Source organism: Triticum aestivum, chromosome 5D, assembly GCF_018294505.1.
Source record: "Triticum aestivum cultivar Chinese Spring chromosome 5D, IWGSC CS RefSeq v2.1, whole genome shotgun sequence".
NCBI lineage: Eukaryota > Viridiplantae > Streptophyta > Magnoliopsida > Poales > Poaceae > Triticum > Triticum aestivum.
The window spans coordinates 485,336,286-485,406,820 of NC_057808.1; the positions used below are offsets into that span (position 1 = coordinate 485,336,286).

Consider the following 70,535-nt stretch of genomic DNA (forward strand, 5'->3'; position numbering starts at 1 on the left):
CGGCGCTAAGGGAGGATAAATTAGGCTATCCACCCTTATGCCACGCCTAGCCGATCCCCTAAAACGGTCAGTGGAGGATAAATTATCCTCCCCCGTCAAAAAAATCCCCCCAATCTCCCTAAATATTCTCACTGCGCGCTCGGCTGAGGAAAAGTGGCGCCTCCTCTCTCCCGCCTCCTCTTTCCCGTCGCAGCCGCCTCCACGCCTCGCCTCCACCACCGATGACCGAACCAGCCACCGGAATGGATACCCCGAACCCCGCCGCCAGCCCGCCGGCCACTGCTGCCGACTTGTCACCGCTGGAAACGACCATCGCACTGTTGCCTGCGCCGCAGAAGAGCTTGGGGATAAAAAAAAGTCCACCAGGTTCAAGCTCCAGCTCCAACCGCAGCAATGGCTGCCGGGGTGGTGACCGCCTCTCCGGCGATGCTCCGCCCCCCTTCGCTCCTCCCACGGCCAAATGATCAAGAAAACCGACGACAGCGGCATCGGCCCTCGCCAAGGAGGTCGCGAAGAGGAAGAAGAAAAAGGCCGCAACAGTGTCCCGCCCAGAGCTGGCATCTCATGCATCGTCTCTGGCGACACCTACCAGCACTGCTCCGGCGCGTCCAGCAGCGACAGCCGGCAAGAAAGGTCGCGGCCGCCAAGTGTTCGACGAAATACCTACAAGGTAAAAGAACTTCAACATTTTTGGCCGATCTGTGATTGTTGGTATCCGATGTGATGTAGTTTGATTGTTTCGTTGTCGTAGGGCGGAGATGAACACGACTGAAAATTTTGCATCTTTGGAGTCCTCGGCACCGATGGGGCTTGATGAGCTCAACTATGACTCCATTTGGAATGATTCGGAGGCGGCCACCGAAGAGACTGAGCAAGAGGAGTTGACCGAGGAAGAAGAGGAGGTGGCCGAGTAAGAAGAGGAAGTTGTGGAGGTGACCGAAGCAAGCACGCGGCCGTCAAGGTCACACACCGCCAACTACACTCAAGTTGAAGATGTTGCTCTATACTATTTTTGGAAGAACATCTCCATCAATGCAACAATTAGAACGGATCAAACTAAGACTAGTTTTTGGGAGAGAATCACAGAATACTACAACAACTCCGTGGTGGTGACCTCAAGCCATACTCAAGGATCTCTTGGGCATCGTTGGAGCACCATTAATGCCAATGAAACCGATGGTCCGGTTGCATCGACCAAGTGAATCATGCACCACCGAGCAGTGTGCAAGTGGCGGAGTGTGGCCCCTACATCCAAGAACTATCAAGCATAGGAACATGAGGTTCATCCACAAGTCTTCATGTTGCATCGTTGCTATAAAGAGCTATGCAAGAATGAGAAGTGGATAGAAAGAGTTTCGGTGACCACTCCAAAGAGATCAAGGTTGAGCATATCCGTTGAGGATGATGACGAGGTTGATGAAGAGGCCAACAATAGACCGATGGGAACAAAATTGCAAAGAAATAAAGAAGTGCAATGCATTGGTGGCACATACAAAGAAGAACTTGTGGCCATGATTGTGGCCAAGAAGGTGTTGGCATCCGATGCAAAGAAGAGAAGATGGTGAGGTGTAATGAGCTCAAGTTGTTGGTGTTGGAAATATGCCCTAGAGGCAATAATAAAATGGTTATTATTATATTTCCTTGTTCATGATAATTGTCTATTGTTCATGCTATAATTGTATTAACTGGAAACCGTAATACATGTGTGAATACATAGACCACAACATGTCCCTAGTAAGCCTCTAGTTGACTAGCTCGTTGATAAATAGATGGTTATGGTTTCTTGACCATGGACATTGGATGTCATTGATAACGGGATCACATCATTAGGAGAATGATGTGATGGACAAGACCCAATCCTAAGCATAGCACAAGATCGTGTAGTTCGTTTGCTAAGAGCTTTTCTAATGTCAAGTATCGTTTCCTTAGACCATGAGATTGTGCAACTCCCGGATACCGTAGGAATGCTTTGGGTGTACCAAACGTCACAACGTAACTGGGTGGCTATAAAGGTGCACTACAGGTATCTCCGAAAGTGTCTGTTGGGTTGGCACGAATCGAGACTGGGATTTGTCACTCCGTATGACGGAGAGGTATCTCTGGGCCCACTCGGTAATGCATCATCATAATGAGCTCAATGTGACTAATGAGTTAGCCACGGGATCATGCGTTACGGAACGAGTAAAGAGACTTGCTGGTAACGAGATTGAACGAGGTATTGGGATACCGACGATCGAATCTCGGGCAACTAACATACCGATAGACAAAGGGAATTGCATACTGGATTGATTGAATCCCCGACATCGTGGTTCATCCGATGAGATCATCGTGGAACATGTGGGAGCCAACATGGGTATCCAGATCCCGCTGTTGGTTATTGGCCGGAGAGGTGTCTCGGTCATGTCTGCATGGTTCCCGAACCCGTAGGGTCTACACACTTAAGGTTCGGTGACGCTAGAGTTGTTATGGGAAATAGTATGTGGTTACCGAAGGTTGTTCAGAGTCCCGGATGAGATCCCGGACATGACGAGGAGCTCCGGAATGGTCCGGAGGTGAATATCGGTATATTGGACGAAGGGTATTGGAGTCCGGAATTGTTCCGGGGGTACCAGGCTATGGCCAGCATGTCCGAAAGGGGTTTCGGAGGCCCCGGCAAGCGTTGGGGGGCCTTATGGGCCAAGGGGAAGGGGCAAACCAGCCCACTAAGGGGCTGTGCGCCCCTCCCAACCCCTCTCATGTAACGTGGAGAGGTGGGGGCGCCTCCCCTAGGGAAGCCACCCCTCCTGGCATGGGGGGCAAGTCTCCTAGGGGTGGGGACGCCCAGAACCCATCTAGGGTTTCCCCTTGGCCGCCGCCCCTCCCCTAGGGCGCCTCCTCCACCCCCTTCCCCCTATATATAGTGAGGGAGAGAGAGGGCAGCCGCACCCCTTGCCTGGCGCAGCCTTCTCCTCCTCCAACTCCTCCTCCTCCTCCGTAGTGCTTGGCGAAGCCCTGCCGGAGAACCACGAGCTCCATTGCCACCACGCCGTCGTGCTCCTGGAGTTCTCCCTCAACTTCTCCTCCCCCCTTGCTGGATCAAGAAGGAGGAGACGTCCCCGGGCTGTACGTGTGTTGAACGCGGAGGCGCCGTCCGTTCGGCGCTAGATCGGATCTTCCGCGATTTGAATCGCCGCGAGTACGACTCCATCAACCGTGTTCTTGTAACGCTTCCGCTTAGCGATCTTCAAGGGTATGAAGATGCACTCCCTCTCTCTCGTTGCTAGCATCTCCTAGATTGATCTTGGTGACACGTAGGAAAATTTTGAATTATTGCTACGTTCCCCAACAGTTGGAGGATGAGAAATGTAAGGCCAAGCAAGTGGCCGAAGAGAGAAAATTGAAGGCGGAGGAGCGTAGACTTGCGCTTGAGGGGGAGAGGATCCGTGATGCCAAGAAGGTCCAAAACGTGCTATCATGTTCTTGAATCCAAACACAATGGCTGAAACCGCAAGAAAGTATTGGGAGCTCACTCGCGGGGAGATCTTGACCCAAGTGGAATCCTCTCATCGGAATGATGGTGGTGGTGGTGGTGGTGATGGTGATGGCGTTGGTGGTGGTGGTGATAGTGTCAGCGGCCGAGAGGATGGTGGTGGTGACGACGGTGATGTTTTCCTCGGAGACCACCTCGTTTGAGTTTGTGCATGCCAATGGTGGGCTCGATCCACAACATATACATGTTATGTTTGTGGTAATTTGGGATCAAACATTTGTGTTTGAAGTTACGTCTTTTGGATGAACTATGCATGTTTTAATTTGAAAAACGCGATGATGAAACTATATATTATGACGGTTATGTTATGCATGTTTTAATTTGAATGTTCTTATGATATATATTGTGTAGTGTTTGAAGTTCATGCGGCTAGGACATAACATCTACACAATTTTGTTTTTACTCCAAGTATAGGGGATTGGCTAGGTCCGGCCACCGTTAATCAAGTAAAATTTTCCTCGACTAACTTTATTCCGTCGGTCCTCCCTCAACTTTTAGGGGATTGGTTAGAGTTACGGGTGACGACCTATGACGTAGGAGCAGTGGGTGACGACCTATGACCATGAAGACCAGACTTTGATATGGTATCATATCTCACGATACCAGATAGTAGTCACGGACTATTAACGTGCTTCTCGATGTCGCTCATCCCAAGGAAGCAAAGCAAACCAATTTCTGCCTCCGCTTGGGAATCTAATTAAGACAATTACGCGGCCTCACCAAGAGAGAAATGAGCTCGTGTGCCACATGAGTGAAAAAGAGAAGCGTATATGTGTATACTTATAGATGCAGAATAAGAAGGAAGAGTCGCAAAAGAAAACACAGGGAAGAGTGGAGAGTGGTGGAACATTTAAGAACCTAGGAGCACATAAATAAAAGGAGGTTGGGCATGACAGATTGATAGGTAGGCTGCATCAACACCGATCAGGCATGTTAAATGCAAGCTATGGCTTTTTGGTTGTTTGTATGCGCTCATCAGATGTTAATAGGAGTTCTTTGATTGCTTGCATGACTACTCTAGACCAGGCCAACATGAACCTTACAATAACTTTGGACACGTGCAACAAATGTAGAGATACCTGAGGACTCTTGCACATTAAGCAACTCACATTGTGGTCACGTGTTACTACTCTTGTTGCATGTGTGGTAGGGCCTGGCACCTCACAGGAGCACTCAGAACTTATTCCGCTCCAAGCATATGGTAGGGTGGATTAACAAGATGCTTGGTTCATTAAGGCTCGTCTCTTTAAGCTCGTGCTCCTTAAGGCTCGGTTCGTTAAGCTTGTCAAGCGTAACAAGCAAAAAAACTCTGACCAACTCTGTTCATTTAAAGCTTGTTAAACCCATGAGTACTTGTTAGCAGGCATTACCACCTTTTGCTTTAGCTGCTATATGTTTTTTATGAAGGTAGAAAGAGACTACACGAGGAGGTACGTTAGTTATTGTCTTCTACGGGCTGATTTTGGTTTATTAGATGGAATAGACGGGTTGAGGTGGCAAAGTAATTATTGCCACTTAACATAAAAATATGTATTGTGTTGTATTAAGGAGTTGCCCGTGAAACTCATTAGCTCATTTGTTAAGCTCATTAAGATTAACGAGACGAAACTAGTGGTTCTCTCTAATTATTAAGAAGCAAACTACAAGCTTAATGAGCCGGGTGGATTACGAGCTTTTGGTCCAACCCTTCTTGTTACACATTGTCAAGAGTACAGTGGAAAGTGTCATGCGACAATACTACTTGCTCCATGCAAGAGACTTCGTATCTTGATCATACTTGTGAATTTGTTGGAGTTTGGGAAGTTATAGAACACTTGAGCCTTGAATGATAACTTCTTTTGAGGAACCACCAAGGTCTCTACTAGATACTTTTTTTTAATAAATTGATCGATCAATATGGAAAGTCGGGCCGAAAATCCACGGGACAAGCTAGACTTGCCTAGTTAAACTACACTCGAAACACACCCAAAAAACTAGCGTCGCCACACGAACTTCCAGATACAACATGACACCCTATGCAGCCTGTCACCGACACCTTCTCGAGCCACTATCCTGATATCCACCACTCACATTGCAAGCTATAGCGCCGACATGACCTGGATTTCTCAGAACCCTAGTTGTACCCACCTTATTGGTATAATTGATAAAGCAAGCCATTACGCTTATGCACTTCTCTGTGGCATAAATTGGGACGGGTTGAATTTATACGCTTATTTGTACCATAAACGAAGTCATAACGCAAAGTGGCAAAGATACTCTCAATAGTCTTCTCTTGATCGTAGAAGGCACAAAGTTTACTACCATTCTAGTTGTGCTTATCTAAATTATCTTCAATCTCAAGGACACCTCCACATAGGAACTAAAACTGTAGAGTCAATTAGTAGAGACATCAGTCTTCTATGTTGTAAAAAGGGAAAAAAGTAATCTATGTTGCTACAATTTGTAGTTTTGGTTTTGTTGTGGCTAGATGTGAGCACATTATTGTTGTTAGGATATCTAGAAAAATATTCATGAAAATAGCCGTATTAGTTTAATTTTGCGAGATCCCTCGAAAACTATGTGTCGAGGGATTTGATGCTCAAATTTGTCCAAATTGTATTATTCAAGTTGATCTAAAAACAAGGATTATTCATCATAAAATTTTAAACAATCTGAATTCTTCATTACACAATCATTCCTAGTTATTTTTCTTGCAAAATTGAAAAGGACAATAAAAAGTTCGACATCCCTTGACTTCAAAAACACTAAGGGCATCTCCAATGCCGACCCGCAAATTTTGCTCCGGCATCCGTTCGCGGACGGGGGGCGGAGGGGGCAGTCCGCGGACACGGATGCGTCATGAACGGATCATGTCTTCCCAAGCATACTGCCCCTTTAGCTTCATCCAGCAGTGTATGTGCATAATAACCATCCCTTTGTTCTGTGGTAGATCACGGCAGCGCGTGTGCGTAAATGCCCTTACCAACATTGAGCGAATGATTTAATCAAGAAGTTGAGCAAGAAGAAGCAAAACTTACGATCTCCTCCTTTGCCGCGCGCAATGGCCACCTTGCCTCCAGCTGACCAACCGCGTCACCAAACTTGGTGACGGAGGTCTGGATAGCATATCATCGGTAGGATAGCGACCTCACATTGCGTTACATTGTTGGATGAAACAAATCATGCATTGTGTTACGTTGTAGGGCGCAATGTGTTTTTGCACGTGAAACTAATCATGCACGCGCTACCAGAAGACCCCCCCGCTCCTGCCTACGAGATCTGTGGATGCGGCCAACCATGCATAGCACAACAACTCATGCTCCATGGTCAAGTACCCCACTATCCTTCATACTATAAAAATGACATGGCATTCGAAAATTAGCTCAATGGCATTTTGACCGAACACCTGTTAGGCGTGGTGTCTGCCATGGACATTGTCGACATGGAAGGAGGAGTGCACCTGGCTACGGACAGGTCTTGGGTGGATGACGCCGTCGTAAAAGGTGAGCGGGCGCGTCGGTGCTGCTTGTGGAGGTCTAGCAATGCCTGTGTGCCGGCCGGAGAGGTACAACAACGAGGGAGCAGGAGGAGGGTGTGGACGCAAAGCAATGGGGAAAAAGGCGGAATGGAAGAAAATGTGACCGAGAGGGGGGATTTAGTGGGCCGGGGGTGTCGGAGTCCTACATGGTTGTTGTCCGGACTCCCGCAAAGCCCCCCGCCCGCCCCCCAAATGGTACCACTTTGTGGGAAAAAGTCCGGCCGGCCCACTCGGCGGACCGTTACAGGCCCGCATTACATGGCACAACATGAGCGGGCAGCGCGGTCCGAACATATGCGGGTGAGGATCGGCGTTAATGCCTTAAGGCCCGAGTGTTGATGATCAATTGGCCGCGGTGTTCAATCTTTTTGATTTGTTAGTTTATTTCTTGGGAGAAGTTCTGAACATTATTTTGTCTGTTTTGATGGATTTTATATGGGTCATTTCATTTCTCTAAACATTATTTTGACGTCGAGGCTGTTGGGATATATACTTCCCCATTTCGAAATAAGTATCTCGACTTTCTTTTGGATTGCAACCACCCCCACCTTGTTTAGCCAACCATCATTCGGTTGAGCTGGTGCGTAAAGTTTCTGTATGATTAGTAGGTAGGAATATAATCGCTCAAAACTAATTCATCCAGCTTCATATTTTACTACGGCGGAGAACTCATGTACTACAATCTGCTCAGGCTAGTGAAGAAAGGTCTCGAGCGTAAAAGAATGCTCGAAGCTGCCTTCAACTTTCCAGGAATAGCGCACATACTATATCTGAAAAAAGTGGCCGGCCGATGATTGTTCCTTCGTTGGAGGATTCGGAGACTAGCTCTGCTAGCTCTAGGTGATCTCTATGAATCCCCAAGCTCAGGCGGAAATGCCTAGAACATGCCCGGAAAACCCACAGAAACTGGATGGAGAAGGAAGAGCAAAGCTCCCCATCCTGCCACGGTTGACGCGCGGCACGGCCAGTCTTCCGCTCCTTCTCTCTGCCACGCGCTTTCCACACCCAGACTCCTTTTGAATTCAGCTACCTCAGCAGACGGAAGCGTCCAAGAAATTTGCTCGCCCTGCGCCCCTGCCCCATGCGCACGCGGCTAGCTCCTCGATCCACATCCAAGACTTGTAGCGGCGGTCTCGGGCTAAGATGGAGCGGCCGGCTATATATTCGCGCCATCTTCCCTTCTTCATTTTCGCGGGTTTTGCGTCTGCCACCATTGCTGCTGTTGATTAATCTTTCCGGGAGAGCCACGAGGCGCGAAGCGAAGCTCGTTAGCAAAACTCCAAATCACCCTCTTTGCCAGGAAAGCTCCGTTTGTTACTAGACTAATGCATTTCGTTAATGATCTCTGCAAAAAAATTTTCTAGACGCAGGAGCAGCAGTACTGCGGTTGGTTGGGAAATATGAGGACGGGACGAACAGGACCAGTCAGCAATGGTGGTGGTGTGTGTGAGTATTTCGCAGAGGGGCCATCGATCGATGTTATCGGAGAGATTATTGGATTGACCATAATTTCTGCTTTCAGTTAAACGAGAGAAGTAATGGCTTTTCAGATAACGCGGCCGAAGGTTGAGGTAAGCTAAATGGAAGAGAAGAGAACGATCGAGATGGAAGGGGGGGAATGAGCCCACTGTGGTTCTTCAGTTCTGTCCCTCGTGCTTCAAACGAGAGAATGCAATGGCGAAGCCATAAGAATAGTAATAGGTTGAATGCCGATCAGAGCTGTCTGGATGTCAAGTACACTTATAACAACCACAAAAATTTACAAAGGTACTTTTGCGGTAATATATCCTTTCCTTCATGTTTATATTTCCTAATGCAAGAAGCCATATAGTATATATTAACTAAGTCCAACACTTGTAAGAACAACTACAACGAAAATTAAAACTACAAACAAGCTCAAGGAGAATTCGTCATCTTCTTCAACCTGCATAAGTCGATGACCCGTCATGAACCTAGCTCGATAGAGTACCTGCTCCGCAGTGTCCGAACGAGAGAGTCATTATTTGCAAAAAAATAAAAAACGAGAGAGTCATTGTAATTGCGGCCGGGAAATTGCACGATTGTCTGAAGCACGGACCGTCGACCATGAAGAAGAAGGTGAAGGCTGGACGAGGAGACTCAACCTTGCGTTGATGCCAAAAAACGTCATCGCAACATCTTATGGACTATATCACCGGTGCCGTCATGAACCCAGGCAGAAGCATTAGTTGACAACGGGCGCTGCTATGGGTCACTCGTAGTAGTAGTAGCGACGAAACCGCGACATGTCGCGCACTGTGTAAATAGGGACGCAGCTTCGGTGCCTTAAAGGCACCTGCCTTTGGGTCACTGACATGTGAGCCAGCCACCTGTTAGGCCCACATGTCATAGACACAAAGGCAGGTGCCTTAAGGCACCGAAGCATAGTCATGTAAATAGGTTAGGCGCAACACGCAGGAACGTCGCCATGAACATGAGCGACTTGGCAGAAGCACACATGCACATTTCCTTTTCCCTTTTTTCTCGCTCTCAGATTTATTCCGTATTCGTTGTATGACTTTTATATGTTCTAGCCTGCTTTTATTTACGTTGGTTTTATTTTATTTTAAAAAATTCATGAATCCAAAAATATTTGTGAATTGAAAAACGTTCATGAATACAAAAAAGTTCATGAATTCCACAAAAGTTCGTAAAATGAAATAAATGTTCTAAATAATTCCAAATATGTTCATGAATTCAAAGAAATATTTGAAAAATAAAAAGTCTTGAATTTGAAAAATGCTCAGGAACTCAACAATGTTTGGAAATTTGAAAAATGTTCAGAAATTTAGAAATTTCAAAACATGTTCGTGAATTTTAAAAAAAATCATTGATTTTAAAAATATTTTTGAATTTGAAAACTTCTTTGCGAGTTTGGAACATGTTTGTAAACTTAACAAATATTCAGAAGTTTTTAAAGATTGTAAAATGTATGCCTATTCAAAAAAATCACATATTTGGAAAACATTGCTGGTTTGAAATGTGTGCAAATTTCGAAAAAATTGTTGAATTTTAAATTTGCTAGAAATGTTAGAAAACACGAATTTGAATAAAATTAATGAAATGTAAAATAAAAATGAACAAAAGAAAAGAAAAAAATAATAAAAAGGAGTAGAAAACACAAAGAAAATAAAAAAATAGATCAAAAGGTTCTTCAAGCTTCACAAAACCGGTTTGAAAAATCATGTGAGAAAAACAGGAGAAGGACCAATCATTGTAGGCGACGCCAAGCTCTTGCGGTCGCTAACGTGATATATAGCACCACCCCGCTTCGACTAGGAAAGAAAGAAAATCATCTAGTGGGCTAGCCCTGTTATGCGCACCATGAAGACAATCACTATGATAATGCGAAATCACTAATTAAGGAGTATTCGTTGCAAAAAACACTCCATCTTCCCAGGTCACGACAAGTGGCGTATATGCAGCGCGCCACTTGTCGCAACCCGGGAGTTTTTCCTTTTTTTCGTAGATTCGTTTTTTCAAAACGTTTTATCTCTTAAACCGTGCGTCCAAATCTCAAACCGTTTTCACCATTGGATTCCTCGCGTCGAGATCTTCAAAACTAGATCCTATGTTGATAGGTTTTGACGAATTTTTTTTTCACGAAAGTCGGACGAAAAAACCAAACCGGGAGCACGGTTTTTTCCTTTTCCGAAAGAGGCACGCCCATGCCTCTCGCGAATCACAACCGTGCCTCTCATGAAAGCAAAACCGTGACTCTCGTGGAAAGAAAAAAACAGAAAACGCGTATTTTTCCCTTTCCGAAAGAGGCACGCCCGTGACTCTCGTGAAAGCACAACCATGCCTCTAGCAAAAGCAAAACCGTGACTCTCGCGAAAGAAAAAAAAAACTAAAAACGCGTATTTTTTCCCCTTTCCGAGAGGCACGGCCGTGACTCTCGCAAAAGCACAATCGTGCCTCTCGCGGAAGCAAAACCGTGACTCTCGCGAAAGAAAAAAACAGAAAACGCGTTTTGTTTTTCCCTTCCCGAGAGGCACGGCCGTGACTCTCACGAAAGCACAACCGTGCCTCTCGCGGAAGTAAAACCGTGACTCTCACGAAAGAAAAAAAACCAAAAATACGTTTTTTTTTCGTTTTCGAAAGGCACGGCCGTGACTCTCGCGAAAAAAAACGTGACTTTTCACGAAAGAAAAAAAGTAAACGCGTTTTTCGCGCAAAAAAAAATTTCTCAAAAAAATTGTTTTGGTCAAAACGCTAAGGAAGACCGGGGAAAAACCAAAACGTCAAAAAAAAGGAAAAAAAACTGTTTAAAAAGCCGAAAACGCGTGCGGAAAAATTAAAAAAAAACAAAATCTGAAGGGAGCGTCCAGAGCGCGACACGTGGCGAATGGCTGAGAGCGCACTAAGTGACGCTGATCGTTGCGAGGCTTCCGAAGGAGCGCTCGTTAACTAGTTGCTCCCATAATAATGCTTGCAATGAGCGAAGCATATCATTTGTGGTTGACGACCTCCCCCCATCAGATGGAGGGACAAGGTAGGAGATACTTATTCCATCCAGTACCCTGATTCCATTTCACCGTGAAGATCCATGGTCTCACCAGCCTCCCAACACAAAAACTAGTCGTTGGAGGCGAAGGAGATCGCTATGTTAGAATAAATCCGAGGCATGTCGTTGATCATTCGAGAACCAAGCAATCACACAAGCACGACGCCGAGATTTGTTAGCGAGGTTTACCGATATGGCTACATCCCCGGGGCTTGACTACGGGCGCTCCTCCCCGTGACACCGTCACAATACCGTACCCGGTCGCCCTGGACGCCGGCACAAGCCGCCGGCTTCCCCTGCGTTCCGGTGCTATTATGTTGGTATAGGTTACATCGTGTGTCTACCCCCACTATATATGAGAGGCCTAGGATACAGGTGTCCTACTTGACACGACTCCACATCCTATGTAAACACAGTACAATTACAAGTCCAACTGTAACCTACCTTGTACACAATATTCGACACAACTCTAACAAACTCCACCTTGGCGAATATTCTCCACCATTTTGAATTCGTTAATGCGTCAAACTTCCATGTACATTGGACTTGAGCTTATCCCATGAGTACCGCTGCTACTCCAAAGACTGCATATGACTCCAACTGCAACTTGTAGTCCCTTCTTTTCTTGACCATAGTCAACACTCGAGCAAAATTAAGTTCCTTGTTACTCTAGTTTGTGCTCCCAACTTTCAGAGTATCCGTCCAACGCAATCACACACTGATCACTGACCTGCGTGAAAATGAACAGCTCACATATTGGGTATCACACATAAGAGTTACCTGAACTCAACATCACCGCTCCTTTCTTGACCGCCTGTCCGAAACTTGAAGGAAGTTCACCATTGCTTGTAGTCATCCCGAGTCAAATTCGCAGTTGTCTCACCACATGTATGACCACCAGAGCCCTGGCCCGTCTCCATGTCCCATGCATACCGCACGCCTCGCCGCTATTACCGCGTCGCGAACCAACACCACTCAACCCCCACTGCAGAGTACCACCGATCATCACCGACCGCTGACGAGTTTCACGCTTCCATCAGACCACTGGGCTCCAGTCCAAACTACGTGTCACTCGCTTTTCCCGCTGAATAGGCTTCGATTCTCAGGATCCTTACATCATAGCCCCTCAATCCAGCTCCAACTTCAACATGACTCCATGGTAGATGATCAGTCCACCCTCGCGCCCCGTCGACTTCAAACTTCGTGTGTACACCATCCTGAATCAGCCCTACGCCATAGTCTTGTCGAAGCCACACAAGCGCTCGGGCCTGTGCCACGTGTTTCCACGCCCAGAATCCGGTCACCATCAGCATCACGCCCCTATGTCGTCATCGCCGATCCCACCACCGTCTTCTATACCAACCGACTTGCGTCGATCCTGTCAGACTGTCCAGTCCGACCCAGCCGAACTATTCTGGCTGCATGACACGCTCGAGGCTCCTAAATCGTCTTCCAAGAATTTCCATCCATCACATGATAATTCCATCTTAGCCGGCATGACTTCCTCCAACGCTCTCAAGCATCCCTGTTGTGCCAACAAATCTTCCACCATTGTCTGCCATAGCCCAAGGTTTTTAGTCTGTGAACTTCTCCACCTTAAACCTGGTACCCGTTGGTGCCATTGTTCTTCATATGACTGACCCGGTGAAAAATTATCAAAACTTTCCACGCGATACCCAAGTACACAAACAGCCTCCGCATACTACAACGGTTCCAACCAAAAAACATTCTGGTCCTCACCTGTACTAGCTACTAGGCTCAACTCACGATGCTAGCTTTTGCCTTGCCACAGCCTTGCTATTTCCAATGGATGTATCAATGGATATTTCCTTCGCCCAATCGATCTGCTGCTGCCTCTTTTCATGTCTCACATGAGGACTCGGTCCTCTTTTTTTCCAAACAAATCACGTGCATGCAACGCTCCTGAGCAACCAGCTACGCGTACGTACGTGCCTACGCCTCGTCCCGAACACCTGCCGGCTCGGACAGCCCCACCTGGGCAAGCCCGCCAGCACACACACAGGCAGACCCCTGTTGGGCCACGCAGCCATCTGCCGCTACACCTTTCACGGTTGCTTGTGCCATCCGTCCGACCGCAAGTCTCCTGCTGCCGCACGTTACGCCGCCTCGATCTGATTCGCTTTTCCGAGAAGATCACAACCGCTGGAACACCTCTGCTTCTTAGATTGCTCCGACTGCAATCGCTCCTGCAGAACTCCAACGATATCTTCCGCTTCCTCTAGATCAACTTCCGCGGATCCTTCGAACCTTGCTCATGATACCACTTGTTAGAATAAATCCGAGGCATACCGTTGATCATTCGAGGACCAAGCAATCACACAAGCACGACGCCGAGATTTGTTAGCGAGGTTCACCGATATGGCTACATCCCCGGGGCTTGACTACGGGCGCTCCTCCCCGTGACACCGTCACAATACCGCACCCGGTCGCCCTGGACGCCGGCACAAGCCGCCGGCTTCCCCTGCGTTCCGGTGCTATTATGTTGGCATAGGTTACATCATGTGTCTACCCCCACTATATATGAGAGGCCTAGGATACAAGTGTCCTACTTGGACACGACTCCACATCCTATGTAAACACAGTACAATTACAAGTCCAACTGTAATCTACCTTGTACACAATATTCGACACAACTCTAATACGCTGGAATCATGTGGCAACAATGTACCCCCCTGCCCATCTCTAAAATTTGTAAGCCAAACAATAAAGGACAAGACATAAAAAATCACCCTCGATATGAAGCGGTTTTCCAAATAGCATCTTGAAGACGGATCATTACATAGTAGCATCCGCCAATACTACAGTTCTATCTTCTACCTGCTTTTGTTATTTCACCACCTTATAATAAGAATCATAAGTGGAAATTTTGAATAGACAAATGATGTTGCAGCATTCTAAAAGCTACAAGGGATAAGGGCATCTCAAACACTAACTCACAAAACGGGCACGGTATCCGTCCGCGGATAGTGACGTGAGAGCCGGACATCCAACCTTGTTCCCTAGAACTTCCGCCTCATTTTTTTTAAGTCTGCAAGTTCAAAATAATAGCTTATCAAATCATAGATGATTGAAAATGTTCAAATGCAATAGTAGCTCTAATTTAAATATTGCAATCCAACTAAGTTTTCAAATGTATTACTATCTCTATTTGCACTCCTATTAAGTCGAGCTATATAACCCTCTATGTAACTGTGTGTGTACTCTTAAACCTTGTGTCCCTTGCCGTTGGTGGCTTTATTAATTTAAAGTTGGATGTTGCTTGTGTCTGTTTCTAAAAAAATCCAAATTAAATTAGTTCAAACTTGAATTCATCCAACACATATGTTCTCGTTCTCCTCTTTAACCATCCAACACATATGATGTCGAATTTGTTGATGCATTTGAACAAACATATCAAACGTGACCGGATTCTGAGAAGGGCTTGGCAGGCGGCCGAGTTGATAGAGTGATGGTGTCGTTGAGGGAGGAAGCGGATGCATAGAAAGAGGGAATGATGGAGACACGGGGTCTGGGGAGCGGGGTTGGGTGGGTTGGCGGTGTCGGAGTCCTACATGACGGCAGTCCAGACTCCTATAAAGCCCCTCTAGTTTGCTTCCAGTTTTACGGGAAAACGGACATCCAGACTGGTCTGTGGACCGATGCGGAACGATGTTGGATGGCAAATTGCGTCCAGACAGCTTTGAGGGTCCGTTTTGAAGATGGCTAAGGGCATCTCCAACGTTGACCCGCAAAACGGACGATATCACATCCGTCCACGGACCAGGAGGGAACTAGTCTGCGAACACAGATACAGGAGGCGGCCATCCAAAGCTGCCTGCATACATTCGACCCTAGTTTCTTTTAAAGTCTGCATACATCCATAAGCTCAAAATAGCTGCATATCTAGTTCAAGTTTAGCTAAAAACTGTTCAGATGTTCAAATGTAGAAGTAGTTCTAATTTAAATATTACAACAAACAATGTTCCCCTCTTTAACCGACAACATATGCTCAATCAGATCTTCCTTCAGTTGCTCGATGCTGAATTTGTTGATGCATTTGAACAAATTCATCAAATGTGTCCCGATTCTGGTCTAAAAGTTCGATAGGATCACCGTGTTCTTAAATTCAAGACCTACGGTAGCACCCTCACATCATCCGCGATCATGTTGTGCATGATCACACAACATGTCATCACCTTCCACAAGGTCTCCGGATCCCATTGTTTAGCAGGTCCATGAACAACTACAAAACGTGTCTGTAGAACTTCAAATGCCCTCTCAACATTCTTTCTAGCTACTTCTTGTTTTTTTTGTTGCAAAATGAGACTTTTTTAACTAATTGGGTCAGAGATAGTCTTGACAAAGGTAGCCTACGAAGGATAGATGTCATTACTAGATAGTAGCTCATATTGTATTCATGCCCATTGACATTGTTATAGTGGCAAGGAGAAGCTTTTCCTTCAGTCGGCCTGGCAAACAATGGTGATCACTGCAGCACATTGTTGTCATTGTGAGACTCGGGCATTGCCAAAAAAAGCATGTCAAATCCAAAAATTATGTGATGTAACTGCTTTCAACAATGATGGTGGATTTCTTAAAATGACCCTGATATTGCCCTTGTAGAGCTTTTGGGCAGTTTTTCCATCTCAAATGCATGCAGTCAAGAGATCAGAGCAAATCTGACCACCCTCTTGCTTCAGACATTGCCAAGATCCTCTCGATGTTTGCCACAGTTGGTTCTCTCAGGTAATGAGGTCCAAACACGAAGACCACGACAGTAGCAAATCTTACCATGGCATCTCCGTATGTGCTCTCAGTCAGACATCCGTAGGTATTCCTCCCACGAATATGAGGCTGCGTCATATGCAAGTATCCACAGTGCGGTCCTGCACCAGAGAACCCAATCTTTTCCACGGCATCCTTCTTCAAGATGAAGTAGCCATTAAAGGACCGGACGCCATGGTAGAGACGACCGAAGACATTTTTTCGCATTCGAGAGCGGTGACAAAAATTTTCAGCGAATAGAGCAAAATTGTCAACAAATAAGGCATCCGGAGCAAAGTAGTCGTCAACCGGTGTCAAATGGCCCCGTGCCCTGTTGCAGTTGAGTACTCAATGACAGTTGAGTTTGAAAAGGAGAGGAGAATGAATAAACAGCCGAATCAGGAATCAGCCAACGTGCTAGGCTCTCAACTTTTTCGTGGAACTAGCGGTAGCGACGTCGCGGCGGCGAGGCGGGGACGACACCGGCCGGCACTGCCGGAAACCGAGCGCCGGTGGGCCAGCACTCCCGGCCCAGACACGTACCATGGCACGCGACGCGGTATGCCCCGCGGCCCCCGCTGGCGCGAACCGATGGCGCTTTCCTTCCCCTCCCATTTCCGTCCTCTTCCCTCCAGAGTCTCCCCGGCTATATACAACTCCCAGTGGTCCGCCTACCCCCACGACCGTTCGCCATCAGCTGCTCCAGTCCACTACTCCCTCTGTCTCTCTCTACTGCCGCAGCGCCCCGCGCCCCTCACCGCCGAGTCCCAAACCCCAGCAACTCCGACGAGGCGACCACCACCACCCGGCACTGCATACCGGACTGCTACCCCGCCATCTCCTCTCGCCGCCGCAGGCAGGGACCCGCGCGCGCGCCCACCCCGCGGAAGCGCGTGATGGCGCACAAGCGGCCGCTGGAGGCCGCCCCGCCGGAGCAGGATGGGCCGCGGTCCCCGAGGAAGCGGCTGCGCCGGACGGTGCTCCTCATGATGTGGCTGTGAGTAGAGTAACCTCCCCTACCTAGCCGTTGCTCTCCTGTCTCCTTCGTATACCAATTTCCTTCACCTTCTGAACTCACCCGTCGCTGCTGCTCCGCGCGGATCTACGCCCCCGTCCCGTCCGCCGCAGGGAGAGGAGGAGGGCGAGGGCGGCCACCGTCGGGCAGCTGGCGGAGATGGTTCGCCAGGTGAGGCCATTCCTCTTCGCGGCTCCACCCGGTTCCCCTCCCTCTCCGCATTTCGATTCTGTTTTCTCTACTAGTCTTGCTGTGCGTTGTTTAGTTTCGCGGCGAGCGATAACCCACAAGTTAATTTGCTGATTTTGTTACCTGTTTTCGTGCAACAGGCGCAGCTCGACATGGCAAGACTGCTTGTGTTCGCCATGGTGCTCGTCTCGCGGCTTTGCTCAATGGAGAGGCTCCTCCTCGACCTCCCCAATGCACTACAGAGAATGCTGGCCGACCAGCTTGGTGCTTTTCAGAGGTACACACACACACACACACACACACACACATATTTGGAGTTTTTTGCAAGCACCCGTGTCCATGTCAGAATTGAGATATTCGAATATACTAGGAAATGACACATTTTAGGAAAGTATATATAGCAACTAAAGTCCTGATTTGCTTTCTGGGAACTGCAAGTTCTTTTGACAAGATTGCTTTTTCCCTTTTGCCAACATAAGAGCTCATGTTTTTGGAAACGAAAAATTGACAAGCACGGTACTATTTCAGGTTCAGATTATCAAGTTAAATTCATGGAGTGTGAGTATAAATGAATCATGGATTTGTTTTCTTTCAGTAATCTTAACCACACGTACAGTACATGGGAATGGTCCCTAGGAGTCTATTTATTGAGTACTCAAGTTTGGAATGTTGCGAATTTGATGGATAAATGCCTCCTTTGTTTAATTTATTTATTGTATCTCTTGTGGTGTATTGTTTTGCATCCAATAGATCTTTGATGGTATCCATACAAGATATAATTCGGCGGACTGTACAGACAGAGGTTAGAATCTGGATTTTTTTTATCCTTGTAATATATTTTTTGTTTATCTGTACCTGCACTCTATCCTAACTCCTTTTTGCTATGTCATGCAATAGATGCAGGGACGACAAGCAGCTTCGCTTCCTAATGAAATTTCTCAGCCTCCTAGGTATCTGCCATTTTATTTTTCTTATCATACATGTGTTTCGATTCATGTAATGATCCTTACTGTCAAACCAAGTATTTGCTTTCAACATGATCTGGGAAGTTTCCTTTTGTTACTGTCTCACTTTTGTCTCATTTAAAAATTTAGGCAGATGTCAGAAGGTTTTCCTGAAACTGGAGGCATCACTAGTGTCAAGCTGCGTTTTGTCGATGTTGACAGACCAATAGATACACTTTTCACTGGTTACCCAGTACAATGGCAGAATGGAGGAAGCGCTAAGGTGGCGATATTTGAAAATGATACACAAATCACGCAGGGCCACCTTTCTAAATTGCAAATTGAGATTTTACCAGTCTATGCTGATTTCTTTACTGAGCAAGGACAAGAGGACTTCACCAAAGAGGAATTCAACAAGCAGATATGTATGTACAAGGGGAAAGAGTCAGTCTTGAAAACTGTTAATCTAGCAAACGGTGAGGCCTATATTGGTCCCTTCTCCTTTACAGAGTGCTCCCAGAGGAAAAGGTTAAGATTGACAGCACGAGTGAAAAGGCAGGATCTTAGTATCAGAGTTCAGGAAGCAATCAGTGATCCTTTTGTTGTCAAAGTCGGCCGAAGTAAACGTGAGTATATCCAATTATCCATTCTGAACATCAAACTTTTTTAACTATTTTTTTTTAGAAAAGGAGGATGACCCCCGGCCTCTGCATCTGGGAGATGCATACGGCCACTTTATTGATTATTCTCGAGGACCTTACAAAGTATTACAAACAATATACCTGAATCCACCATCTTGGCAACATATGCCGCTACTCATATCCATATGATGAAGGGGTGCTAGCTGGGCCACTACCCAAACCACTCACCTAAGCCTAACATCAAAAGCCGGAAGCCCCAGCCGAGCCACATACCGGGTCTGGGGCACAATCCGGTCAGACGCACTCGTGTGTCGTCGCCGCCATCTTCCACAGTTCCGTCTTCAGATCATATTGAGGCTTCTACCTTGTCTGGCCACTCTGCCATCGACGTCACCATGACGCCAGACAGCTACCTCCTCCTGCGCGAGTCCATCTCCGCGCATCGGACGCCGAGCCTCCACAGCGCCATGCCGCCGATCTCCGCCGCCATCAATGTGTGAGATGAAGTACCGCTCCACCATCCCCCCAGCCATCACTTGCTCCAAAACGATGCCCCCGGGAGGGAAAGCGATAAAACGCCATCATCGTCCGATCCGGAAGACCCAGATCTAGGGGTTTCCCCGGAGCATCCCGAGCCTGATGACGCAGACTGCAACGACGATGCCTCGACAAGGGAACGACATCTAAGACGCCGACATCGTCCGCCATGACCGTAGTCGGCACGATTTTCATCAGCAGTTGCTCCACCAGACGTGCGCCACCGACGTCGCTGGTCCCTTCAACCGGAGTAAACTCCAAAACGATGCCCTAAAGAGGGACTACGACGCAAAATCGCCGTCATCGCTCGATCCCAAGGAGATCTAGGGTTTCCCCCGGAGTTGCCCGCGCTGTCAAGGATCAGACAAGGATAGAATCCCGGCGGATCTGCCCAGCTGCCGACGAGTCGCACCCGCCACCGTGCCGACGGCAGACCAGCGATCAAGGCCCACGCTTGGGCATAGATCTGGCCGCGCCGCCGCGACCCGATCCAGTCACGCCGCCGCCGTCCCTGGCGACCGCGACGCACCAGATCGCGAGGCCTCCTGCCGCGGGGGAGCGAAGTCGCCGAGGCGCCGCCACCACCCGCCGTGGCGTCCGGCCCGCCGCCACGCTCCGGCCCGGGGGCGCCGGCCCGCGCCAGCCCCACGCGAGCGAGAGGGCCCGAGTCCCCGCCGCCGCCGGCGACGACCAGGCTTCGTCTGGCCGCGCCCTTGGGCGGCGGCGAGGGAGGAGGAGGAGGAGTGGGGGAGGGCCGGCCGACGAGATCTGGGGGCCTCCCGGCCGCCCACGCGAGGGGCGACTCGGGAGGGGAGCCGCTGGAGGCGAACTGTTTTAACTATATTACATGGAAATTTTAATACACTCTGTAATTTTCTCATTCAATGAAACATTTACTGTTCGCATAGTTGGCAGAAGAACATGCTTGCTGATTTTAAGTAAAGAGATGTTAAAGCACATATCATATCTTTCATAAACTTTTATGGTCTTGTGCAGTGACATTATTTTATCTGAAAATATGAAGTCCTAGCACTAAATGTTCTACTTTGAGAAGGGAATGTTCCGCCACAAAGTTCGGTTCAAAAAGGAGATGCTCAGGCGCCTCGCCTAGGGCATAAACGGAAGTCTAGGACTAGATGGGCCAAGCGAGAAATTGTGAACCCCATCGAGAGATCAGGCCATATTGCACTGACGGCCTATGGTACTCAAATACATCATGATAGTCAAAACTGTATGACCGCCTAAGCGAAGCCCAATCACCTCGCCTATGCCTAGCGCTATTTTGAACCTGGCAAAACTGTATGAAGTACTGTCACTTAGATTTGGGAGTTGGGACCGCACTTTTCTTGGGTCATTGCATATTTTATTTCGAGTTATATATTAGGTCGTAGATTAATAATAAGCATGCTAGATCAGTTTATAATTTACCATGTAAATTAATCCTTTCCTGAATACTATAATCATCCGATGCAATGGTAGCCAGAATGAACCATTGCATATTAGCAATCTTGTCTTAACACATCCAATATTTTTGTTTACTTTCAGAAAACAGAAAGAGTTATCCTCCATCTAAAGAAGAAGCTGTATACCGTTTGGAGAAGATTTCCCTAAAGGGAAAACATTGTACTCTCCTTGCTGAAAAAAATATTACTACGGTGAAGCAATTCATGCGTCATTATTACAGAGATGAATCTGGTCTCCAAAAGGTAAATATACAGTTATAATTATGTTTCTACAAGCTTCAGCGTTTCAAATTACTTGCAATAGATATTAGTTAATAATTGTCATGGATCAGAAATAAAATATCCCGCATCTCCTAGGATTAACTTTGACTACATGTAATGCTATATGTATTCATCTGCACTACATGTAATTAAATGCTAAGTCAACTCTTTATTTCTGGCAATTAGCTTCTTGACATGAGGGAGGATTGGAGTACCTTGATTAAACATGCCACCACGTCTGATCCTGGGCTTGAGATCTATTCTTTTGTTGTTGAGGAAAATACTGAAATCTTATTCAACGATTTCTATAATCTTGTTGGTATGATGATCAGTGAATTATATTTTCCTGTCAATGGCCTTGATCAGTTTCAGCAGGTATACTTCTGACACTGTTCCATTTCCGTCACAATTAGGCTGTTGATCCACTAAGATAATAGTGCTCTGGCAATTATCCTTGAAATGTTGTCACGGTTACAAGGTTTATAGCAATATTTACGTTTGGAAATTAGACTGCTTCCTAATGTCATTGTGAATAGCTATTGACTAACCTAACTCTGGCATTGCTGAACTAAAACAGAGCAAATGATGTTATTGTACGTAAGTTAGGACCAAGGCATGGATTCTAAACAAATTCTTATGTCGAGCCTCTGTTTTTACTGCAAAGTTTATTTTTACCTAAGCATATGCATTAGTTTTTTTTTGATTTTTTTTAGAAAAGGAGGATGACCCCCGGCCTCTGCATCTGGGAGATGCATACGGCCACTTTATTAATTATTCTCGAGGACCTTACAAAGTATTACAAACAATATTCCTGAATCCACCATCTCGGCAACATATGCCGCTACTCTTATCCATATGATGAAGGGATGCTAGTTGGGCCACTACCCAAACCACTCACCTAAACCTAACATCACAAGCCGGAAGCCCCAGCCGAGCCACATACCGGGTCTGGGGCACAATCCGGTCAGACACACTCTTGTGTCGTCGCAGCCATCTTCCACAGGTCCGTCTTCAGAAAATATTGAGTCTTCTACCTTGTGTAGGCCACTCCGCCATCGACGTCACCATGACGCCAGACAGCTACCTCCTCCTGCGCGAGCCCATCTCCGCGCATCGGGCGGCGCGCCTCCACAGCGCCATGCCGCCGATCTTCGCCGCCATTAACAATGCCACGCCTCCGACAATGCTCACATTGCCGGACGGGCACGACCGAGCAGCACAACCTCCCCCACCTATCACTGGTCCCTCTGGCCGGTAAGGAGCTCCTGGAATGATGCCCCAAGAGGTGCGACGCACGCCGCCATCATCGTCCGATCCTAGGGGATCAAGGGTTTCCCCCGAGCATCCTTGCGTAGTGGAGTCAGCAGGAACGCCTCAGCGACGCCTTCAAGAAGGAAGCGGCGCCCGCAGGCGTCGCCGTCGCCTGCCCCGGCTCAAGAGCCGGCAGCAAAGTCTTCACCCGGCGCTGCACCTCCGACCACCAACCCGAGCCAGACCACCACCGCAGACACACGGCCGGCGGCCACCGGCCCCACGCGCCCAACGTCCGCCGCAACCACCTTCAGAACTGGACGCCGGGGCCCAGATCTTCATCGCTGCCGCCGGTCCTCGCCGGATAGAGCCGCCGGCCCCATGCGCCCGACGGTCGTCACGGCCTCCTCGCGGAACAGGACGCCGGGGCCTGATCTGCTTCGCACCACCCCTGGAGCCCAACTAGTCGACTGCCGCCGGTGCACTGCAGCCCACGCGCCGCCGAGAAGCTGGCTCCCGCCTGACCCATCTCCTCTGCCGCAGCACCAAGCAAGAGCCCGTCCGACGGCGGCCCTCTTCAGATCCAGCAGGGGCCTGCCCTGGTGCGGTGCGCCGGTGGCATGGCCCAGGCCGCAGCCATCCCTGCCTCACTGCCCGCGCCGCACAGCAGAGGAGCGCCGCCATCGCTCCCAACTCGCTAGATCCGCACCCTCCTCCGAGCCGCCAGATCCGCAGCCTCGCCGGCACAGCCAAGCTGCGCCGCCCTACGCGCGCCTCCCCGCGCTCGAACACGGCCGCCCCAGCCCGTGCGCGCACCGGCGCTGGAGCAACGCCCTGGATCCCGCCGAGATGGGCAGCCCGCGCTGCTGGAGCTCAGACGGGAGGAGGGAGTGCCCCGCCGCCGCCGAGCCGCGCGGGCTTTGCCCGGCGACGTCTGCCGGCGGCGGCGAGGGGAAGCTGACCGGTGGATCTGCGCTGGCGGCGGCTAGGTTTTCGCCCCCCTGGCCGCCCGCGGGAGCGACCCGAGGAGCGACCCCTTAAAATGGGGGAGGATCTGTAGCATATGCATTAGTGATGAAGAATGTGTTGTTGTTCAATTAGTATTTTTCTTTTTGTTTCCAATATCTAGAAACCTAGAAGAAATATATAGAGTAGTTGGATTGCCACCTTCCGGTGTTTCTGTGCTCGCACCGTGTAAACCCACTGAAACACAGGGAGGATCTAACCACCGCCCTAGTGCACTTAGTTGAAAATCCTTAAAATGATGAGAGAAAATATAAACACTATTATCACCAAAAGATTGGCACCCTACTTAAGTATTCCTTTTTGATGATTAGAAGGTTTCATAAAGGTCTGAGCAGAGCATTGATGCCTCTCTGTACACAAAACAATAAGCAAAAGCATGTGCTTGCACATTATGACGGCGATGACATAAGTAAAATATTCTTTTACAGATTAAAGTGAACAACTGGAAAGTGTCTGCGTATAAGAAATTTGACGAGCGGGAGAACTCAGGGGGTCTTACCCCTGATTACTTCATGACCGATGGCATCCCTGTCCGTGCAATGCCTCTGAACAATGATGCAGGTACTTCCGTACAAGCTAGAACTAAATTGCAATATCCTAATGACATGGCTGCACAACAAGGTTTATTTTGTTCCATTGCTGATCTTTGTCGCGCTACATGTTTCTCTAAATTCAACTTATTGCAGAATTTGGTGATCAGCATCCACTGAATGGGTTCTCAGGGTCTGCGGTCCTGTCAAACAATGACGCTGGCCCATCAAACCAAGGAACACTGCCGTTTCCACAGCACACGTATCAAGGTCAATATTAAACACCTGCATAATTTTGTATCACACATCCTCTATAATGTAATTGCTGCTCCATCGCATTAAAATTATTGTTGTTATTATTGCTTATGATAGTCTTGGATATCAACTTGCTGTAGGACTTGGCCAGCACGATCCTTCTGTGCCACAGAATGGAGCTCCTTACTCTCTGCACCAGGGAAATATCTTAAATGATCAGGGACCATTATCAGCACAGCCAACTATTCCATCCCACAATTTTTCATCAGTAAGTAAAGTTACATATGGCACAATCAATACTACCATCCTGCAATTTTTCATTGACAGCCTGAATTGTTTCGTGGATGCTAGGTTCCACAGGATGACATGATCGCAGGTGCAAGTCAAACTGGCCAGAGAACCCCTTCACTTGACCCTGTTCTGGCTGACATGTCCAGTGGGTTTTCTCCAGTTCCAGTACGTGTTCCTTTGAATAAGTATCTTCGTACTGACTGAAGTACGGTATATCAGTATGTAGCAGTCATATGGCTTTAGCCTTTTTTCCTTTTGTTATGTCATGATGGTGTTTGTTCTTGCAGTTCGAGGACTTCTGGCTGGATCTACCAGTAGATGAGGCAGACCATGACATTGCACGAGCTAACAATGGTATGCAATTTTGAAATTTGAATATCCATGGTAACCACAACGAAAAGCCGATAACCTATGCAATTTTCAATGCCATAGCGATAGCTTCTGTCGATATAAGCTCAGCTGCTAAATCAAGGAGCTTGTGTTAATATGTTGCAATCATCTTCTACAGTCAGACGTCCTCCTCCCATTTCAATCTAGAATGATAGGGAATTGATGTTTGACTGATGACTACCAAACTGTTGGAACCCCGGTTGCTTAAAAGTTAAATTTGGGCATGGATTTAAGATCTTCCTCTCGATCGGTGCGCTAATGCTGTGTTTCCTTCATTTCAGCAGAACTGCCGAATCCCAACAGCCCATTTGATGGTTATGGACATGATGGCGGCAACCAGTGATAGATTAAACTTGAGACCGCTGCAACAGGCTTTCCTCTACTAGACTAAACACGACGGTGGCAGTCGGTGATTACAGTATTCAGTGTGATTAAACATTTCGTCTGTAAATATTGATAGTGTTGCGAGCACTAATAGACAATATTGTTCAGTAATTTCTGAGTTTGCTATTGGTTGTAATAGGCATTTGGCTTGTATTCTTAAAAGCGAACCTTTCAGAACAAGAAAACATGCGGCTTGTATCGAATACCTAGAGCGAATATTCATATTGATTGACGAACTTCGTCCAGTCCTGTTAATCCATCCTTAATCCTTTTCTAAGTTGCAGAACTTGCTTGGTGTAATCCTGCTAATCCATCTTTTTTCTAAGTTGAGTTTTTCCTATGTGTGTTCACACATTTTCACTCATATATACTAGTAGTATGCTGTGCAGGTTAGAGTAGTTGTGCAAGATTTCAGTTTGTTAAATACCACAGAGCTTCCATTCCTCCTACACCAAGGCCACACAGATCGACACCACAAGCTCTCATCCTCAGCTGCCCCATCTGCGACTGCGAAAGCAAACGAGAACACAAGATACATCAGCTAGATGAGCCATGGTATAACAGAGATGCGGGGCAGGGCAGAGCACATTCAGGCATGGATGCAGAGTTCACCTGAGTTGGGACTGACTGACTAGCCAACCATGCGAGCAAGCAGGGCCGCTAATTCGTGGCCGATGTCGGCGCCGTCGTCGACGAGGTAGCCGTTGACGCTGCCGATATCGATCGATCACACGGTGTTCTGGGCTGAATCTTTTGGTCAAGATCTCTCGGAAGGAGACGCGTCAACCCTGCGAGATCCCGGCTCTCATTGCTGCTCTCTCGGAGATGGATCTCATCTCGAGATGCAATCCGTTGTGGAAAAGCAGCTGCAATTCTGCAAACTAGGCGCTGTGAGTAAGACCAGCCTAATGCATAGGAACGAGTACAGGCCCCATTTTCTCTACCGAAAATTCTAGAGCAACGGGGTAATACGGGGGGTTTACGGGATTTCTTAACTAACTAAACCTCAACCACCCCCCCCCCCCCCCCCTGATTTTGGTGTGGGCCCTCCACTCCCTATTCTTCCAATCACTTTATCCCACCTAAGCACCTCCGTAAAGTCAATAAAAACTTGCCCGTGCGTGTACCATTGCTCTTTTCTCCACTCCTGAGTGGGTGGTATTGATCGGGACTTACAGGTGGTGTAAACAAGTCTTCTGGCCCTTCACTATGTAGGCCAAAACCGATGCCATCACTTTTTGAACATTTGGCACCGTGCCCTACATTGCCCAGCCGATGCCAGATAAAAATTTCAGGGCATCGACGTCTCTATTTGCTCCGACGCCACATTTCATTGAGGCAATAAATAAGCAGCCACTGTACTTTCACATGCGAGGCACCACCGGCGAGACATTGATTTGAGCTGATATATTGCTAGTTTATATATAGGTGGGCCAGAGGTGGAATGGATGCCAAATCCTTCACGTTATGGTACCGGTGCTAAATTTATTTCATTTGGCATCGAAGTGTATGTGGCAAACTTTTCAGATTTTTGGCACCGAACACATAGTGAAGGGCCTGACACAGAGAAATGTCTTAAATGATCAGGGATCATTTTCAGCACAACCAACTATTCCGTCCCACATTCTTTTACCAGTAAGTATGGTTACCTATGGCACGATCAACAATTCCATTATGAATTTTTTAATTTACAATCTGTATTTTTTCGTGGATGTTAGCCTCTACAGGATGACATGATCACAGGTGCAAGTCTTACTGGCCAGGGAATCACTTCACTTGACAATGTTCCAGCTGATATATCCAGTGGATTTCCTTCTTTTGAAGTATGTGTTCTTTTGAATAAGTTGGATATGTCATGGGAATTACTCTTTAGAACAGAACAAATATCTTTGTGCAGGCTGAGATATGTCACTATATAGCAGTGATATGGCTTTGTTCTTGCAGTTTGATGATTCTCTGGATGAACTGCTTGCTCTAGTAGAATATGAGGCAGACCAGGGCATCGGACCAACTAACAATGGTATGCAACTTTCAATATGGCAACCATAGATATTTTCAATACCCAGGCACCACGGCCCTATAAAAAAAACTCTCCAAGCCGATAACTTATGCAATTTTTTTGAATTTTCAGAGGGGGGGGGGGGGGGGGGGGGGGGGAAGAAATCCTCCCCACATGAATTGTATTCATTTGTTGACTATAGGCTTTGCAGCCTAATACAAGATAGAGTTCAAGTGAACCAGAAGTACAGGGGGCACAGGAAGCAGAAATAAAGCAAAAACAACACACAGACAACACACATGGCGAGGGGACACAATACAACCAGGGGCGCCACGGGCCTGTGTGCCACCGGCGTAGTCGTAGGGCATTACCAAGCATAGAACTCCACCGAGCACACCCAAAACAACACAACAAAGGGGCACCACGAGCGCTCGAACTGCAGCGGCGAGCCGAGACTAAACCATGACACTGCACCGTCAACGCAATCGAAAAGCACCGGGCAACCAAGACTGCACAACGCCGCGACACCACCTGTGTCATGGGGTATATTCGAACGGTCACGCCGGGCCGAGACGACGCCACGACACCTGTGTGCCACTGGTGTAGCCAAAGGGCATCACCAAGCATAGAACACCACAGAGCACACCCAAAACATCACAGGACCGGGAGATTAAGGCAACACCATCAAGATGGGAACGACGGGAAACGTCGCCGCTGTCTCGGCCAGCAGCACAGTCGGTCGACCATGGATTTCTCCCAAACCCCGGTCACATCCTCCACGCGACGAGACGCAGAGCAGCCGTCAATAGCGCGGGGCAGCGCTGAAAATGGACGGCCCCGGATCTAGGTGAATCCAACCGGCAGAGACGCCGGCAGGCACCCTTGACGCCGAGGCCACCGATGAGGACCACTAGTGCGGCGCCCCCAGCAGGAAAGGTACGAGACAGCGTCAGCCCACCGGGGGAACTGGGATGTGGAGGGCTCCAAGGAGCAGGAGCCACGACGCCACCTTCATTTGGCAAGCACGCAAAAGGAGCACGACGACGATGAACAGGGTGGGGGCGGTGGAGGCGGAAGACGCGACAGTTGGATCTGCAGGAGGCGGGATGCAGAGCGTGTAGTAGGCAATCGACGGCGCGAGCTTGAGGGTGAAAGGCGGCGGAGGCCGGCGCAAGAGCGTGGGAGCAGGGGGCGCCGCGCCCAGCCCAGCAGGCAACGACGGTTGGAACCGCCGCTGAGGCAGCCATGAGGACAGGCCACTGGAGCAACCCGAGGGCGCTGGAAGCCCGCAGCCGCGGCGCGCCCGCCGGATCTGGAAGGAGGGAGTCGGCCGAAGGGAAGCACCAGGGCAGATCTGGTGGCCCCGAAGCGGATGAGGGGAGGGGGCGGCAGGACCATAGCACGCGCGCAGGAAGGATCCTGCCGCCGCCAGCCGTCGACGGGCTTCGCCCGACGTCATTTTGCCGGCGGCGGCGAGGGGGGGCGGTGGCTGTTGGAGATGCTGTGGTGGCGGCCGGTGGGGGTGCCCGCCCGAATCGCCTCACAGAGACTTATACAATTTTTAATAGCTATGATCACCATATTGATAACTTCTGTTGATATATGCTCAGCTCAGCTGTTAATGGAGCATGTGTTACAATGTTCCAAACATCTTTTTCAGTGAGAACTCTTTCCATTCAAACCATGATGATAGCAAATTGATGTGTATATCTTCATAATTAGTAGAGCGTGTATGCTTGTGATGACTACCAAACTGTTGAAACCCCTGCTGCTTATCAGGTCCGGTTTTAAGATCTTCCTTTAGTTCCATGTCTTGACGGTGTGTTCTTTTTTTTCAGGACAACTGCTGAATTCGAACAACAAACGTCATGGTTAAGAACATGATGGTGGCAAGTGGCAACCAGTGATTAAGCTTGAAACCAATGCAAAATGCTTTCCTCTGCCACACTGAACCTGATGATCCTTTTCGAAAAACTAAACATGATGGTGGCAGCCGGTGATTAAAGTATTCTTCTTTTTTTTGCGGGGATTAAAGTATTCAGTGTGACTAAATATTCAGTTGTACACATCCTCTTCTTTTTTGGCGGGGGATTCAGTTGTACATATCAACAGTGTTGTTACCAGCAACAGACCATTTTCGTATTGTTCAGTATATGCTGAACATAAAGATTTTACTGAATACTAAGAGAGCAAATAACCAGTATTGCTGAACAAGGTGTAATTCATGCTGTTAATCATTCCTTTTGCTAAGTTGAGTCCTATGTATGCTCACATATTTGCACTCATAGTATGCTAGCTCCCATCCTAGCCTCGCCGCCCCGCCCTCCCCCCAACCTCTCCCCACCGCCGTGCATGATGCCGCCCCCGGCCATCCCTCTAGCCCCGCCCTCATCCATCTTTTTTCTCCTACGAAGCCCCACCACCGCCCCCCACCACTGCATTTTTAAATAGCCTAATTTCCTCGAGATCTTCGTCTCACCTACTTGGCTACTTCCATTGATGGTACTCCGTGATCCAGATCCACTCTCTGTTTGACCTCGTCACCAGTACTTCTCTCACAAACCACCTCCATCGCCTTTCGTCCGCACTCGCTACTCCACCACCGCCTCAGCGCCCCACGCCCCCAGCCCGCGAAAGCGCGGGATGGCGCCCAAGCGGCCACTCGACGCCACCCTGCCGGAGGAGGAGGCTGCGCTGTGGTTGTCCCGGATGAAGCGGTCCCGGAGGTTTCGGCTAAAGCGGACGGTGCTCGTCGTGATGTGGCTGTGAGTACCTCCCCCGTAGCTAGCCGTTGGTCCTCAAATCCCTCTATTGAATTTGAACTCACCGCTCGCTGGCTGCTTCGCGCGGATCTGCGGTTTCGGTGGCCGCAGGGAGAGTCTGTATAAGTTGTATCTTATTTGTGCAAGTTTGATTCATCTCTTCTTATTTTACTATTTTATTTTGGTCGGGAAAGCTCGATTTCTCTATTCGTGGAGAGAAGATGAGTTAAACTTCTCAGCAGTATGTATTGCAACTTTTTTTTGGAGATCTCAAACATAAGTATATAGCATCTCTTTCTTTCTGCAACAGCATGTGCGGGCCCAGCGGGACGGCTAGGAAAAGAAGAGAAAGAAAACGGCCGTGGCGCTGGATCTCTCAGGTGGTTTGTCCTTGGATGAGCATGCTCGACGTAAGTTCGGAGCCACCGTTTGTGCCACTCGATTATTTACGAGAAATTACAGATGATTTCTCCGAGGAGCGGAAGCTTGGTAGCGGTTCGTTTGGAGAGGTTTACTTGGTAAGACAATAAATTAAATTGTGTACATGGCTTCTGGACATCAACAGTATCATACAGATCATCTTTTGGACGAAGTGGTATATATATGATGATTTTTCAATTTCTAAAATTAGTGATCCGGTCTTTTAGTAGATAAAATTGCGTGAGTGCCTATGTGGGCATGTGTCTACAAGCTGTACTATATTCTATTTACATATGACCTTTAGGCCAGGTTTCACTATAGGCCGATAACCATAACAAAGATTAACAAAGTCTGCATCAGGTTCAGTTGAGCATAAGGATTTTTTTTTTGCCTGACAAAAACATTCCAGGCTTCCAGCTACGTGACGAGCCTGTTTTTACAACAGCACATAGGGCTGCAAAAGATATGTCCCCATGGCCACTTATGAACCCAGTTTCCTTCAGAAGGATTTCCATTCGGCTTGTATCGTCTCCAAGTCAACATTGATAGTAAATGATTTGTGTTGCCACATTCAAGCATAGCATTTTCTGCTTTACGAACAGAAAATTAAACCATGTGAAATCTTGTGTAGGGAGTGGATCAAGATGGGCAAAAGATTGCTGTGAAGAGAATCTATCAGATGGCAGGTGTTGATGATGGGCAATTTCAGAATGAGTTTACAAACCTTGCAAGGCTCAAGCACCGGAATATTGTGCGGTTAGTTGGCTATTGCAACCATATTCAGGAAGTACCAGCAATGTACGAAGGAAAATTTGTTCTTGCTGAAAAGATACATAGGGCGCTCTGCTTAGAGTATATGTCTAATGGAAGCCTTCAAAAGTATATTTCTGGTAAAAATGATGTTCCCCTTGTTAGTTAGCATGTCAATGTTTCCTTTTCTTCGATACCATAGCATGCTAAGTTATCATTCTTAAAATTTACATCCCGAGAATTCTCCTTATTTGTTACTGCAGATGAATGTAATAAATATGATTGGCGCACAGGCTACGGAATAATTAAGGGGATTTGCCAGGGTTTGAAATGCCTCCACATTGAATTAAAGCCACCTATTTATCATTTGGATTTAAAGCCAGCCAACGTATTGCTGGATGAGAACATGGTTCCCAGACTTGCAGATTTTGGGATATCAAGGCTCTTTGGAGATGAACGAACACGAGCTACAAAAAGTATTTTAGGAACGCAGTAAGCATTCTTCATATGAACTGAAATTTGAGAAGGTAAATGTATTTTGGATTAGATGTGTAGTAACAGTAACATTTATATAACATGTGTGATGCAGAGGGTACTTACCGCCGGAATACATACACAACAATTTGATCTCAAGTAAGTTTGACATATTCAGCCTTGGTGTTGTAATCATAAAGATAATGTCAGGACGGGCGGGCTACTCCAAAATTACTGACATGTCTCCCCAGGAGTTCACTAATCTTGTAAGAGAATGTGTTGCCATTATCAAGATCATGTGCATGTAGTTCATAATAATACTTCGATTATTCTAATATATAACCACTTTTTGTGCTCTAAATCTGTAGGTACAGGAAAAATGGACAAACAGGCTACATGAAACATCCAGTCTGATGAAGGCATATTCCAAGCAAGTGAAGACATGTATTCAAATAGGTTTAATGTGTGTGAACGATGATCGACATAAAAGGCCATCTATACAGGATATTGTCAATAGACTGAATGAGACAGAAACTGAGTGTACCTATGCGGCAAGAAAGGACGGGTCGTTGATTTACCAGGTTTGAACTGATCGCTTTGACATATAGTTTCTTCACTATAAACTATCTCTTCTTATTTTTTCATTTGGTATAAAATACGAGTCTGAAACTATATGGTGCACCACAAAAAATATTATGCGAATGATGGCCATGAATTTTCTTAGGGACTACTTGGTTTGGTACCAAAAATTGGCTTGCCAATATTTAGGCAAGCCAAAATTGCTACTAATTGGTTGGCTACCAACTTACCATCACAACCTCTCAAAACTTGCCAATTTTTGGCAGGTTTTGGACTGGCTAAGGGACAGTTTGGATTTCGCCTGGGTGCGCCCTGCCAATCGTGGGCGAGCCAATTAATTGTCGCGGGATCTGGCCGCCCCGGACTTGCCAACTTTTTGGCGTCAAACTGAACCGGGGGAGCTGGCATGGGTTGGGCGCACCAAAATATTGGCTCCCATCCAAACGGGAAGCAGGGCTTGGTCAACGACCAATTTTTTGGATCGGCGGCTGAGGGCTGCAATCCAAACAGCCCCTAAATGTTGGTTAGCCAATTTTTGGCTGCCAGCCATGCACGCACATAGAGGTTGTTTGGTTTCTAGCCACATCTTGCCACACTTTGCCATACCGTACCTTAGGCAAATTTGGCCAAGTTCGGTGGGTGTTTGGTTCTAGCCACACCTAAGGCAAGAATTCTTTTTATGAGAAGTGAACCCCACATGTCATAGACACAAAAAGTGTGGCAAGATTCCCTTAGGCAAACCAAAGTATGGCTAACAATTTGAGCAACTCAAGTTAGGCAAGTGTGGCAAAAATAATGTGGCAATATATGGCAAACATAGTCATAATCCAAACAGCCCCTATAGTTTGATTCAGACATAATCTATTTTAGGCAAGTTAATTGTAGGTACGAGGTTGTGTGTGTGTGTGTGTGTGTGTGTGTGTGTGTGTGTGTGTGTGTGTGTGTGTGTCTTAGAGCTGGACCCATGAGGCCCATGTTTATGGAGTTGTATGTGTAGCAATGAAGAAAGATTAATGAAAATGGCGAAGAAAGAAGAGAAACCGAAGGATTCCGGAGAGGTAATTATGACTATGTTTGCCATATATTAGAGCCGACGACATTTGATCTGGCTTTGGAGGAGAGGTACCGTTGGTGGTGAAGTGGCGCCCACCTGGGTGTAAATGTCCAGGCAAGGAGCTGAGCATCCTACTCAGGCTGGTCACAATGGGCAAGAACATAAGCTAGTAACTTACACACTTCCCTAGACTATGTTACTACCTTCATAGTGGGTAGGAACATCTATGTAGTGTCATGCAATGATATATTTATTAGGTTATAGACTCATTGTTTCTTGGAGTGTGTGATGTTTCGGTAACTTAGCTAGTTACCACAAGCACCTCTCTCTTCATTAAATATGTGCCACATAAGCAAAGTTGTATTGGAGTGTGTGATGTTACTCCTAAGTTCCTCCCCATTGTGACCAGCCTCAAGGAATAATTCTGACTATTTAAAGCCCCCTTTTCGTGGGCTCTGCTGTTAGACATTGGCACATGTGACTTTTGTGGTTATGTATGTGGGTATTGCAGCTCCTTTCTTTTTGCGGAAAAACATCCGAACTACTCATCTTCAATCATGGCAGTACAATGAACCCCCCGAAATAATAAAATTGCATCCAGATCCGTAGACCACCTAGCGACGACTATAAGCGCTGAAGCGAGCCGAAGGTGCGCTGCCGTCATCGCCCCGCCCTCACCGGAGCCGGGCAAAACTTGTTGTAGTAGGCAGTCGGTACTGGTGAGGGAGGGGCGATGAAGTATTGGCTATATACTACTCCGTTTAACAAGTTCCAATGAAAATTGTTCAGATTTGTAATAAATTCCATCCAAAAAAAATCCATCCCACAATTTTAAATTGACAACCTGAAATGTTTCCTGGATGGTAGATTCCAGAGGATGACTCAATCACATTCATGGGTGCAAGTCTAACTGGCCAACAGAATGGACACTTCAGCTTCTCGACAACTGATGCACCTGGTACTTCTTATCCTGTAGCAGGTGTGCTTGCTACACCCAGTTTTTCTAATTTGTATTCAGTGTTCTAGACTATCAATAGTAAAATCACTTCTCCATTATGCATTGTTGGGTGCTGAAGATGTTGCTGGGACTACCCCAGGTGGAGTTAGTCTGGGAATCTCTTCACCTAACCATGTTCCGGTTGACATGTCCAGTGAGCCTCCTTCAGATGAAGTATGTGTTCTTTTCAATAAGTTGGATATGTCATGGGAATTACTGTTTAGAACAGAACATATATCTTTGTGCAGGCTGAAGTATATCACTATATAACAGTCATATGGCTTTGTTCTTGCAGTTTGATGAGACAGACCAGGGCATTGCACCAGCTAACAACGGTACGCGATTTTCAATACCCATGGTAACTATAGCAATTTTCAATACCCAAGCACCACGGTCCTAAAAAACACTCTCTAAGCCGATAACTTGCGCAATTTTCAATACCTATGATCACCATAGTGATGCCTTCTGTTGATATATGCTCAGCTGCTAAATCACGGAGCATGTGTTACAATGTTCCCAACATCTTTTTCCGTCAGAGCTCTTTCCATTCAAACTATGATGATGGCAAATTGATATGTTTACCTTCATAATTAATAGAGCGTGTATGCTTGTGATGACTACCAAACGGTTGAAACCCCTGCTGCTTATCAGGTCCGGATTTAAGATCTTCCTTTCGTTCCATGTCTTGACGGTGTTTCCTTTTATTATTTTAGGAGAAGTGCCAAATTCCAACAACCAACCTCATGGTTATGAACATGATGGTGGCAAGTGGCAACCAGTGATTAAGCTTGAAGCCACTACAACATGCTTTCCTCTACCACACTAAACATGATGATGGTGGCAGATGGTGATTAAAGTATTCAGTGTGACTAAATATTCAGTTGTACATATCCTCTGCTTCTTCTTTGCGGGGGATTCAAATGTATATATACATTATTAACACCAGGAACCATTCATTCCCATAAAGAAGGTAATCTTTTCTGTCTACTATGTGTTGTTCTCTTTCTTGTCTTGGCTATATACTTATATATACAACAGGATAGTCCATGCAACATAAATCGGTCATTGGCTCGTTGCTAGTGATACTTGTTTCCTCCTTTGTTTGCATTTGGTCTCAACTGCATATTAACACCAACGTCATTGTTCATGTAGTCGTATTACTTTTTGTACCATTGAAATCCAAACAACTAGCTAGCGTGTCATGGCAACGGTACATGATGATATGCACGCATGGAATTCCTTGAAATGGGAGGCATCAGGAATCATGTGACATGGGTAGCTTCATCATCCTGTCTATAATAACCTTACAACCCCACAAAGTGTTTCTGAAGCACATGCTATAGCTGGTTCTTAATTGTTATAATATTTTAACTCATGTAAGATGCTTACATCACCTTACTGTACTTCCTCTAATGTATCTTCACCTGATAAAAAACGGAGCCCAAGGCCCATGTTCATGTTCACCATTCGAAAGGGGAACTTCGCACTTTTTTTCTTTGATAAAGGACGTTTTATTATCTCTAAATGTAGCATCAAGCGGATACAAAATATTATGAATAACACCCGCCCTTTGCATAATTAGGATGCACACAGACAAACCCAAAAGTCTAACAAAAAGAAAATGTACAAAACCAACAAATCTGCAACGGTAGAGTCCTATAGACCAACAAATCTGCCACCCATGTTGGGAAAAACCTTCGTAACCGCTTGCTCCAACCGTGTACATATTGCCTTGAACAACGGTTGGTGTTCTGATCGTTATAGCGTAGACGTAGAGGAGAAGCACCTTTGTCATTAAAAACCAAATCATTTCTACATAGCGAAAGCGACCAAAGTAAGGCATAGACTCCCCGAAAATGCTTAAAGGTGGACGAGCACTATGCCGACTTTATCCTGGCCGCCCCTTATCTCCATTCAGCCGATCATGCCCGGTATTCTGGCATGTTGTCCCCCCGTAGAGCTCGGCCAGCCCTTGTATTCCGCCCGGCATAGGTAGCTTTTGTCACAGAATCTAGCCACCAGAGTAGACGCTGGCCGATGTACCTTGGTAGTACACGTTTGATCGCGGGCCCCAGTTTGTTGCACTGCTCACACACGTGACCACATAAAACACTAGTACTACTACCATATTGTTTGTTAGTACCATCTGGCTATCAAGGGCATTTACTTGAACTATGATTTAACCTGTTTTCATACGGCCATTAAAAGTTTCTTCATGATTGGGACTCTGAACAAGAATTAGTCTGACACAGTTTGTTAGATTAATGTATTACTGTGCAGCCCGTTATATAATTTTTTGAATTATCAAAATTTGTTTCTTTGCCGCAAACCATCTTCGAGCCTAGTATGTAAGAAGGCGAAAATGCCTTTTGGAGGATGGGTGCATTGGTGGACTTTCAAAAAAAAAAATCTGCAACGCAATTTTTTTTAGAAATACACAAATGCATGTATACCACATTTTAGAAAATTTCCTTAACAATATAACTTCACACGTGACGTAGACAAAAAAACAAATGTGTAAATGAAAATGAGCCAAATTTTTTATTGCTGGGCCGGAATTTTTTTTTTGTACAGCTTGCAATCATATTTTGTTTGAATGCAATTTCACAGATCATCATGAATATGTATAAGTTTTTGTAGTTTTTTTTACTTTGAATTATTATTTTTGAATCATTTGAAAAAAAGGATCCAATGCATCCGTCCGTTTGAAAGTACTGTTTTTAGATTTTATGAATCTTCTTTTACCCGGCACATTAAACTAACCAAGTATATTTGATTAGCGAACCTGGATGCAGTAATTGCAAGAGAGAGGCGCACTGTGCATGATGGAAAGATGGCAGGGTCACTTTTTGTCACGTCCCGACGTGCAAAAAGTTTCTGCGTTATGGCCCACCACCGGCTACATCACCAGGTCAAGTCATCAGCTGCTCCTCCTATGCGGCGGCACGTGCACCAGCTCGCGCAGCTCACTAGTCCAGCTCCAAAGGCCCGAAACAATTGTGCCAAATCCATACGCCTATGCCACCTATTCCCTATTACTAGGAGACCGAACAGTAGGGACCGAAGAGGACAATTACCATACATAACAACAAACATACGTATATGTTAAATATTAAACAACAGCACATGCTTTTGCCACAAAAACAAAGTACATAATTTTGTTTGTTTAAATGAATGCTGACCATGTATTAAAAGAATGTTAACCTTGCATCTAAAAAATGTAAATCGAGTTTTGAAGCTGTTAAGTGTGTATAGAAAAAATATTTACCATGTACTAAAAAATGTTAATCTAGTGTTGAAAAATATTAATCAAGCATTTAAAAAAATTAAAAATTGTACTAAAAATGTTAATCATGTAGTATTAAAAAATGTTCGAAACGTCAAATGCTATCTACTTGTGCAGTTCAAAACAGAAATATCATAGATAGACAAAGAAAGTGTTCCCAAGTCATAATCAGTGGAATGCTTTTATCAAGTTCTAGGTCTCTCTCTGTACTAACAACCACAAGGTCTGTCTGGGATTTTGGATTGCTAGTTCAGCTTTACTGGTATGTCTCTCTTTAAAGTATCTCAATGTTCTATTTTTAGTGCACGGATGAAGTCATAGTTTAATAGTTTATTAGTTGATTTTTGTTTCAATCTCAGAGCTGGGGATCTAGAAAGGTAATCTTGTATTTGAAATATGTTAATTAAGCATCCGAAAAAATGTTAAAAAAAGAATTTGAAAAATGTTAATCAAGCATTTGAATAATGTTAAATGAGTGTTGAAAAATGTTGACTAGGTATTAAAAATGTTAATCTTGCATTTGAAAAAATGTTAATCAAGCTTTGAAAATGTTAAATGTGTATAGAGAAAATATTGACCATGTATTCAAAAATGTTAATCTTGTATTTAAAAAAATGTTAATCAAGTACATAAAAATATGAAATTTTGTATAAAAAATGTTAACCATGTATTAAAAAAATTTAATCAAATATTTAAAAATGTGTATAGAAAAAAATGTTGACCGAGTGCTAAAAAATGTTAATCAAGTACCCAAAAAATATTTAAAAGGTGTACAGAAAAAATATTGACTGAGTGTTTAATTTTTTTAAACATGTATTTGAAAAAATTAAACATGTATTAGAAAAATGTTCTTAACTTATACGGAAAAAGAAGAATGATTACCAAAAGAAACAAAGAAAAATGAAAAGAAACAAAAGGAAAAACAAAAGAACCCAAAGCAACAAGTGCAAAGGAATGGAAAAAATGAATACCAATAAAGAAACAAAGAAAACCATGAAAAAACATAGAAAAAATAAGGAAAACAAGAAAGAAAAGGGAAATTGAAGAAAACTATAAAAGAAATAACAAAAAACAAAAAACAAAAGAAAACCAAAAAGAGAAAGTACACGGATGAAACAGAGAAACTAAAAAAAGGGAAAATAATAATAAAACCAAACAAAAAAGAAGAATAAGAAAACATATCTGGACGAACATATCAACAAACAGATCAATGACCGAATGAACAGGTAAAATGCTATTGGGCCAACCCATACGTGTGCCCGCTGCACTAAAGCTTCTGGTGAGACGGATGCTAGTCTCGCTATAAGCGAGACATACCATCAGCTGGGCATTTTGGCTAGCTATGGTGGTCAAAAGGGCTTTGACGTCCGAAAAAATAATACCGCCAAAAGGTCCACCACGTCATGTCGATTTGTTTGTGCAACTGAAGGCCGTCAATTGCGGGATAGAAGGAACCATTTAATAAATTACCCTTGAGGTGGAGCTAGAACCATCCCCACCCCCCTCCCCCGCACACGCGGCAGATCCGGGCGGATCTAGCCGCACGCCATCACCCGCGTTCGACCCCCAAGCAGCCTCCGCACCACGCCTAGAGTCCAGGCCGCCGCTGCGCCACCAACCACTCGGCTGCACCGCGGTCTCCCCAAGAACATCTAGACATGCAGACAGACCCCTTTTTTTTGCGAGAAGGGACAACTAGTTCATGCAGCCCCTGCGCAAAAATAAATAAAAGTTCTTTCAGCACCATCTTGAATTTTCACTAATTTCGCAAAAAACAATATTAATTTTTTACCGGTGAAGAAAGAGCGTATGCATTACATTTACAATCTGCCCAGGCCAGAGAAGAAAAGTCTCGAGCATAAAAGAATGCTCGAAGCTGCCTTCAACTTTCCAGGAAGAATGGAAGAGGCCGATCAGTCTTGCTCCGTTCGATGATTCGGAGACTGGCTAGTTCTAGGCAATCTCGATGAAATCCGCAAAGTCAGACCAAAATGCCCAGAACATCCCCGGAAAAACCCACGGAAACTGGATGGAAAATGAAGAGAAATCCCCCGTCGCGGTCTAGTCTTCTCCTCCCGTCCCCACGCGGTTCGCTTCAATCTCTCCGCATTATCTTTTATTTACGGTTTAGCAGAGGGAAGCATCGCAGGGAGCTTCCGCGTCCGATCCCCGGGCGGGCGCGGTCAGCGCAGCGTCTCCATCGTTCACACATGACATGACTTCTTCTCCTCATGGCGGCTTCTGCTATCTCTATATATCATGCCTCCCGCCATCTTCAGTTCTTCATGTTATAGCATCTCACTCGTTACTGTCTGCCACCATTGTTGTTGTTTTGTTGCAGTGCGGATGATTCACCAAGATCAGTGTGGATGGTCATCGTCTTCTGCAGGTGGTACCTTTTGCGGGTTATGCATTTCGTGTTCATAATGATCTTTGTATTTTTCTCGACGCAGGAGCAATGGGTTAGTTACGAGCTACTTACAACGGACGAAGACGACCTGACAAGCCAGCCATATGGCAGTGTATCCTTGGGCCGTCGATGTTTATCGGAGAGATTGTATATACAGGATTGATCTGATCTGATCATAACAAGTTGGGTGCTTAATTCTAAATGGAGATCTGTCTGTGGTGCTACATGTTCTCAGTTTTTGTTGCTGTTGAGATAACTACATGTTCTCGGTTAAGCAAAGAAAACCTACTTGAATTACCTTTCCCCCTCCTCTCCTCTCCCGCGACCGCGCCGCCCCCGCGGGCGGCCGACCGCGCCCAGCCCTCTCCCCCGCGCGCCTCTCCCTCCCCCTTCCTCTCTGCCGCCGTCGCCGGCGCCCGCTGCGGGCCTGGCCCGGGCGACGGTGGTGGCGGCGGCCCCCTGGCTTTTCCCCTCTCGGGTGTCCGCCGGCGCGGGACGGGGCGACCCCGGGCGGTGCTTCTAGGCGGCGGCGGTCCAGCGCGGCGGCGGCGGCTTCCGGCGCGAGCGGGGGCGGACTTCTGGACGGCGGCGTCGCCGTTGGCGGCAGGGTGACGCGGCGGCGCGGCCTGGCGGCACCCGCTCGACCCAGATCTGGGCCCTTCGGGCCCCATCTGGGCCTGGGCGGGCCGGCGGCGGGGCGGGTCTGCTTTGTGGCTTCCGGGAGGCGGGGGAGAGACGATGAGCGGCAGGGTGCTGGCGGCGCCATCGCCGGCTTGCTGCAGTGTGGCGGCGGGGCTTAGCGGGCCCGTTTCGGGCCTGACCGGGCCAGGGGTGGCCTGGCATGCCCTGCTGCCGCGTCCGGACGGCTACCGCGACGGTGCCGGAGGTTCTGGCCTCCTGCACGACGGCGGTGGAGGTGGTTCCCTCCCGTTCGGCTTCGGTGCTGCTTCTCCCTCCGCGGGGCGCTTCTCCCCGGTCCTCTTGGCCTCGTGGTGGTGTACGCAGTGAGGCGGCGTGGGTGACGGCGCAACCGCGATGGCGCATGGTGGTGGGCGGCGGTCTGGCTGGTCGGCTCCGGTCCGTGGGGCGGTGGGGATTGGAGTACGGGAGAAATCCTTGCCGGTCTTCGGCCCCGATGCGGTGACACTTGCGGGTGCCACCATTCCTTCCTGGAGGGTGCCGGTGATATCCATCCCCCACCTCCCTCCGCGTGCCGGGGAAACCCTAGGACATGTCCGGGCAACAGCGTCGTCGGCGTCGCTTTCCTTCTTGGAGGTGCTGTTTTGTACGCGGCGGTCCGGAGCCTCGGGTTGTAGTGGTTTGTGTCTGGTGGGCGTAGCGGTGGCGGGTCTGATGGGAATCGTAGCATAATTTTAAAATTTTCCTACGCTCACCAAGATGCATCTATGGAGTATACTAGCAACGAGGGGAAAGGAGTGCATCTACATACCCTTGTAGATCGCGAGCGGAAGCGTTCCAATGAACGTGGATGACGGAGTCGTACTCGCCGTGATTCAAATCACCGATGACCGAGTGCCGAACGAACGGCACCTCCGCGTTCAACACACGTACGGTGCAGCGACGTCTCCTCCTTCTTCATCCAGCAAGGGGGAAGGAGAGGTTGATGGAGATCCAGCAGCACGACGGCGTGGTGGTGGAAGTAGCGGGGTCTCGGCAGGGCTTCGCCGAGCTTCTGCGAGAGGGAGAGGTGTAGCAGGGGAGGAGGGAGGCGCCCAAGGCTGTAATGTTGCTGCCCTCCCTTCCCCCCCTTTATATAGGCCCCCTGGGAGGGGGGGCGCCGGCCAGGAACCCATCTGTGGGGGGGGGGGGCGGCGGCCAATGGGGAAGGGGGAGGTGGCTTCCCCCCCAAGGCAAGTGGGGCGCCCCCCCACCCTAGGGTTTCCAACCCTAGGCGCAGGGGGGAGGCCCATGGGGAGGGCCCCAGCCCACTATGGGCTGGTTCCCTTCCCACTTCAGCCCATGGGGCCCTCCGGGACAGGTGGCCCCACCCGGTGGACCCCCGGGACCCTTCCGGTGGTCCCGGTACAATACCGATAACCCCCGAAACTTTCCCGGTGGCCGAAACTGGACTTCCTATATATAATTCTTCACCTCCGGACCATTCCGGAACTCCTCGTGACGTCTGGGATCTCATCCGAGACTCCGAACAACTTTCGGGTTTCCGCATACTCATATCTCTACAACCCTAGCGTCACCGAACCTTAAGTGTGTAGACCCTACGGGTTCGGGAGACATGCAGACATGACCGAGACGCCTCTCCGGTCAATAACCAACAGCGGGATCTGGATACCCATGTTGGCTCCCACATGTTCCACGATGATCTCATCGGATGAACCACGATGTCGAGGATTCAATCAATCCCGTATACAATTCCCTTTGTCAATCGGTATGTTACTTGCCCGAGATTCGATCGTCGGTATCCCAATACCTTGTTCAATCTCGTTACCGGCAAGTCTCTTTACTCGTACCGCAATGCATGATCCCGTGACTAACGCCTTAGTCACATTGAGCTCATTATGATGATGCATTACCGAGTGGGCCCAGAGATACCTCTCCGTCACACGGAGTGACAAATCCCAGTCTCGATCCGTGCCAACCCAACAGACACTTTCGGAGATACCCGTAGTGCACCTTTATAGTCACCCAGTTACGTTGTGACGTTTGGCACACCCAAAGCACTCCTACGGTATCCGGGAGTTGCACGATCTCATGGTCTAAGGAAAAGATACTTGACATTGGAAAAGCTCTAGCAAACGAAACTACACGATCTTTTATGCTATGCTTAGGATTGGGTCTTGTCCATCACATCATTCTCCTAATGATGTGATCCCGTTATCAATGACATCCAATGTCCATAGTCAGGAAACCATGACTATCTGTTGATCAACGAGCTAGTCAACTAGAGGCTTACTAGGGACACGTTGTGGTCTATGTATTCACACATGTATTACGATTTCCGGACAATACAATTATAGCATGAACAATAGACAATTACCATGAACAAAGAAATATAATAATAACCATTTATTATTGCCTCTAGGGCATATTTCCAACAGTCTCCCACTTGCACTAGAGTCAATAATCTAGTTACATTGTGATGAATCGAACACCCATTGCGTCCTGGTGTTGATCATGTTTTGCTCTAGGGAGAGGTTTAGTCAACGGATCTGCTACATTCAGGTCCGTATGTACTTTACAAATATCTATGTCTCCATTTTGAACACTTTCACGAATGGAGTTGAAGCGACGCTTGATATGCCTGGTCTTCCTGTGAAATCTGGGCTCCTTCGCAAGGGCAATAGCTCCAGTGTTGTCACAGAAGAGAGTCATCGGGCCCGACGCATTGGGAATCACCCCTAGGTCGGTAATGAACTCCTTCATCCAGACTGCTTCCTGTGCTGCCTCCGAGGCTGCCATGTACTCCGCTTCACATGTAGATCCCGCCACGACGCTTTGCTTGCAACTGCACCAGCTTACTGCTCCTCCATTCAAAATATACACGTATCCGGTTTGTGACTTCGAGTCATCCAGATCTGTGTCGAAGCTAGCGTCGACGTAACCCTTTACGACGAGCTCTTCGTCACCTCCATAAACGAGAAACATATCCTTAGTCCTTTTCAGGTACTTCAGGATATTCTTGACCGCTGTCCAGTGTTCCATGCCGGGATTACTTTGGTACCTTCCTACCAAACTCACGGCAAGGTTTACATCAGGTCTGGTACACAGCATGGCATACATAATAGACCCTATGGCCGAGGCATAGGGGATGACACTCATCTTTTCTATATCTTCTGCCGTGGTCGGGCATTGAGCCGTGCTCAATTGCACACCTTGCAATACAGGCAAGAACCCCTTCTTGGACTGATCCATATTGAACTTCTTCAATATCTTGTCAAGGTATGTACTCTGTGAAAGACCAATGAGGCGTCTCGATCTATCTCTATAGATCTTGATGCCTAATATATAAGCAGCTTCTCCAAGGTCCTTCATTGAAAAACACTTATTCAAATAGGCCTTTATACTTTCCAAGAATTCTATATCATTTCCCATCAATAGTATGTCATCCACATATAATATGATAAATGCTACAGAGCTCCCACTCACTTTCTTGTAAACACAGGCTTCTCCATAAGTCTGTGTAAACCCAAACGCTTTGATCATCTCATCAAAGCGAATGTTCCAACTCCGAGATGCTTGCACCAGCCCATAGATTGAGCGCTGGAGCTTGCATACTTTGTTAGCATTCTTAGGATCGACAAAACCTTCCGGCTGCATCATATACAACTCTTCCTTAAGGAAGCTGTTAAGGAATGCCGTTTTGACGCCCATCTGCCATATCTCATAATCATAGTATGCGGCAATTGCTAACATGATTCAGACGGACTTCAGCTTCGCTACGGGTGAGAAAGTCTCATCGTAGTCAACCCCTTGAACTTGTCGATAACCCTTAGCGACAAGTCGAGCCTTATAGATGGTTACATTACCATCCGCGTCTGTCTTCTTCTTAAAGATCCATTTGTTTTCTATGGCTCGCCGATCATCGGGCAAGTCAGTCAAAGTCCATACTTCGTTTTCATACATGGATCCTATCTCGGATTTCATGGCTTCTAGCCATTTGTCGGAATCTGGGCCCGCCATCGCTTCTTCGTAGTTCGAAGGTTCACCGTTGTCTAACAACATGATTTCCAGGACAGGGTTGCCGTACCACTCTGGTGCGGAACGTGTCCTTGTGGACCTACGAAGTTCAGTAGTAACTTGATCCGAAGCTTCATGATCATCATCATTAACTTCCTCCCCAGTCGGTGTAGGCACCACAGGAACATTTTCCCGCGCTGCGCTACTTTCCGGTTCAGAAGGGGTGACTATCACCTCATCAAGTTCCACTTTCCTCCCACTCAATTCTTTCGAGAGAAACTCCTTCTCCAGAAAGGACCCGTTCTTGGCAACGAAGATCTTGCCTTCGGATCTGAGGTAGAAGGTATACCCAATAGTTTCCTTAGGGTATCCTATGAAGACGCATTTCTCCGACTTGGGTTCGAGCTTTTCAGGTTGAAGTTTCTTGACATAAGCATCGCATCCCCAAACTTTTAGAAACGACAGCTTAGGTTTCTTCCCAAACCATAATTCATGCGGTGTCGTCTCAACGGATTTCGACGGAGCCCTATTTAAAGTGAATGCGGCAGTCTCTAAAGCATAGCCCCAAAATGAGAGCGGTAAATCGGTAAGAGACATCATAGATCGCACCATATCCAATAGAGTGCGATTACGACGTTCGGACACACCATTTCTCTGAGGTGTTCCAGGCGGCGTGAGTTGTGAAACTATTCCACATTTCCTTAAGTGTGTACCAAACTCGTGACTTAAATATTCTCCACCACGATCTGATCGTAAGAATTTTATTTTTCTGTCACGTTGATTCTCAACCTCACTCTGAAATTCCTTGAACTTTTCAAAGGTTTCAGACTTGTGTTTCATTAGGTAGACATACCCATATCTACTTAAATCATCAGTGAGAGTGAGAACATAACGATATCCTCCGCGAGCCTCAACACTCATTGGACCACACACATCGGTATGTATGATTTCCAATAAGTTGGTTGCTCGCTCCATTGTTCCGGAGAACGGAGTCTTGGTCATCTTACCCATGAGGCATGGTTCGCACGTGTCAAATGATTCGTAATCAAGAGACTCCAAAAGTCCATCTGCATGGAGCTTCTTCATGCGCTTGACACCAATGTGACCAAGGCGGCAGTGCCACAAGTATGTGGGACTATCGTTATCAACTTTACATCTTTTGGTATTCACACTATGAATATGTGTAACATCACGTTCGAGATTCATCAAGAATAAACCATTAACCAGCGGGGCATGACCATAAAACATATCTCTCATATAAATAGAACAACCATTATTCTCGGATTTAAATGAGTAGCCATCTCGAATTAAACGAGATCCAGATACAATGTTCATGCTCAAAGCTGGCACTAAATAACAATTATTGAGGTTTAAAACTAATCCCGTAGATAGATGCAGAGGTAGCGTGCCGACGGCGATCACATCGACCTTGGAACCATTCCCGACGCGCATCGTCACCTCGTCCTTCGCCAGTCTCCGTTTATTCCGTAGTTCCTGTTTTGAGTTACAAATATGAGCAACCGCACCGGTATCAAATACCCAGGAGCTACTACGAGTACTGGTAAGGTACACATCAATTACATGTATATCACATATACCTTTGGCGTTGCCGGCCTTCTTGTACGCTAAGTATTTGGGGCAGTTCCGCTTCCAGTGACCACTTCCCTTGCAATAAAAGCACTCAGTCTCGGGCTTGGGTCCATTCTTTGACTTCTTCCCAGTAACTGGCTTACCGGGTGCGGCAACTCCCTTGCCGTCCTTCTTGAAGTTCTTTTTACCCTTGCCCTTCTTGAACTTAGTGGTTTTATTCACCATCAACACTTGATGTTCTTTTCTGATCTCCACCTCCGCTGATTTCAGCATTGAATATACCTCGGGAATGGTCTTTTCCATCCCCTGCATATTGAAGTTCATCACAAAGCTCTTGAAGCTTGGTGGAAGCGACTAAAGGATTCTGTCAATGACCGCGTCATCCGGGAGATTAACTCCCAGCTGAGTCAAGCGGTTGTGCAACCCAGACATTCTGAGTATGTGCTCACTAACAGAACTATTCTCCTTCATCTTACAGCTGAAGAACTTGTCGGAGACTTCATATCTCTCGACCCGGGCATGAGCTTGGAAAACCATTTTCAGCTCCTCGAACATCTCATATGCTCCATGTTTCTCAAAACGCTTTTGGAGACCCGGTTCTAAGCTGTAAAGCATGCCACACTGAACGAGGGAGTAATCATCAGCACGCTGCTGCCAAGCGTTCATAACGTCTTGGTTTTCTGGGATTGGTGCTTCACCTAGCGGTGCTTCTAGGACATAATCTTTCTTGGCTACTATGAGGATGATCCTCAGGTTCCGGACCCAGTCCGTATAGTTGCTGCCATCATCTTTCAGCTTGGTTTTCTCTAGGAACGCGTTGAAATTGAGGACAACGTTGGCCATTTAATCTACAAGACATAGTGTAAAGATTTTAGACTAGGTTCATGATAATTAAGTTCATCTAATCAAATTACTCAATGAACTCCCACTCAGATAGACATCCCTCTAGTCATCTAAGTGAAACATGATCCGAGTTAACTAGGCCGTGTCCGATCATCACGTGAGACGGACTAGTCAAGATCGGTGAACATCTCCATGTTGATCGTATCTTCTATACGACTCATGCTCGACCTTTCGGTCCTCCGTGTTCCGAGGCCATGTCTGTACATGCTAGGCTCGTCAAGTCAACCTAAGTGTATTGCGTGTGTTCCGAGGCCATGTCTGTACATGCTAGGCTCGTCAACACCCTTGTATTCGAACGTTAGAATCTATCACACCCGATCATCACGTGGTGCTTCGAAACAACGAACCTTCGCAACGGTGCACAGTTAGGGGGAACACTTTTCTTGAAATTATCATAAGGGATCATCTTACTTACTACCGTCGTTCTAAGCAAATAAGATGCAAAAACATGATAAACATCACATGCAATCAAATAGTGACATGATATGGCCAATATCATTATGCTCCTTTGATCTCTATCTTCGGGGCACCATGATCATCTTCGTCACCGGCATGACACCATGATCTCCATCATCATGATCTCCATCATTGTGTCTTCATGAAGTCGTCACGCCAACGATTACTTCTACTTCTATAGCTAACGCGTTTAGCAACAAAGTGAAGTAATTTACATGGCGTTATTCAATGACACGCAGGTCATGCAAAATAATAAAGACAACTCCTATGGCTCCTGCCGGTTGTCATAGTCATCGATATGCAAGTCGTGATTCCTATTACAAGAATATGATCAATTTCATACATCACATATATCATTCATTACATCTTCTGGCCATATCACATCACATAGCACTTGCTGCAAAAACAAGTTAGACGTCCTCTAATTGTTGTTGCAAGTTTTTACGTGGTTTGTAGGTTTCTAGCAAGAACATTTCTTACCTACGTATGACCACAACGTGATTTGCCAATTTTTATTTACCCTTCATAAGGACCCTTTTCATCGAATCCGTTCCGACTAAAGTAGGATAGACAGACACCCGCTAGCCACCTTATGCAACTAGTGCATGTCAGTCGGTAGAACCTGTCTCACGTAAGCGTACGTGTAAGGTCGGTCCGGGCCGCTTCATCCTATAATGCCACCGAAACAAGATACGACTAGTAGCGGCAAGAAGAATTGGCAACATCAACGCCCACAACTGCTTTGTGTTCTACTCGTGCATAGTAACTACGCATAGGCCTGGCTCATGATGCCACTAATGGGAATCGTAGCATAATTTTAAAATTTTCCTACGCTCACCAAGATGCATCTATGGAGTATACTAGCAACGAGGGGAAAGGAGTGCATCTACATACCCTTGTAGATCGCGAGCGGAAGCGTTCCAATGAACGTGGATGACGGAGTCGTACTCGCCGTGATTCAAATCACCGATGACCGAGTGCCGAACGGACGGCACCTCCGCGTTCAACACACGTACGGTGCAGTGACGTCTCCTCCTTCTTGATCCAGCAAGGGGGAAGGACAGGTTGATGGAGATCCAGCAGCACGACGGCGTGGTGGTGGAAGTAGCGGGGTCTCGGCAGGGCTTCGCCGAGCTTCTGCGAGAGGGAGAGGTGTAGCAGGGGAGGAGGGAGGCGCCCAAGGCTGTAATGTTGCTGCCCTCCCTCCCCCCCCCTTTATATGGGCCCCCTGGGAGGGGGCCGCCGGCCAGGAACCCATCTGTGGGGGGGGGGGGGGGGCGGCCAATGGGGAAGGGGGAGGTGGCTTCCCCCCCAAGGCAAGTGGGGCGCCCCCCCACCCTAGGGTTTCCAACCCTAGGCGCAGGGGGGAGGCCCATGGGGGGGGGCCCTGCCCACTATGGGCTGGTTCCCTTCCCACTTCAGCCCATGGGGCCCTCCGGGACAGGTGGCCCCACCCGGTGGACCCCCGGGACCCTTCCGGTGGTCCCGGTACAATACCGATAACCCCTGAAACTTTCCCGGTGGCCGAAACTGGACTTCCTATATATAATTCTTCACCTCCGGACCATTCCGGAACTCCTCGTGACGTCCGGGATCTCATCCGGGACTCCGAACAACTTTCGGGTTTCCGCATACTCATATCTCTACAACCCTAGCGTCACCGAACCTTAAGTGTGTAGACCCTACGAGTTTGGGAGACATGCAGACATGACCGAGACGCCTCTCCGGTCAATAACCAACAGCGGGATCTGGATACCCATGTTGGCTCCCACATGTTCCACGATGATCTCATCGGATGAACCACGATGTCGAGGATTCAATCAATCCCGTATACAATTCCCTTTGTCAATCGGTATGTTACTTGCCCGAGATTCGATCGTCGGTATCCCAATACCTTGTTCAATCTCGTCACCGGCAAGTCTCTTTACTCGTACCGCAATGCATGATCCCGTGACTAACGCCTTAGTCACATTGAGCTCATTATGATGATGCATTACCGAGTGGGCCCAGAGATACCTCTCCGTCACACGGAGTGACAAATCCCAGTCTCGATCCGTGCCAACCCAACAGACACTTTCGGAGATACCCGTAGTGCACCTTTATAGTCACCCAGTTACGTTGTGACGTTTGGCACACCCAAAGCACTCCTACGGTATCCGGGAGTTGCACGATCTCATGGTCTAAGGAAAAGATACTTGACATTGGAAAAGCTCTAGCAAACGAAACTACACGATCTTTTATGCTATGCTTAGGATTGGGTCTTGTCCATCACATCATTCTCCTAATGATGTGATCCCGTTATCAATGACATCCAATGCCCATAGTCAGGAAACCATGACTATCTGTTGATCAACGAGCTAGTCAACTAGAGGCTTACTAGGGACACGTTGTGGTCTATGTATTCACACATGTATTATGATTTCCTGACAATACAATTATAGCATGAACAATAGACAATTACCATGAACAAAGAAATATAATAATAACCATTTATTATTGCCTCTAGGGCATATTTCCAACAGGGTCATCCGCGCTCTGTCGAGCTGCCGTTGTTGGCATTTGCTTCTTTTTTTTTTGGCTTGTTGTACTGTTCGCCCCAGCGATCCTGTATCGGTGTTGGTTGCTTTGGAATACAAAGCGGGGGGAAACCCTTTTTCAGTAATTACCTTTTTCACAGAGGGCAAGAATGCTGACTTGACCAAAATGTCAGAAAACAGAACGAGCTGAGCGCCACACACACACCCGCTCTCATGCTTTTAACAGAACGGAAGGGGGAAAGAGGTACTAATGGCAAGGCGATGAGAGTTGGATATATTTAGTTCTCAACAAGTTATGATAAGTGGATCAGGGATGGTTAGGACGTTAATTGGTGTGGATGAATATAATGGTAGTAAGAAACGGGAAATATATTCCGTACCAGACATTTTGTATGTAACCCTAGAAGAAGTGAACCATTCGGTGCCGTCCAAAGTAAGGGGATGAGCGGTGGGAGGAGTTGGAAAACAAGAGGAAGAGGAAGAGGAATAAGATGGAGAAGTTTTCGCTCCTGTTCTTCTCCGCTACACCAACTTCACCGGACCCTTCTCACCTTGCTCACCTTGAGTGAAACCCTTTCAACTACGGTGAGGTGAGCAAGGAGGGAAGGAGATAGAGGTGGCGGCTAGGGTTTCGCTTCACCACCCCTGGGAGTGACTCGGGGTGTACATCTGCTCTAGATGAGCAAATTTGCAATTCTAATTTTACTCGTGTCTTATTCGATGTAATGAGTTGTATTTGTCCATGAAGCCCTCTAGTTGCCACATGCCTCGTTTAATATAAGCATGGCCTTTATTTACGAAGTATCTACGCCAAATGTACTCCCTCGGGTCCTTTTTACTCCGTGTATTAGATTTTCATCATGTCAAATTTTACAAAGTTTGACCAAAGTTATATTAAAAAATATCAACATCTACAATATCTAATATATACACTATGAAACTACATTTCGTACTGAATCTAACAACATTGATTTGACATTGTGAATGTTGATACTTTTTTCTATAAGTTTGGTCAAAGTAGAGATACTTTGACTTCGGACAAAACTTATATACAGACTAAAAATGACCGGAGGGAGTAACTATTTAAATCTTAGAGATTGTTTGTCAAGTAATAGAGAACTTTTATCTGATACATTTGATCTTCTATGTTCACTTTATACGAGAATTCTATGTTTCTTCATTCTATAGAATGTTGGACCACTGTATATGCTCTAATGACAAGCGGTTGCATCCCAAATGACATTGCACACACAATATCAACTGCCATGGCTTTCTAAAAATAAACTATCATGTCAATTTACAACAATCGAAGCAAAATTGGCCATCATATGAGTCCGGTACGTAAAATATGTGCATTTGCTAAAATGTAGGTGACCAAGATCTCCGCATCGCAATCGAGTGTTCAACTAGTGATTTCTTTGTGTTTCATAGAAAGATGCCATCAGAGCTAGGAGAGGGCCGCTGCAGGGCGGGATGGTTTAGAGGCTTGGCCTTATCTAGTGGCAGCGTTGCCAGACTTGATGACCATGGCAACCCCTGGGCCGGACATTAAAGAAATGCGTTTTTAGTGAAAATGAAGCGATTGCCATATAAGATGTAGCCACATAAATACATAGTGATACCTATGCAGCCAATGATGTGCAATCAACGAATTATATGATCCATCAGATTGAATCCAGTGATAGAACTAAATTGTCTGCTACTTTAGAAAAAAAATTGCAGAGAAAAGTCCTCCCTTCCCCAACCCTATAGCCCCTCTAGACCCCCTTTTTCTACCGGGGAGGATGTTGATTCTCCTCGCCTTCGACGACCGTCTAGGTATAGAGTGGGTTGAAGGGGTGGGCCGTGGATCCTCGACGGTTGTGTTGTTTAGGTCCTAACCATGGTACGAAAGGGCTTGGGCACAAAAAGTTGGTTTATTGGTTGAGCTTGTTGATTTGGATGAGTGTTTAAGAAAAAGGGTTTCCCCTCGCTTTGTATTACAAAGCAACCATCCGATACAACCAACGATACGGGCTGGGGCGGAAGCAGCACAAACACACCCAAAAGAAAGGAAAGAGAAAAAAAGAAACAAATGCCGATAACGGCGGATCGGCAAAAACGACGAAGCCTCGTGACCGCTGCGTCCACCGGAAATCGCCCACCAAGCTCCGAGACTCCGAAGCGCCGGTACCAATCAACACCTCCAAGAAGGGACACGACGATGACGACGCTGCTGCCAAGGGTTTCCCCCGATATGCGACGAGGAGAGAGGAAGGGTAGCCCCGACGCCCTCCAGGAAGGTCCGGCGGCACCCTCAGGCGCCACCACGTCGGTGTCGGCCAAGCCAACAGGGATTTCTCCCGATCCCAGCCTCTACCTCAGGCGCTTCGGAGCTCGCCACCAAACCGACCACCACCCTGCGCCAACACGGACACGAAGCTTCCCACACGCTGTCTCACCACGGCACCGCGAAGATGGTCTGCACAACAAAGAAGAGGAGCCGGGACTAAGGCAGTAGCACCGTCGGCATACGGGAGGGCCCCACCTCCACCGTCCAGGACTGTAGCCGACCGGACGCCATAGCAAGAGCCTACCAGGCCCTCCAAGGCCCGGACAGCTCCCGCCTCCGCGCAACAGCTGGTACGCCGCCAGCGCCGCTGTCCCAGTCCAAGCCGCTCCCCTGCCTCTCCATACAGAGAGCGTCGCGGTCGCACCGGAGCCGACCCGCAAGGACCCAGAAGGGACCCTACGGGCCCAGATCTGGGCCAGGGACGAGCCACCGGCCGGCCAGCACCACCGGACCGCCCCGCAAGGACCCAGAAGGGACCCTACGGGCCCAGATCTGGGCCAGGGACGAGCCACCGTCCGGCCAGCACCACCGGACCGCCCCGCAAGGACCCAGAAGGGACCCTACGGGCCCAGATCTGGGCCAGGGACGAGCCACCGGCCGGCCAGCACCACCGGACCGCCCCGCCGCCAAGAGGCGGCACCACCACGGCGAGCGCCGCCGGCCTCCACACCAGGACGCCGGATCGCCACCGGCCGAGGCGCACCGCCGCCGGCCATCACCGCCCGAGCAGGGGAGGGCCGCGCGCGGGGAGCCGGGGAAGGGCATGCCCACCGCCGCCAGCATCACGCGGCCGAGGACCGGCGGCGCACGCTGACGGCGGCGGGAGGAGAGAGGGACGCGGGGGCGGGGGGGGGGAGCTGGAGGAGCGCCGTGGAAGGGCCCCGGCCGCCTCACTCGGGGAGGCGGCGCGTGGGTACGGGGGAGAGGAGGGGGTGGGGGAAGGGGAAGGGGAACGGGAGGGGGAAGGGGCGGGCGGCTTCGGCGGGATCCGGCCGCCGCGGCAGCGGCGGGGGAACCCTAGGGGCGGGGGAGCGGGTCCAAAATAAACTCGCAGCCGTTCATTTGGATGAGTGTTTCCGTCGTGCAATGTTTTGTTTATTTTACTCAATGTCAACCATCAAGAACTTCTTACAAATTCAAAGTGACGAGTAGTTCCGAGAGGCAAGTGCCGTTGCCATCGGTTAAATTAGAAAGAATGGACGCCAAATGAGGCCTCCCAAAAAAGGCATTCGAACTTGTTTTTCCTGGGTAAATTGCGTCGAACATGTTGTGCGGGGGTGATGAGGTCAGCACTGCGTGCGTAGCCGGCCGTGGCGCGAACCCGAGGCCTGCGGGCCACCACCACCGCCGCCCCGGCCCGAGCCCAACACGTCGCAAGGCACGCGCAACGGTCTTGCCCCGCCCGCGTCCGTCCGTGTGTGCGTGACGGCAAGATGACGAAGCATCTCCACCTTCACTTGGCCTCCTCCCTCCACACTCCTCCTATTTTTAAGCACAGCAGCCAGCAGACAGGACAAGCGCCAAGCGCCAAGCTCGCCCCTCAAACCCAAACCCCACCATCCCCATCACGGCAGCATCGCCGTTCCTCATCCGCCCCGCCCCGGCTAGCCCACCGCCCAGAAGCGCGTGATGGCGGCGCACACGCACAAGCGGCCGCTCGGCGCCGTCGCGCCGGAACAGGAGGCGGCGTGCTCCCTGAGGAAGCGGCCGCTCGGCGCCGCCGCGCCGGAGCAGGAGCAGGAGGCGCCCTGTTCCCCGAGCAAGCGGCTGCGCCGGGCGGGGCTCCTCGTCATGTGACTGTGAGTACCTCACCCCTGACCCCCACCTACCAGCCGCCGCAGTTGGTCTCCTCTTGTGCCGCTCCCTCGGTTTCGCCATTCAATTGCCTCCACGATCTGAACTCACCGCTCGCGGCTGCTTCGCGCGGATCCGCGGTCCCGGCCGCCGCAGGGAGAAGGGCAAGGCGAGGGTGGTCACCATCGGGCAGATGGCGCAGATGCTTCGCCAGTCGCAGCTCGACGTGGCAAACTCGGTCATGGAGAGGCTACCCGACATACTCGAGAGAGTCTTGGGGGAGCATTTTGGTGCTTTCAAGAGGTACGTACGTACACATGTTTTTCTCAAGCACATATATCTGATCCGGTTGAAACGTTCTACTTAGATGGATCGGCTTAATCAACAACTTCCTACTTAGATGAATTGGTTACAAACCGTAGTGTCAAAAAACGTCTTACATTATGGGACGGAGGGAGTAACAGAGGAAATGCACATTTCAGGAAAGTAGCGGTTGAAGTGTGCCGACGTGCTTGTGGGAACTGCCAGTCTTTATCCACCGAAAACAACACGAATATTTTTTTCTTTCTTTCATAAGAATGCTATCAGCAGCGCACGAGCTCATATAGAATGGAAAACTGGACAATCATACTCCTCCAAGTTCAGATAATCAAGTTATATTCATGGAGTAGAGATAAACCATGGATTTCATCTTCTTCTTTCAGTAACCATAGCTGCATAATACATATAGAAATGGTCTCTGTGAGTCTATTTATTGAGTATTCAACTTTGGAGTGTTGTGGATGTGATGGATAATGCTTCCTATGCTTAGTTTTGAGGGGTAATTAATTGTATCTCTTGTTGTGCTGTATCCAACAGTTCTATTATGGGATGCATAGAAGATAAGGTTCAATCAATTGTACAGACAAAGGTTAGTATCCATGAAACAATGTTCTGTAGTATCTCTTTTATTGTGCTCCTGTGCCCTAACTCCTTTTTCTTATATTATGCAATAGATGCAGGAACAAAAAGCCGCTTCGCTTCCTAGTGCCGTTTATGAGCCTCCTCCTAGGTACTATCTGACATTATAATTTTCTCCTATGTCCTCCTACAGTTGTCAGCACTAGTTCTGCATTAGAAGTTGAGCACTGGACATGCATAGTTCCTCTGTTTAATACTCTCGACAGTTTTTTTAATTCATGTCATGATACTACAAAACCTGCCAAACCAAGTATCTGCTTTCTACATAATCTGTGAAGTTTCCTTTTTTGTTACTGTCTCACTCTCATCCTGTTTTAAATTTTAGGCATGTATCGGAGGGCTTTCCTGAAACTGGAAGCGACACTGGAGTCGTCAAGCTACGCTTTGACGTTGCAGGACCAAAAGATACACTTTTCACTCGTTGTCCAGTATGGAAGAATGGGGCAAATGCTAAAGTAGCAATACTTCAAAATGAGACGCAAATCACGCAGGGTGATCTTTCTAAATTGCAAATTGAGATTCTACCTGTTCATGCTGATTTCTTTACTGGACAAGAGGATTTCACCAAAGATGAATTCAACAAGCAAATATATATGTATAAAGGGAAAGAGTCGGTCTTGGCAACTGTTAGTCTATCAAACGGCGAGTCCTCTCTTGGTTCATTCTCCTTTCCAGAGAGCTCCCACGGGAAAAAGTTAAGATTAACAGCTCGAGTGAAAAGGCAGGATCTTACTGTCAGAGTTCAGGAAGCAATAACTGATCCTTTTGTCGTCAAAGACCGCCGAAGTGAATGTGAGTATATTCATTTATCCATTCTGAGCACCAATTTTTTTTTAACTATACCGAATTGGAGGTACACTGTGTAGTCAGCTGAAGAACATACTTCTCCTTTAAGTGTCTGACAAGCTGATTTTTGAGTACTAAAGAAAATCTTACAGCACATAGTATATCTTTCAAAGAACGATTATGGCCTTATACATGCAAGGACATTATTTTACCTCAAAATATGATGTTTTGGCACTAATGTTCTGCTTTTTGAAGGGAATGACTTGTTCTGCCAAAAAAGAGTAGCAGTACTGTGACTTCACTCTTCTTTGCTACACAGTTTATGTCGATTTGTTCATTTCGTGGGTAATGGAGAAAGGGTGGGCACCTTTGTAGTTTTTCAATGTTGTACGTGGTAGATCAGTAATAAATTGATTGTAATTTACCATGACATTAATCCTTTGGTAAAACCTATCAGATGCAAATATAGCTAGAATGATCTCATTTGATATTGGCAATCTTGTCTGAACTCTGAACACACCCAACCTTTTTGCCTACTTCAGCAAATGAGAAGAGTCCTATTCCATCCAAGGAAGACGCTATACATCAACTGAAGAAAATTTGCTTAAAGGGAAAACATTGGAATAACCTTGTGGAGAAAAATATTACGAAAGTGAAGCACTTGTTGCGCCATTATCATAAAGATAATTTCGGTCTCCAAAAGGTATATATGCAGTTATAATGATATGTCTGCACTCTTCAATGTTTCAAATTACCTGTAATAGATATTAGTAATTAGTTACATTGTCCTGGATCAGGATTAGATATCCAGCATCTCTTAGGACCTATTTGGACATGCACTGCTAAATGTACTAATATGCACTATAATATCTGGTATCATTTCATTAATTGATAAGATAATTTTTAATTTATGTCAATTAGCTTGCTGGCATGAAGAAGGGGGATTGGAATACCATGATTGAACATGCTACCATGTGTGTTCCTGGGGATGAGATCTATTCCTATTTGGTTCCAGAGGATAATTGTCAAATCTTATTCAATGATTTCTATGATCTTGTCGGTAAGATGACTGATAACTATGTTCCTTACAGTGTCAATGACGCCGATCAGTTTCCACAGGTGACGTCAATAACACTCTTCCACTTCTATCACATTTACGCAGTTGATAGTCACAAAAATAATAGTGTGCTCATAATTACATTCAAATATTTTGTTACAGCATAAAGTGAAGAACTGGAAAATGTCTGCATACAAGAAATTTGAGGAGCTGGAGAACTCAGGGGGTCTTATCCCTGATTATTTCCTGAGTAACGGCCACCTTGTCCCAGCAGCGCCTCCCAACAATGGTGCCAGTACTTCCAAAAATCAAACTACTGCAGAATTTGGTGAGCAACAACCATTTCTGCAGGAGAGTGGATTCCCACTGGCACAGATCTTTGCAAAAAATGTTGCTGCTCCTTCGAATCAAGAAGGACCACCATTTACACAGTGCAGTTACGAACAGGTTGCACATCAAGGTAAATACTGAACACATGCCCAATTTTGTATCAAACATAGTCCACATCGTGAGTGCTGCCTCCGTGCGTGAAGTATTATTATTGCTACTCACAGTTTTGGCAATCAATTTGCTGTAGAACTATATCAGCAGGATCCTTCTATACTGTGTAATGGAATTCCTCCCTATTTGACCCATGGAAACATCAATGGTCAGGGATCATTCTCAGCCTGGTCAATCAGCCCATCCCACAATTTTGCACCAGTAAGTAAAGATACTTGTGACAGAATCAACTATTCCATCCAACAATTCATTGCCAACTCGAAATATTTCCTGGATGTAGGCTGAAGAGGAGAATTCAATGACTCGTGCAAATCTAACTGCCCAACACAATGGATACTCAAGCTCCTTGATGACTGCTGCTCCTGGTAATTCCTTGTCTTGTAACAGGCGTGCTTGCTGTATCCAGTTTTTTTAATGTGATAGTATAGGCAATGTTCTAGACATTCAAATCACTCCTCCATTATGCATTGTTGGGTCCTGATATGTTGGTGTTGGCACTTCCTCAGGTGGAGTTAGTCAGGGAACCTCTTCACTTAACCATGATCAAGCTGGCATCAGCGGATTATATCCAATTGAAGTATGTGCTTTTCTTTTCAAAAGTTGGATAAATCATGGGAATTATGCTTTACAACAGAGCAATTATCTTTGCTCAGGCCAATGTATATCAGTCTACAGCAATCACATGGCTTTAGATTTGTTTTCGTTTGCTATGTCCTGAAGGTGTTTGTTGTTGCGTTCCCAGGAATGGCTAGGAGTAGAAGAAGCACATGTGGCAGATCAGGACTTTATACCAGCTGACAACGGTATGCAATTTTCTATGCCCATGATAACCACAGTGATAACTTCTGTTGATTTAAGCTCAGCTGCTAAATCACAGGGCCTGGCAATTATAAGTTTTTTAACTTCTGATGATATCAAATTTGTTTACCTTCACAATAAGCAGACCGTGTATGATTGACTGATAACTACCAAAATGTTGAAACCCTGGTTGCTTAGAAGTTGAAATTTGCCCTGATCGTGTGTTTCTTTTATTTCAGCAGAACTGCCGAATTCTAACAACCAATCTGATGGTTATGAATATGCTGGTGGCAACTGGTGATTGAACTTGAGACCACAGCAACATACTCTCCTCTACCATAGTAAACATGACGGTGGGAGCCGGCGATTCAAGTGTTCTGTGTGATTAAGCATTTAGTTTGTAAATATCAGCAGTGTTGTGAGTAGTAACAGACAGTATTGTTCAGTATATTGCTGAATTTGCTATTGGTTGCGGTAGGCATTTGGGTTGTATTCTTAAAGAACAATCTTTTAGAAAAAGAGGGCACTTTGCTCTTCTTAATACAGGAGCAAATATTCGCATTGCTGACTTTGGTGTAATCATGTTAATCAATCTTTTTTGCTAAGGTGAATTTCCTATGTATGTCGACACATTTTCACATTCTTTTTTTGAGTTAATTCCATTTTTTATTTTACCCTAATATATGCTTGTGACAGATTTTATCCCCAAATCGACATTCGGTCAGTTGGTGTCTCCTAATTGAAAGATTTCCTTCCACATTTTACAGCTGGTTCTCGTTTTGAATTTTTTTTTTCTCTTCAGAAACCGGTTCAGATGTTTGGCTTGACATTTTGTCAAACAGGTTGAGGGCGGCGTCGAAATTCCGGTGGCCGCCCATCCCTTCGGATGCACGCGCCGCCTTGTGCCAGGAGTAGGACGGCCGCGGTTTAGTTAGCACCAGCGATTTGTGCCCAACTCGCCTCGGACTTGGTCGGCTGTCCGCGCGTGTGTCGTCGAGGGCCACTCCAGACACCATGCCGTCAAGGGTGCGTCGGTGCTCTCTCTGTCTTGGGCCTTTGTTTCCTGCGTTTGGATGGCGGATGGACGTTAAGCAGCGAGCGGGAGGAGCACGGCGGCGCGTAGGAGGGAGGGTGAGCGGCAGCATCGCACGGGCAGTGGGCATGGCGGAGACGGACGAGCTCGGAGCGCATGCTGCTTGGGTGGGGCATGCTCGGAGTCGGAGAGGACGCCCTGGGCGAGCAGGTAGTGGGCACGTTCGGCTCCTGCGGTTATCGCTGCAGCTGGGATCTGGCGCGGGCGGGCGAGTCTGGACCGAACGGAGGCCACGAGAGGAAGGAGGAAGGGGACGAGGTTGCTCTGCTCTGCTATTTGCAGTGAACCGGTTTTTTCAAGGAAAAAAAAACAAAAAGAAAAGTAGAAAGAAAAAAAATCAGTCAACATGGCATGTCAAATCTGCACTGAATCGAGATGAACAGCAAAACTAGGAGGTATTTTATGTCACGGGGGAGTGTGCCAACCAATTGACTGAACCGTCAATTTGGATGACCCAAACTTAGTCCATGCCTTTCGATTCATTTGCATGAATATTGAAGCAATTGTCATCTAAATCAAGAGCCACGTAAGCACCCAGCGTCGTGTGGGCGTTATCATTTAGTGCCACACGTGTGCGCGCTCCTCGCCCGAGTGGACACAGGACGCTCGCCCGAACGTGTGGGCGAAACTGCTCTTCGCCCACACGACGCTCACAGGGCGATCGATGACAACTACAGGTGTGCATATATGGCAACTAGTTAATCACACACGGCAACTATGGTTGACCATACATGGCAACTATGGTTTAACCACACGTGGCAACTCCAATTAATTACACATTATGCATATGTGGCAACTAGTTAATCACACACGGCAACTATGGTTGATCATACATGGCAACTATGGTTTGACCACATGTGGCAACTCCAATTAGTTATACACGACAACTATATTTAATGATACATGGCAGACATGGCAACTATAGTTAATTACACATGGCAACTAAAGTTGATTACACACGCGTTCGAGCTCATGGGATGGGGGTGAGCAGTTGCCACACAGGGTCGTGTGGGCCATCGTAGCTGCGCCCAAACTTATGAGCAATTTTAATGTTTGCCCACACGACCCTTGGTACAACTGGACGGGTCGTGTGGTTGGGTGTCCATTATGCCACACGTGTGGCAGTTATTATCGGCCATATTTTAAGGGTAAAAAAATGAAAGTAGGACTGCATGTAAATTTTATAAATATATAGGAGGAAAAAAGGGAGGGAACCCCTACACAGTCCACATGACCAATACAAAACCTAAATCTAAACAACGAAAAACTGTATACACCTTACAACAGGGAAATGGGGAACAAAAGGAAGCCTGAAAACCAGCGACAAGGAGCAAACAAACAGAAATAGACTTGCTCCAACGAGAAGCCCGCATCTGCATTCGCTGGCTAACGGCCCTGGTAAACACTTCAAGCCTCATACTGCCACGACCAGAGCTCCTGCGCCATAGCGGGAACAGCATCAGGTTGGCCCAAAGAAGAGGAGTGCTCCCGACAATGTTGGTGATCCTACGTACGACCAACGAAGAGGTGATTGCAACTAGTGGAGGGGCTTGATGAAGTTTCTTGAGGAGGCTAGTCAGAATTGAGAGGGCGAAGAAGATAAATTATGCATGAACTCTGAAAAATAATTGGTATTCAAATCTAATAATTAGGGGTAGTTTTCCTAGAGTAGGGGGGGCAATGGCCCCCTTTGGCCCTATGAAGCTTCGCCACTGATTGCAACCTTCGGGTTCAGAGCTAACTTGCTGAAGCAAGCAAAGTAATCACGTTCTCTTCAGCATTTTCCAACCTTCGGGGGAGTGTGTTCTCACTGGTTAAAGTGGGAGCAACTACAATAGAAAACGGCCTTGTGGTAGAAGAATAGAAAAATCCATCCTAGACCGTCAGATCGAAGATGGATGGCCCATATTCTAGTGGAGACATCCCAGTCCACTTCATGGACATTTTATGGAAAAACCCCTGCTAATATGTAGATATAAAACACATTTTTTACAGTAATCACCTCAACTTTCTCATATTTAATCATTTTGTCCTCGGTAAATAAGACTAATTTTCAAATCCTCTCAACGTTGAGGCCCCATCTTTGCACATATCTGTTGCATGAATACTTAGTACAAATAGTGGCTTCTACAAGCAAAAATTGAACATGTTGGCCCCTAATTTTTTTGCCAATATTTGTAAACACATTAAATTTATGCCATCTCATTCAAGTGTATGTCAAACTGAACCATCCCAGACAAATAGTTGAGCACACGTCAAGTTAGACCATCCCAGGCATGAAGATCTGAGTAGATGTGAAACTGGACCATCCCACACATAAATAGTTGAGCACGCGTCTAGTTAGACCATCCCAGGCATAAAGATCTGAGTACATGTGAAACCATCTCAGGCACAAATATTTGAGTACATGTCACTCTAGAGTCTGGACCATCTCACTCACTAATGTCGACCAACCAAGAGGTGATTGCAACTAGTGGAGGGGCTTGATGAAGATTCTTGAGGAGGCTAGTCAGAAATGAGAGGGCGAAGAAGATAAGTTATGCATGAACTATGAAAAATAATTGGTATTCAAATCTAATAATTAGGGGTAGTTTTCCTAGAGTAGGGGGGGGGGGCAATGGCCCCCTTTGGCCCCATGAAGCTTCGCCACTGATTGCAACCTTCGGGTTCAGAGCTAACTTGCTGAAGCAATCATAGTAATCATGTTCTTTTCAGCATTTTCCAACCTTCGGGGGAGTGTGTTCTCACTGGTTGAAGTCATCTCAATGAACGGTGTTGGTCCTTCTAAGAAAGAAACACTACCGTTTTCACGGTATCCTTATGAACAGACTCTGCATCAAGGTCAATATTCAACACCTGCATAGTTTTGTCTCACACATCCTCCATACCGTTATCACTACTTAATCGCAAGAAAATTATTATTATTATTATCGCTTCTGATAGTTTTGGGGATCGACTTGCTACAGGACTTTGTCAGCATGATCCTTACATATATGTAAGTTTACTTCAATGCCGAGGGATCAAGCTCAATGCAGCGAACTCCGTTCCACAAATATTATTTTCCAGTAAGTAAACTTACATATATTGAATTAATGCTCCAGCCATTTGCTCCAAAAGTCCGAACCATAGTTTTAAATATCAGGCTATGTCAAATAGCGACAGTCCTTCAAATCAGCTGTAGCTTGCTAGTATTTTGTAACTTTACCAGACAATTGTACATGAATACCATTTAGTGGCACCCTGGTCAAACCACTATAGCCTGCTATTCAAAATTTAGCCTTCTAGGCAACCAATGCTATTGAATTCATGCTCCAGCAAATTCATCCAAAAGTCCGAACTGACGGGCAATATATTTCAACAGCATCCAACAATTTCGTCCCGCGATTTTTTATTGAAACCTGAAAATATGTTTCCTGGATGATAGGTTCCAGGGGATGACCTGATCGCAGGTGCAAGTCTAACTAGCCAACAGGTTGAATACTTGGACTTCTGGGCAAGCAATGCTCTTGGTACTCCTTATCTTATAGAAGGTGTGCTTGCTACACCCAGTTTTTCTAATTTCCCAATATATGCAGTGTGCTAGATCATTGATTATCCAATCACTTCTCCATTATGCATTATTGGGTGTTGATATGTTGGTGTTTGAACTTCCTCAGATGAAGTTGGTCAGGCAACCTATTCAACTTACCATGATCAGGCTGCCATCTTCAGCGGATTACCTTCAATTGACGTGCGTGCTTTATTTTGAACAAGTCATGAGAATTAGTTTACTCTTTAGAACAGAACAATTATCTGTGCTCAGGCCAACAATGTATATCAGTTTACAGCAATCACATGGCTTTAGTTTTTTTTTTCGTTTGATATGTCATGATGACTTTTGTTCTTGTAGTTCCAGGAATGGCCAGGAGTAGAGGAATCACATGTGGCAGACCAGGCCTTTATACCCGCTCACGGCTCACACCGGTATGCGATGTTTGATACCCATCATGACCAGTGATAACTTCTGTTGACATGTGCTCAGCTGCTAAATTACGGAGCTTGTGAACGTCTCTTTCCATTTCGAAATAAGATGATAGGAAATTGATGTTTACCGTCATAATCGTACCAAGCTGTTGGAACCCCGACTGCTTAAAGGTTAAAATTGGGCCTGAATTTAAGATCCTCCTTTCATTCCGTGCACTGATGGTGTGTTCCTTTTGTTTCAGCAATGCGGACGAATTCGAACATCAAAAGGTTAAATTTGAGCAATACAGACTTTCCTGTACTGGACTAAACAAGATGGTGGCAAGTGGCAAGTGGCAACCAGTGATCTAAGTATTCAGTGTGGCAAAGTTGGTGTAGTGTTTCTGAGTAGCAACGCAGATCTGTCATATTGCTCCATGTGGACCAATGGACCATGTATGTTAAGTTTGCTAGTAGACATTTGGCTTATACTCCCTCCGTTTCTAAATATAAGTCTTTTTAGAGATTTCATTATGGACTACATTCGGAGCAAAATGAGTGAATCTCCACTCTAAAATATGTCTAGATACATCCGTATATAGTTTGTAGAGAAATCTGTAGAAAGACTTATATTTAGGAACGGAGGGAGTACGGATTATTATAAAAATATCAACCTTTTTTCAAACTTGAGTTTCCTATGTATGTTGGCACATTTTCACTCATGGTATGCTGTGCATCATGAAATGGTTCTCAACAATTTGAACAATTGTAAAACACACATATGTGAAGAGAGAAGACAATAGTTATACAAGATTGGGTTCAGTTTCTTAAATACAAGAGATCGAGCTTCCATTTCTCCATGATCCTATCAGCTCCTACACCAAGCCCACGCAGATCGACACCACAAGCCCTCAATCCTCCGCTGCCCATCTGCCAAAGCAAACAAGAACGCAAGATACATTAATCTTCCACCATTGATTGATTGAGCCACGGGTTTGAGCACATTAATTCAGATATGGACGCAGAGCTCACCTGAGTTGGGACTGACTAGCCAACCACGCACGCATGGCAGCTACTTAGTAGCCGATGTCGGCGTCGTCGACGACGAGGTCGCCGTTGATGAGCTCGCGGTAGGCGGCGACGGGCCAGATGAAGCCCCTGGGGATGATCCTGGCGGCGAGCTCGACGTCGATGATGATCTCCCGCATGGCGGGCTTCTTCTCGCCGCTGACGGCGATGAGGTAGCTGCGGCCGACCCACCCGATCCAGCCGGCGATGTAGAGGAAGAGCACGCCGGGGGTGATGAACTCGCCCCAGTGCCGCTGGTCGCCGCTGACGATGAGGTGGGGCAGGCCGTCGGAGCCGCAGAGCAGGCCGAACTTGCCGTAGTTCTCGAACCGGCGCTTGGTCTTCTCGATGGTGGCCTGGATGGCGAGCGCGGGGGCCGAGTCGGGGGCGTACTTCTTGAGCGACGAGTTGAGCTTCTTCACCGACTGCTTCTCCCGCTTGGCGAACGCCTTGGACTCCTTGCACGGGGTCAGGCCGGCGATGTCGGCGGCCGCCGGCGGCGGGGAGGTGGCGGCGGAGGAGAGGAGCACGGACGAGAGCGCCAGCGCGGCCGAGAAGGTCTTGATGGAGGCGGAGAGCGAGGGGGTGTTGTTGTCGCCGCTGGACGCGGAGCAGGAGACGGAGAGGCGCGCCGGCGGGCGGGCCAGGCGCGGCTTCGCGGCGAAGGCGCTGGAGGTGGCGATGGAGGCGGTGAGGGCGGCCATTGCTGCGTCCGTGGCGCGCGCGGGCGAGCGTGTGGAGGGGTTTGATGTGTGATCGATCAAGGGGTGAGGGGTGGGCGTGTAGTTTGTGTGGGTTTGTAAGTGGAGGGGATAAGGGGCGTGGCGCGAGTGGGTGAGGCGGAGATAAGAGGGAGTGAGGTGGGCGCGCGCCATTGGCACGGGGGAATCCCGGTGGGAGCCGGCGGGCAGATTTTGTGGGGGCGAACGGCTTGTGGCTGCGGTGCGCCGTGGCCCGCCGGGCTGTGTGCTCACCATAAGCAGATTTCATGTCTTCTTTTTTTAACCTGACGTTCATACATACACATATACACGCATCCTTATGAACACACGTGCATCCTACCCCTATGAACACCTCCGAGAGACTAAGCTGACACACATGATCTTGAGATTGACGAAAAGTCGCCAGTCGACGGGAGCGTCTCCTCCTACTGAATGCACATCGCCGAAATACCTGGAATAAAGCTAGAAAAATGCAAACAAGTGTCAAATTGAGGACTTGAACTCTGGTGGGAAAGGGATACCTGACCTCCTAACCATCTTTGAACAAAAGAAAATAGATGCTTCTTTTCTAAGAAAACGCTCAGGGCATGTCCATTTCTACTGTTCTACTCAGTCAGCTGTGACAAGTTTGCCTCTTATTAGTTCGAACCGTAACAAGGAAGATACACACATAAGCCTAGAAAAACCGTGCTTTTATTTTTTTCAAAGGAAACATGACATGGACATACGAACAGTGAGCAAGTGAGAACATGTATTTACCATGTTGCAAGAATATTTAAACCTGAATTCGGGAAGTATTTTGAAGGAAAAAAAATCTTGTGTTGGTGTGGTGATGACAGGCCGAGTTGATGTGCTGATTTGGATTACTTGCTAGTACTATTCAACATTGGGTCTGAGTTGTTTGTTTCTTGAGCTCTGCCATGGATATGTGTTTGAATTTTTGTGAGATGGTACACACATAGTGTCAATGGTTTGATATTGTTATTAATATTTTTAGCGATTTATAGAGACGATCAAAACAACAAGGGGAAATACCACACACATGGACGAGGTAATGCACTTGTTCCAACACCTCACCACACAGCAACTGAATTTTGTACAAGGGTTTGCAATTTTACATGTTGCACTGTCCACGTGGGTCGTCCTTCGGGAGGAAGTTGTTAAACTAGACATGATTATCAATGTTATTCTCAACAGAAAATGCACTTATGATAAATCTCTACCACCTTGCTGTCTCAGACCCATCATGCCTAATTTCCAGATACCACTCATTTCGAAGTAGAAAAGATATTCATCTTGAGGAATGCTCGATGACGAGGAGACTTCATCGCCTAGCTCTAGCTGATTAGAATTTGGAGCTTAATAATAATATATACGAAGGAAAATTGAACGTGGTGGAAGGTCACAAATGAGAAAGAAATTGTGGCCAAGTCGTATGATGAATGTTGGAAAGGAGAAGCTTTATATAGGCATGCAACATGAGGGTGAGGTACACTGTTACTTTAAGAAGGCTCTCCTGTGGGTAACTATGCCCATAGTCATTGCACGAAGCGATGCATGTCAGGTTACCATGTAGATAGGACAAGGGGGCCTCACCCATGTGACTCCATCTCTCTCTCTCTCCCCAAGCCTTCTCTCTTTCCGCGCATGAGGACGGGGCGTCGACCCGTTGGCTAGGCAGTTGGAGCAGCTGCCAGCCCACCCGAGTTCATGCCCCGCTTTGACTCACGGTTCTCGTGGAGTTTCTCCTATAAAATAAATACCATCCCAAACATGAGGTTCTCTTGCTCAACCTTCTCTCTCCTATGAGAGTTTAGGTTTCTTAAAATTTAAAATTTCTGAAAGTTTGAAATTTCTGAAGTTTGAAATGTTTGAAAGTTTGAAAAATCTTGAAACTTGAATTTCCCAAAAGTTAGAAATTTCCGATAGCTAAACTTTCTTGAAAATTAGAATACTAATATTTTGAATTCTAGAAGTCCAAGTTTTCAAAAGGTAGAAATATTTGAAAATTTAAAGTTCCATTTTATTTTTTATAAATGTTGGAATTTCTGGAAGTTGGGGCTGCATCTTGTAGAAGTTACTGGAAAGAAAAGTTTGGCCAAGCATAAACTTCAAAAAAAGGAAATGTCACCACGTCTAGGAAGTGATAGTTGAAAAACTAATTAGCGTGACCTGTTGATTAGAATCGTTACCAGTGCTCTTACTAATTAAACTTTCCCGAGGTAGTTGAGTAATGATGCAACTTTATTTCATAGGATGATCTTACCCATCTCTCTTTAGTATTATCCATGAGCAAGAGTACAATGACTCGCTAGTAAATTGTCCCACTAAAACTTTCTATGGCTTGGAGAGTGGCGATATGGTGGACGAGCTCGCCTGCTCCTGCTTTGTGGACCAATGGGACAGCGCGATGCTGGAGATGGCATTTACTGCTCGCAGAGAAACAGGTGAGTTGCACAGCAGAAACGACGGCCTGGGCAGGCGCCGTAACGGAGAGCTGACGAAGACGTCAGTGAACATCTCGGTGGGCTGTTCGTGAATAGTATTTTTCTTTTCGTGAGTAAAACAAAGGCTAGCAGCCCACTTCCTCTAATCTAAAACAGAAAAAGCTAGCAACGCACTTTGTAAAAAATCTCGTGGAGAAAACGCTCTATTATTATTTTTATCCGGTCGTATTTACATTTTATTTTCAGTTTGTCTATTCTTTTTGGGTAAAATATACACATGCTAAAATATATAAATGTTCACGTACATCAAGGAAATGTTTGTGGATGTAAAAAAAGTTCATGTGTACTCAATAAATATCTCTACATGTCTGTTAAAAAATGTTCTTCGTGTTCAACAAATCATTGCATATTTAGTACTATCTCCGCCCTGGTTTTTTGGTCCTTTTCCCTTCCTCGGTGTCGGCGGCTGCCGCGGACGATGTAATATAAATTTGCCATGGTATCCAAAAAGAATTTGACCGTGCTATGTTAAATAAAAATTTCATGGTATATACAATGAAATTGCCATAGTCCAAATACCAAAAATTGCATACGCTAAAAAAATGGTATCATCATCACATGGAATGTTTAGAAAAAAATGTACAGTTCACATGGCAAAATTGAAAAACAAAAATTATGTTTTACGGAATGAAGTAACCGACAAAAAAAATGCAATCTAAAATGTGTATGCGACAAACTGACATAGTAACTAAAAAACGAAGAACCCTCTACATCAATTTGACATGACCCAGAACAGAATTAAAATACGTATACGGCAAACATAGCATAGTAATCTAAAATAAAACTAAAGGAAATTGCCATGGTCCAGCACAAGGCAATGTGTTTTAACTTGACATGGCCGTGTAATTTAAGTTCCATGGTAAAAGAAATCAGGTTGTCATGTCACCAAAGTTTTAAGTTGTCACTAAAAATCATGCAAAACTGAAAAATGTTTGTCATGATCTAAACAATAAAATTCCATGCCATAAAATAGCAAAATTGTTACTATGCTCCAAAAGATAAAATGCTCTAAAATACTGACTAGCATGTGATTTAAGTTTCCATGGCAATATATTTTTAAGTTACCACGGTACAATGCCAAAAAAACACATGCATTACAAAAATTGGCATGGTCTGATGGAAACTTTAAGAAAAGAAATGTTTTCTTGATAATGGCACGTTTATAAAATTTTGTAGTGCACAACTGGAAAATTTAGAAAAATATTTGCTTCCTGGCAGTTTCAAGCAACTCCATTTCTACTGTTCTATTCAGTCAACCACGACAAGGTTGCCTCTTATCAGTTGGAACGGTAACAGGGACGATACACACACAAGCCTAGAAAAAACCCGTAGTAAAAAGCCATGTTTTTTTATTTTGAACAAAAAAAGAATCATGACATCGACATACAACATGTATTTACCATGGTCCAAGAATATTTAAACCTGAATTCAGGAAATAGTTTGAAGAACAAAAAAGAAGTCTTGTGTTGGCGGTGATGATCGGCGGTGTTCATGTGTTGATTTGAATTACTTGCTACTAATGTTAAACATCGGATCCGTTTTGCTTGTTTCTTGAGCTCTGCGATGGACATGGGTTTGAATTTTTGTGAGATGGTACACACATAGTGTCAATGGTTTGATATTGTTTTAAATATTTTTTGCGATTTCTTGAGACGATCGAAGCAACAACAGAATATACCACACACATGGACGAGGTAATGGACTAGCTCAGTAGCTCCGACACATCACCACGTGACAACAAGTATATTCTGTTTAAGGATTTGCTATTTGTACAAATTTCACAGTACACATGAATGGTCCTCAAGGAGGATTTGCTATTTTATGCTGTATTTCTAGCATTATATTTTTTATATTTCTGGCACTACTCTGCCAATATGTTACTCTCTTCTATCATTAATATTTGATGAATTTTTAAACATTATACCAAATAACACCTATTTGAAGTTAAATAGTTAGGTGGGAATATGCTTTAGTTGTATTACTTCTTTAATTACATGAATTCTTCAATATTTATGGCCTCGTTCTGCATTAAGGCTCTAAATTTTCGGAGATGCCCAGCCCGTAACAAAATGATAAATCTACTCATACCCCCCCCCCCCCCTCCCCCTGAATTTCACGGCAGGCCCCACTTCACTACTAATATCCAATTAAAAACCGGCACATCATCATGGAAAGTTAATAGAGTTTTCAGCGAAGAAATCACATGGTGGCGATAAAATTCGAGGAGGACGAATATAGCCTCGGTTCATGTTGATAATGGTCTGTTCGGTGGTTTTGTTTGGAATTTCCTTGTGACCTTGTCCTAGATGAGTATTTTCACTGATTTTCTATCCAAAACCGGAATTTCCTGTTGATTTGATCATATTGTTGGCATGCTTCGTACGCTCCCGTGAGTGAACAAGCCCCAAAGGCAGGTATGTACCGAGTACGTCATACCATTGTAGCAGTTCCAGTGGCAACTCTTGACCATTACAACGTTTTGCTTGAATGGACGGTTTGGCCATAAAGTGGATAGCAAATATGTAGGCGTCTTCTCCAACGTCAAGATGAAACGCCAGCCCTCGCAGAATCGACCCCAAGCCCACCAGGC

The 70,535-nt window shown here is 46.6% G+C and overlaps 4 protein-coding genes and 1 long non-coding RNA gene across 16 annotated transcripts; 3 read left to right on the forward strand and 2 right to left on the reverse strand.

The window, feature by feature from the left end:
* Nucleotides 1–16,991: 16,991 nt before the first annotated feature.
* LOC123123031 (calmodulin-binding protein 60 D) lies at nt 16,992–25,757 on the forward strand. 3 transcript variants are annotated; one of them, XM_044543446.1, is made up of 14 exons: nt 16,994–17,332; nt 17,464–17,521; nt 17,680–17,816; nt 18,290–18,341; nt 18,437–18,489; nt 18,634–19,109; nt 21,207–21,367; nt 21,572–21,760; nt 24,091–24,223; nt 24,349–24,462; nt 24,588–24,715; nt 24,799–24,903; nt 25,026–25,092; nt 25,413–25,757. In XM_044543446.1, exons 1-14 carry the CDS (start codon nt 17,232–17,234, stop codon nt 25,469–25,471), a joined length of 1,833 nt encoding a protein of 610 aa, XP_044399381.1. In that variant the 5' UTR covers nt 16,994–17,231; the 3' UTR covers nt 25,472–25,757. The 3 variants fall into 3 exon arrangements, with proteins under 3 accessions (XP_044399382.1, XP_044399381.1, XP_044399380.1); XM_044543445.1 differs by having other exon boundaries at nt 16,996–17,332; nt 25,410–25,757; XM_044543447.1 differs by lacking the exon at nt 21,572–21,760 and having other exon boundaries at nt 16,992–17,332; nt 25,410–25,757.
* Nucleotides 25,758–29,984: 4,227 nt separating this feature from the next.
* On the forward strand, nt 29,985–40,470 carry LOC123123034 (putative receptor-like protein kinase At4g00960). Of its 8 annotated transcripts, none has more exons than XR_006460466.1 (11): nt 29,985–30,276; nt 30,584–30,791; nt 31,325–31,583; nt 31,707–31,935; nt 32,033–32,183; nt 32,286–32,498; nt 34,418–34,529; nt 34,648–34,721; nt 34,843–34,905; nt 35,261–35,517; nt 37,328–38,778. XR_006460466.1 is itself a non-coding variant. In XM_044543453.1 (10 exons), the coding sequence occupies exons 1-10, from the start codon at nt 30,155–30,157 to the stop codon at nt 35,327–35,329; spliced, it is 1,521 nt and encodes a 506-aa protein (XP_044399388.1). In that variant the 5' UTR covers nt 29,986–30,154; the 3' UTR covers nt 35,330–35,534. The 8 variants fall into 8 exon arrangements, 2 of the variants coding, with proteins under 2 accessions (XP_044399388.1, XP_044399386.1); XR_006460465.1 differs by having other exon boundaries at nt 34,843–34,882; XR_006460464.1 differs by having other exon boundaries at nt 34,418–34,508; nt 34,627–34,721; nt 34,843–34,882.
* Nucleotides 40,471–54,228: 13,758 nt separating this feature from the next.
* Nucleotides 54,229–59,224, forward strand: LOC123123032 (uncharacterized). 3 transcript variants are annotated; one of them, XM_044543448.1, is made up of 13 exons: nt 54,229–54,516; nt 54,668–54,814; nt 55,370–55,421; nt 55,507–55,562; nt 55,797–56,263; nt 56,800–56,960; nt 57,179–57,376; nt 57,477–57,774; nt 57,892–58,016; nt 58,096–58,180; nt 58,322–58,392; nt 58,558–58,618; nt 58,853–59,224. In XM_044543448.1, exons 2-13 carry the CDS (start codon nt 54,705–54,707, stop codon nt 58,912–58,914), a joined length of 1,746 nt encoding a protein of 581 aa, XP_044399383.1. In that variant the 5' UTR covers nt 54,229–54,516; nt 54,668–54,704; the 3' UTR covers nt 58,915–59,224. The 3 variants fall into 3 exon arrangements, with proteins under 3 accessions (XP_044399383.1, XP_044399385.1, XP_044399384.1); XM_044543450.1 differs by having other exon boundaries at nt 58,856–59,224; XM_044543449.1 differs by having other exon boundaries at nt 54,229–54,814.
* On the reverse strand, nt 58,993–60,071 carry LOC123123036 (uncharacterized). The gene is made up of 2 exons (XR_006460467.1): nt 59,764–60,071; nt 58,993–59,676 (listed from the first exon to the last, which is right to left on the reverse strand). It is a non-coding gene; the product is annotated as an uncharacterized lncRNA (long non-coding RNA).
* Nucleotides 60,072–64,432: 4,361 nt separating this feature from the next.
* LOC123123037 (photosystem I reaction center subunit III, chloroplastic) lies at nt 64,433–65,517 on the reverse strand. Its single transcript, XM_044543454.1, has 2 exons — nt 64,681–65,517; nt 64,433–64,578 (listed from the first exon to the last, which is right to left on the reverse strand). Exon 1 carries the CDS (start codon nt 65,418–65,420, stop codon nt 64,725–64,727), a length of 696 nt encoding a protein of 231 aa, XP_044399389.1. The 5' UTR covers nt 65,421–65,517; the 3' UTR covers nt 64,433–64,578; nt 64,681–64,724.
* Between the last annotated feature and the right edge of the window lie 5,018 nt (nt 65,518–70,535).

What these genes read in the sequence shown, in the direction of transcription:
- LOC123123031 (XM_044543445.1), top strand. Translation starts at nt 17,232, where the DNA reads ATGGCGCACAAGCGGCCGCTGGAGGCCGCCCCGCCGGAGCAGGATGGG. An exon ending in GAAATTTCTCAGCCTCCTAG is followed by an intron (nt 18,490 to 18,633) that starts GTATCTGCCATT and finishes TTAAAAATTTAG; the next exon opens with GCAGATGTCAGAAGGTTTTC. An exon ending in GCCTTGATCAGTTTCAGCAG is followed by an intron (nt 21,761 to 24,090) that starts GTATACTTCTGA and finishes ATTCTTTTACAG; the next exon opens with ATTAAAGTGAACAACTGGAA.
- LOC123123034 (XM_044543451.1), top strand. Translation starts at nt 30,155, where the DNA reads ATGGCGCCCAAGCGGCCACTCGACGCCACCCTGCCGGAGGAGGAGGCT. An exon ending in GTGCTCGTCGTGATGTGGCT is followed by an intron (nt 30,277 to 30,583) that starts GTGAGTACCTCC and finishes TTTCTGCAACAG; the next exon opens with CATGTGCGGGCCCAGCGGGA. An exon ending in GTGAGCCTCCTTCAGATGAA is followed by an intron (nt 34,722 to 34,842) that starts GTATGTGTTCTT and finishes TTGTTCTTGCAG; the next exon opens with TTTGATGAGACAGACCAGGG.
- LOC123123032 (XM_044543449.1), top strand. Translation starts at nt 54,705, where the DNA reads ATGGCGCAGATGCTTCGCCAGTCGCAGCTCGACGTGGCAAACTCGGTC. An exon ending in CATTTTGGTGCTTTCAAGAG is followed by an intron (nt 54,815 to 55,369) that starts GTACGTACGTAC and finishes TGTATCCAACAG; the next exon opens with TTCTATTATGGGATGCATAG. An exon ending in ATAATTTCGGTCTCCAAAAG is followed by an intron (nt 56,961 to 57,178) that starts GTATATATGCAG and finishes TATGTCAATTAG; the next exon opens with CTTGCTGGCATGAAGAAGGG.
- LOC123123037 (XM_044543454.1), bottom strand. Translation starts at nt 65,420, where the DNA reads ATGGCCGCCCTCACCGCCTCCATCGCCACCTCCAGCGCCTTCGCCGCG.